This window comes from Pinus tabuliformis, chromosome X, assembly GCF_031772625.1.
Source record: "Pinus tabuliformis cultivar Carrire ecotype Pingquan chromosome X, CPIR1, whole genome shotgun sequence".
Classification (NCBI taxonomy): domain Eukaryota; kingdom Viridiplantae; phylum Streptophyta; class Pinopsida; order Pinales; family Pinaceae; genus Pinus; species Pinus tabuliformis.
The window spans coordinates 257,158,032-257,230,120 of record NC_142308.1 but is presented as its reverse complement, the minus strand read 5'-3'; the positions used below and the strand labels follow the sequence as shown (position 1 = coordinate 257,230,120).

At 35.2% G+C, this 72,089-nt stretch overlaps 2 protein-coding genes across 2 annotated transcripts; one reads left to right on the top strand and one right to left on the bottom strand.

The window, feature by feature from the left end:
* Window positions 1–16,378: 16,378 nt before the first annotated feature.
* Window positions 16,379–16,840, top strand: LOC149139355 (uncharacterized). Its single transcript, XM_089450689.1, has one exon. The coding sequence runs from the start codon at window positions 16,379–16,381 to the stop codon at window positions 16,838–16,840; it is 462 nt and encodes a 153-aa protein (XP_089306815.1).
* A 41,112-nt stretch (window positions 16,841–57,952) lies between these two features.
* Window positions 57,953–68,566, bottom strand: LOC149139354 (uncharacterized). The gene is made up of 3 exons (XM_089452937.1): window positions 68,077–68,566; window positions 67,905–67,985; window positions 57,953–58,197 (listed from the first exon to the last, which is right to left on the bottom strand). Exons 1-3 carry the CDS (start codon window positions 68,556–68,558, stop codon window positions 58,194–58,196), a joined length of 567 nt encoding a protein of 188 aa, XP_089309063.1. The 5' UTR covers window positions 68,559–68,566; the 3' UTR covers window positions 57,953–58,193.
* Between the last annotated feature and the right edge of the window lie 3,523 nt (window positions 68,567–72,089).

Sequence of the window (72,089 nt, the reverse complement as noted above, 5' to 3'; positions counted from 1 at the left end):
TGATATATTCAAATATTTAATATTACAATGTTGTTTTATTTATTGATTTTCTTAGATATAATAAATCAAGAAAAATCGAGTGTTGGGCTCATATTTGTTAAATGTGAAGCCAAAGAATGTAGTCAATGTTGGTGCAGTTATCTGTGTTCTCTCCACCACCTACATGAAAAGTTACTGCAAATGCCAACCACCGTCATGCACTATGCAGTCATGAATTTCACCTGAGAGAATTTTAGAACTTTCCTCCTCATATATAAATTTGTAATTTTTCTCATCCTCAAAAGGCAAGGCCTGAAATGTAATAAAAGTCTGTGATTTATGTTCTCCATCATTTAATTTCTTCTTGCTTCCAAGTTTTTTGTTCTGTGTTCAGTTGTCTCTGTGTTTTTCTTCTATCTGTGCTCCTATAAATCCCATCAGCTGGTATCAAAGTTTGGTTATGCACTTCCTCCATCTTCATTGGCTTTCGTGTTGAGGTCTGGGGGTTGTTGGGATGCCATAGCACCATCTTTATGCTACCCCTGTTCTTAACTTGATCACATTTTTCAACATTGTTTGCAGCTGCTACGAAGCAATTTTATGGGGCACAAGTGCTGAGCGGTTTGATTATGTTCGATTCCCCAAGAGAGGGCGCATAAGGCCTATCATAAAATGGAGAGTCCACCCCTTTGTAAATAAAATTGACCCACAAATATGTTTCTACAAAAAAGGTGAGACGATTTTGAAGGTCGATAGCATATGGAGGAAAGTTAGAAGAGCACGTCATCTCAGAGGAAACTGAGGTCATCATCAAGTTTACCTGTGCCTATGGTCGGTTCGGTGTTTTTCCTTGAACTTATTTCAATGGTCTTTTGACACCACATTTGGTATGGATCTTTAATATTTTATCGAGTTGGAGATTTGTTATTTTATGGATTATTTAAACCATAGTAAAGTTATATTATTCTCATTAAGAGTTTATGGGAGGAAGGGCTTTGAAGCACTATGTGCTCTCTTGGGTTAGAAGCACTATAGAAAATTTTAGTCCTTTGAAATATTAAAATAAAATGGAGAGGACTTTGAAATTTAAGAATCCTCGTTTATTAAAATCATTTTGATATCTAAAAAAAAAAGAAAAAAAAATAAGAGCCCATAGTTTGTTATGTAATTTTCTTTTAAAGGAGCTTCAATTTGGGTCTTGATTTTAAGAAGGTGTAATAATTAAAGCCTTATTTTGTATGAGGAGTTTTGATTTTTGGGGCATGAATTTTATCATGGAGACCGTGGCATTAACAAAGATGGAGAAGTTGGGAAGCGATATTTTTTCCTATGTAAATCATAAATGGAGGATATATCGGTTTTAAAATATCAGTATTTATCGATTGAGGGTATGGAAAAGAAACCCTCATCGATGACAGATGAAGAATGGAATAATCTAGTAGAAATATGATTTTGACAATTTTCCAATGTATGGCAAAGAATGTGTATTTCAATGTGTCCGGAGAAAATACGACAAAAGGATTATGGAAGAAGCTCCATGATCTATATGAGAAGAACACAACATCAAAAAAATTATTCTTGATGAAGAAGATTTATAATCTCCTGATGAAGGAGGGTCCTTCAGTTGTTGAGAAATTGAATGAATTCAATATTATCACTAGTATTGTCTTGCCTCTATTCAAATCATTCTAGATGATGAAATGAAAGCTATTTTTCTAATGTTTTCTATGTCAGGCAGTTAAGAAAATTTTATTGTAATTATGATCACTTCAGCTCCTACAGGAACCCTGAAGTTTGATGATGTCAACAACAGTTTAATGAATGAGGATCTACAATGCAATTCAATTGTAGAAAACCAGGGGGAGAATATATAGCTCTAGCTGATCGTGGTAGGAGAATTTATCAAGGATGACAAGGGCGTTCAATATTGAGAGGCCAATCAAAATCAAGGAGGGCTAGCCTCATTTTATTTCACTGTGGAAACACTGGGCACATGAAGAAAGAATTTTGAGTCTGGAAGAAAGGACAAAGGGATCAAAAACCGACCAGTAAAAATCACAAGTCATCCAACACAAATGAAGGTGAGACTATTGTTGTAGTCACAGATGGCGATGTGTTATTTATTGTTTCAGTAGATGACGAATGTTTGTTCACATATAGTAGTATCTTTGATTGGATCCTTGAATCTGGGGCATGCCACCATGTAACCCCAAGCAAAGATAGTTTTGTTGCATATAATCCTGGTGATTATGGTAGAGTGCATTTGGGGAACAATCATTTTTCCAATATTGTTGGAGTGGGAGATTTCCAGATCAAAATGAAGGAAGGACAAGATATATTGTTGAAGCAGGTTAGACGTGTATTAGAAATGTGCATGAGTTTGATCTCTCTATGATGGTTGGATGATGAAGGCTATTACACAAGTTTTGGAAAAGGAGGTTGGAAAATTAGCAAAGCAACATTGGTCTTGGGTAGAGGACCCAACTCAGGAAGATTATATACATAGAAGGCAATGATTGGAAAATCATATTTGGTTGTTATTACAAAAGAAGTAAATTCAGTAGATCTGTGTCATAAATGCTTGGGTCACATGAGTGATAAGGGCTTAAAAATATTTGTTGGTAAAAATTTACTACCAGATTTGAAATACTATAATATTTATCTTTGTGAGAATTGTATATAAGGTAGACAAAGAAGGGTTTCATTTATTAGAGGAGGCCATAACAAAAAGAAAAAAATGTTAGAATTAATAAACTTAGATGACGTTTTGGGCCTGCTAACATTAAGTCATTAGGAGGAGCATCATATTTTGTAACATTTATAGATGATGAATCCATGAAGGTTTGGGCCTATCCTATGAAAAGTAAAAGTGAAGTTTTTGAAATATTTCAAAAAAAATTTGTTCTTGTTGAAAGAGAAACTAACAAATTGCTTAAGTTCTTGAGAACAGATAATGGTTGAGAATATTTCTCAAGGCATTCAAGGAATAATGTAATAAGTTTGGCATAAAGCATGAGAAGATTATGCTTGGTAATCCTCAATGAAATAGTGTTGCAGAAAGGATGAATCACACCATTATGGAGAAAGTGAGGAGCACGTTGTCAAATTCTAAATTGGAGAAGCATTTTTGGGCAGAAGCAGTCAGGACAACTTGCTATCTTATAAATCGATCTCCTATTACAGCCTTGGATGGTGGCATTCCTGAAGAAGTTTGGACTAGTAAGAATTTGACTTATTCTCATTTGAAAATATTTGGATGTGAAGATTTGTACATATTCCCAAAGAAAATAGAACTAAGCTAGATGATAAATATATGAAGCACATTTTTCTGGGATATGCAGTTGAAGAATTTGGTTATCGTCTATAGGACCATGTCAAACTTAAAGTTATTAGAAGCAGGGATGTTATATTTAATGATTGAAAGACATTTAAGAGGTATGTATATGACCTGGAGGACAAGTAAGTTATTGACAGGTTTGAAGAGAAGCATGGAAACATCCCACCAATGCAAGAAAATGGACAGCCAAATCAAGAGCACGAAGGAAAACAAGTGGAAAGTGATGCACATCAAGAAGAAGGAACCTTGCAGGAACCTTTAAGTGAGATTCAACTTGATAACACACCACCACAGTTGGTTCACATATATTTTAGGCCTCATAAGCCTTCACAAAGGTATCCTCCTTCAAACTATATTTTATTAACTGATGAAGGTGAGCCTTGTTGTTTTCAAAAGTCTTGTAAAGTTGAGCATATTAAAGAATGGAAGAAAGAAATGGTGGAAGAAATGGACTCTTTGCTAGAAAATAAAACTTGGGAGTTGGTAAAGCTCAAAAAAGGTAAAAAGGCCCTAAAAAAAAAATAGGTATACAAGATTAAGCATGAATGTGATGAAAAGAAGCAGAGGTATAAAGCAAGGCTGGTGGTGAAAGGATTTTCCCAAAAAGAAGGTATTGACTTCACTGATATTTTCTCACACATTGTCAAAATGTCATCCATTAGAGTCATTATTGGTCTTGTTGTTGCTTTAGACTTAGAATGTGAATAGTTAGATGTAAAAACTGCTTTCCTTCATGGTGAATTTAAGGAAGAAATTTATATGGAGCAGACAAAAGGCTTCATAGAAAAAGGAAAGAAAATCTAGTTTGCAGGATGAAGAAAAGCCTTTATGGGTTGAAACAAGAACCTCGAAAATGGTATAAGAAATTTGATTCATTCATGTTGGAACATGGTTTTCATAGGTTGGAAGCTTACCATTGTGTCTATATCAAGAGGTATTATCAAGGAAAGTATATCATATTATTGTTATATGTGGATGAGATGTTGATAGTTGGGCATGATAAGGATATGATAAATAGGTTGAAGAAATATTTGGGCAGTAAATTTGCAATGATGGATTTGGGTCCAACACAACAAATATTGGGCATGAGGATTATGTTTGACAGGAAAAAAAAAACAGGTGTGGTTGTCACAAGAAAAATATATCAAGAAGGTTCTTGATAGGTTTAATATGAAGGATGCCAAGCCAGTTGGTACACCCCTTGCAACCCACTTCAAGTTGAGTACTGATTTATGTCCTAGTGATGACAAGTAGATGGAAGAAATGATCAAGATTCCTTATGCTTCAGTAGTTGGAAACTTGATGTATGCCATGGTATGTACAAAACTAGACATTGCATATTCAATGGGAGTAGTGAGCAGGTTTCTTGCCAATCCAGGCAAGCAACATTGGAAAGTAGTAAAATGGATTTTGAGGTATCTCAAGGGTACTAGTCATTACTGTTTATATTTTGGTCATAATGAGGTTACGCTTGAAGGATTTACATATGCAGATATGGATGTAGATATGGACACCGGAAAGTACACTACATGTTATTTGTATACATTTATAGGTGAAACAATATTTTGGGTGTCAAGGCTACAAAGGATAGTAGCTCTCTCTACAACAGAGGCAGAGTACATAGCTACAACAGAAGTTTGTAAAGGTATGTTGCGAATGTATCAATTCCTAAGAGAAATAGGAATAAAGAAGGACAAGTATGTACTATATTATCATAGTCAAAGTTTCATTCACTTGGCGAAAATCTCAACATTTCACTCGAAAACCAAGAACATTGACTTAAGGTACCATTTGATCCGGCATGTATTGGAGGAAGGACAATTATCCTTGGAAAAGATCCATACAGAGAGGAACCTTGTTGATATGCTCACTAACATTCTACCAAGAAATAAACATGAGTTATGTAGAGGCATGGTATGACTCAGTGTGACTTGATTCAGGACTCCTCATTCGGCTTCAAGTGGGAGAATGTTAAATGTGAAGCCAAATAATGTAGCCGAAATTGACAGAGTCAACCGTCTTCCCTCCACCGTCTATGCCAAAATTTACTGTCGACGCCAACCACCACCCTTCACTATGCAGCCATGAATTTCACATGAGAGAATTCTAGAAATTCCCTCCTCATCTATAAATTTGTAATTTTCCTCAACCTAAGTAGGAAAGCAAGGCAAGGCCTGCAATGTAATATATATCTATGATTTCTGTTCTCCATCATCTAATTTCTCCTTGCTTCCAATTTTTGTGTTTTTTTGTCTCTGTGTTTTGCTTATGTTTGTGCTCCTCTAAATAGCATCAATATTTTTGTATTTTTTAGATACTTGTGACTATGGAGAGAACCTAACCTTGTATATGTTGGCATATAATGAATGAATGTGACATAACCATATGAGTAAGATATTGTAAGGCCCCATAGATGATTATTTGAAGTTGTTGTTCAATTATTTTTACCACGTTTCGACTTTTATTTCTGTGTTTTTTTGGTGGATTCATCTAAAAATTAATATTCTCTATTATTTTATATAATTTTTAAAAATATGAAGTATAGTCGGAAAAATCGATCATTTGAAAAAATGAACCACCACAAAGCCTAAGGCATTGAATCTTTACTCTCTTTCTTGATTTTCATATCAAACATTTTTATTCTATGATAGAAAGGAGAAATCGACATGCCTAGTTTTCTTAATCTTCTTACATAGTTGACTATGTTTCCATGGAAATGTTCCCATGCTCATTTTAATGTTAGAAAGCTAGATGAGGTAAGGAAAAAATTTCACACGCAAAAATAACACAAGTTGTGACTCTTCTATTGATCAAACAAACTTCGTGATTATAATGAACCCGGTGACAGGTATTTAAATTTTTTCGACTAATGACTCACTCAAAATAACTTTGACATGCAACTACACACTAATTTCGACTTTTCCCAAAATATGAATCAAACTCACTCAACTAGACTCAGTTAACTGACTCTCTAAATTTAGATAACTCTTCATGCGGGAGTAATTAGCTATCTTTAACACTCCTGCTTAATTCTGACCACTAAACTAAGACATGACTCATGACAACTTAAACATGCATGTTGGTCTATGTCTTAACTAGGCTTACAACACCCAAGTTTCCTCTGTGAACATCTTTTGCTAATGGCTTAGTGAATATATCCGCCAATTCATCACTCAATTTACATCACTTGAATAGACTTCTCCATTGCTCACAAGTTCTCTAATGAAATGATATTTAGTAACTATATGCTTTCTCTTTTGATGAAATTCACTATGCTTAGATAGTGCAATGGTTGAAGTGTTGACATAATATATTGTTGTTGTTCCTTGTTGATTTTTCTTTAGTCCATCCAAAAATATTCTTAACCGTACTACTTGACATGTTGTTGATGTTGCTGCTACATATTATGCTTCTGTTAATGTAAGTGTCACAATAGGCTACTTCTTTGATGCCCATGATATAACACTTGAACCAAGATGAAACACATAACCAAAAGTGCTCTTCCTATCATCCAAACTTCCTACAAAATCACTGTCAGTGTACCCAATAAAATCCTTCTTCTATGTGCTTGCATACATTATGCCACAATCTATAGTTCGTGTTATGTATCTTAGAATTCTTTCGCCCGCTCTCCAATGTGACTCTTCTGGAGACTCCATAAATCTATAAATCAAATTAACTCCTTGCATAATATTTGGTCTTGTAGTTGTGAGATACATGATGTTACCAACCAATATTTTGAATAGTGTTGGATTGACATATGATCCTTCATCATCCTTACCTAACTTTGTACCCATTGCAACTGGTGTAGGGGCATGTTTACTATTTTTCATCTTGAATCTTTTCAATAATATTTAGCATACTTATTTTGACAAATAAAGATCCCTTTTTCTGATTGCTCAAATTTTATGCTAAGAAAATTTTTCATAAGACCAAGATATGTCATCTCAAATTATTTCTTCATTGATGCTTTAAATTCATCCAATTCAAGATCACCTATATAAATCATGTCATCCACATATAAGAAAACAATCAAATTATCTCCATGCTCATTTACCTTTGTGTACAAGGCAGGTTGAATGTTTCTTCTGCAAAATCCATTCTTGATCATGTAACTTTCAATTTTGTTATACCAGGCTCCCGGTGCTTGTTTGAGTCCATATTGTGCTTTCTTCAACCTGTAAAATTTATGTTCTTGACCTTCGACTTCATAACTTGGAGGTTTCTCCACATATATTTCTTCTCCTATAATTCCATTCAATAAAGTTGAGTTCACATCCATCTGATACACTTTCCACTTGTTCTGAGTTGTTGTTGCTAACACTACTCTTACAATATCAAATCTAGCTACCAGAGTAAATTTTTCTCCAAAATAAATTCTTGGTTATTGCAAGAATACTTTTGCTACATGTCTTACTTTAAATCTGTCAATTTCACCTTTCTAATTAAACTTTTTCTTGTACACCTATTTCACACCAATAAGGTTTTTATCCTTTGGAAAATCAACAAAATCCCATGTATCATTCTTTTCAATATGTTGAATTCATTATCCATGGATTGCACCCAATTTTCATCTTTGATAGCTTCTTTAAACGAAGAAGTTTGGAATGACGATAATGCAAAATTTGAACTAACATCCAAATCATCATAAATATCTTTTAGATTTCTCATTTTTCTCTTTCCATTGCTTGATTCATGACTTCACTGATTGCTAGGAGAATTTTGATTTGTTGACCTACTTGAAGAACCATTTTGTTTAGAATCACTTGGAGTCCTTGTTGGTGTGACTCTATTTGGTGTCTTCTCTTGTGATTCTTGATGCTCCTTTTCTACTACATCCTCTTCTTTCATTAGTGGTAATCTTACATCAATTGTTATGTCTATACTCCCATTCCATTACTCTTGTTCTTTGAACAAAACATATCTTCTTATTATGGTCTTCTTGGTGACAGGGTTATACAACTTGTAATATTTTGATTGCTCACTATAACTCGTAAATATGCATTTTCCATTTTTATCATCCAACTTGCCTCTCAGCTCTTTAGGCACATGTGCATAAGCTACACATCCAAACACTCTGATATGAGACATGCTGCAAGACATACCTGACCATGCTTCTTCCGGTGCTTTGTTCATCACACTCTTTGTAGAAGATCTATTTATCACATAAACAACGCATGCAACTGCTTCTTCCCAATACTCGTTTGACAAGTTTCTTCCTTTCAGCATGCTCCTTGCCATTTTCATAATTTTCCCATTCTTTCTCTTTGCTACACCATTCTATTGTGGTGTGTATCCAGCTGTAAACTACCTTCTGATTCCATATTGTTTATAGTATGCATGGAATGTCTTTAAGTCATATTCTCCACCATGATCTGACCTCAACACCTTAATATGACGATAACTTTGTTTCTCTACTAAGGCTTTGAATTCTTTGAACTTTGAAAAAGTTTTATAATTTTGCTTCAGTAAGTAAAACCATGTCTTTCTACAGAAATCATCAGTAAAAGTGAGGAAGTAACAACTTCCACCAATCGAATATGTCATCATAGGTCCACAAAAGTCTGTATGAAATAACTCTAATGGTTGCTTTGCTCTATATACAACTCCCTTTCAAAAAATTTTACAGTTTTTCTTTCCTAAGATGCAAAACTCACAAGTACTAGAAGGTTGTTTGATGAAAGCTAATCCTCTAACCATCTCTTTCTGCTACAACAATATTAAACTTGAGAAATGCAAGTGTCCAAACCGAAAGTGCCATAAATAGTAATCATTAGGCCATGCAATTGTAAAAGAATTGATCTAATCACTGTAATTCATGATTAGAAGAAAGAGTTTGTTCCTCTTCATCTACACCTTTGCTATCACTTACTCGCTTTGGGGCTTGTCGCATATAACACACTCTTGTCAGAATGTCTTCAACTCCCCCTACTTGGTCAAAATGTTGACCACTCCTTTTCCATCTAGATCCATAGGCTTGTTAATGCCCAACTTCACCTTTATATTCACAAATTGATCTAGGTTTGCAACCAGATTCTTGTTGCCTTTCATGCGGTTACTACAATCACTGTCTAATAGCCAAACATTATCATAAGTTTCATGCATGGTATGGAAAACTAGAAACATAGAGTCAGTGTTCTCTATAGTTACATTAGCTCTTGACTTTCCTTGATCAACTAGCCTCTTCTTGCAATCACGGGCATAATGACCAAATTCATTCCAATAATAACACCTCACCTTGGATATTTCGACTCTTTGATTTTCATTGAAGCTTTTGTTATTGCCTCCACTTTCTTGTTCTTGTTCTTCTCTGCCATCTCTCTGACCGCCTTGTCTTCTACACTATCTTCTGCCTCTCAATCTACTTATGCCTTGACCTTTGTCTCTTAAAATTGAAACCTAGCTTTTAAAATTAGTTTCTAAAGTGGAATTATTATTTTCGCCTATCCTCGCCTCATGGGATAGAAGTGATCCCATCAATTCATTAATTGTCAATGTTGTCAAATCCTTGGCTTCTTCTACGGCTACTACTACAACATCGAACATGGTAGAAAAATATATGAGGACCTTCTCATTCAATATTTGATCTTTTATGTCATCACCATAAATCCTTGACAGGTTTACAATAGTCAGAACTCGATTCATGAATGAATCAATATCCTTTGTTTCCTTCATCTACAAAATTTCAAAATATCTCCTAGTCTTTTGCAACTTAACAATATTGACTTTGACCATATCTTTATATCTTGTCGCCAAAATATCCCATGTTGTCTTTGCTGAAGATGTGATCATAATTTTTTGGAACACTGTTGTGTCCTCCTTGCTGGATAAGTTGTAATGCTTGCACATTCTTCTTTTATTCTTTCCTCAATTTCTCTTTTTTTGCATTAGTGAGAACTCGTTCAACTACTTCATCTTTAGATTCTGGAAACCCAAACTAGACATGCTCTCAAACATCATGAACCTTCAACATGGTCTCCATCTCAACGCCCCACACATCATAATCCTTCTTTGTAAATAGTGAAAATAATGACTAAAACTAAATAAAACCATCCTAAAAAAAATTCACTCCAAATACTAACACAACTCCCTTATTTTTATAAAAACCATTTTTAAAACTTTATACAACCTTTTTCAAAAACACACTTTATCAAAAGCACCTTTCTGAAAAAAAAATTTAATAAAACTTTATAAGCCACTTAAATAAAGAAGCCCATTTAATAAAATTGAAACACTTTAATTTCATACCATAAGTCACTTTTAAAGTAGACGGCACGTATGGTTTAACATGACCCACCTGAATTTTAAATATGCTCTTGAATTTGGGCCTTTTAACAAATCTTTTGACTTTTGGCTTTCATGATGAGTAACGCGCTCGCGTTAGTGCTCTAAATTTTCCATCGAGGCGATTTTGTAACACGGTGCTTGCTAACAACTTCTTGCGTTATAACACCTTGTACACAACATGCTAGGTGCGTTATAACATCAATCAAGAGAAAAATCTCTTATCACGGATAATTATTGATTTACTGTCTCTTGGTTTGTGTAATTTCGCTTTAATACCAATTTCCTTGAGAGGCAAAAGAGGTAAGCACAAATTTCACACACTAAAATAATATGAGTCGCAACTTTTTTATTCATCACACAAATTTGATAGTTACAATGAACTTGGTGAGAGATATTTAAACTTTTTCGACTAGTGACTCACTCAAAATAACTTTGACATACAATCACACACTAAATTTGACTTTACCCAAAATATAGCTTAACAAAAACTCACTCAACTATAATCAATTAAATGACTCTCTAAATTCAGACAGCTCTTCATGCGGGAGTAATTAACTATTTTTAACATTTAAACCTTTAAACATAATGAAACAATTTGGTACATTATAAATGTTTTCATTCACTTTAAATGCATGTTTGATCATGAATTTAATGTATACCAATGCAGTGTTGAATGTTAACATTGTAATGAAATAAAAATGATGAAGTTAAATCAATTGATTCACTAAACTTGAAACCCTCATGCAACCTACAAAGATTACATATGACATAAATTCAATCTTTATTAAATTTTACAAAAATTATGGATGACACACATTCCCAAATTTATAAAGTTTTAAGATTCCTTTTCATATTTATTTTATATTAATACAAATACTATGATTCGAAAAGGTTGATTTGTGAGAGAAAACTATGATCTATGAAGTTATTAATAGTATATTATGTTTGTTTTTTTCCAAAGTAATTATAGATTAGCAATTGCTCCTAAAGGTGAAAAAGGTACACCATTATAGGGTTTATGTACACTTCAATTTCATGTATATCTCATTTAATAAAAGATTTGGTTTGATTTGTGTTGCTCATCTTTTCTCTTTGGGTGAGATATACACTATGTCATAGATTTATTCAAAACTTGAGCAATATGTGACATATCACAAAGAAAATACCTTTCATATGACAAGAAATAAATAGTTTGTTGCAAAAGGAAGAGTTTAGGAGAATGTGATGTGTTGTGTGGAGAATATCTTTCATATAATACGATATATTGCGTCAAAACTTTTTTGTTGAACCATGATGTATCACACGGAAAACAACTTTGTGTGCAACACACTATACAGGAATGTGAAATGGTTCGAGGAAGAAATTTTTTGAAAGATGCAACAAAGCAAAATTTGGTAGAGGAGAAAAAGGAAATTTTTTATTTGTCATGACAAAGGAAGTTAATTATCACACAAAAGAAAATTGACGGTAGCACAATGTATCAAACATAGGCATTAGACAGAGAAAAAACAAAAAAAAAAAAAAATAAAAAACATCAATGAACATTTTTGGGCTTTTAAGAGTGCAAACTAGTAATAGGTTCTCCAAATTTAATTAAGGATAAAGAAAACAATCTCAACTAGCCAACCAATTCAAAATCGCACTGGTGTGAAATAAATAATAAATAATAAATGGAGAGATGGAGTTAGATATATTACAAAATATTAAATATATATATATGTGTGTGTGTGTGTTTTTTACATTATTAAATGGATAAAGCAATTTCATTTTTTTGTATTCTGGTAAATTTTCTTGAAATAATTGATTAAATACAATAATTTTTTTATAAAAGGAACTTTAAAATATATTAATAATTTGAATTTTATATTGGAAATTTTATAAAAATAAATTTAAAATAAACTATTTTAAGAAATTCAATATTATATTTTATTAAATTTTTATATAAATATATAACCACATATTCTAACTATATAATACAAATGTCAAATGACAATTTTTATACACTTAAATTATAATATGTTATTCAAAATTGTATATAAATTAATTCATTGTTTTTTTGGCTAACATAGTAATTTTTACCATAAAATATAAATTTAATTTATATCATTAGAATATATATATATATAAATTAATTGATTAATTACTATAAAGATGCCAATTATAGTAATCATGAAAGAGATTTGTAATGATAATAATTTGTTCTACTAGATCATTATTGCAAATCAAATCTTTATTTAGAAAATGTATTTAAAGATTCAATCAATACATCAAGAAAGTGCAATTGTTGCAACATGTTAAGATGGGTTTTAAAGAACCACATAATAGACATTTCATAAACTTATAAATATAAAATTATTAGATATAATTAATTATTTGAGTTTTTAGTTTTTTACATTTCTAGAATATGTTTTTTGATTAGAAGTCAACGAAGCAAATGTTTGCTTATTTATGATTAGGTTTAAGCAATGGCAACATTACCTACAAAGTAAATTATTAATTTGGGCATTGATTCAGAAAAAACAATAATTAGTTTGGGCATTTACCTACATCAACAAAACTATCATTTGGTTACATAAAAATAAGGTTTGATATAAAAATCTATATGATTTCCAAGTGAAAAATTGGACAAATAACCTCCATCATATTCTTATTTAGGGAGACAAATAGCTACAAAAACACACAATTAACTATCCACATGTTTCCATCAAAATCACCATCTAACCTATCATGATAGAGTATGAATCCAACTATTGCTATCAACACACCCCATGTAATAATATATGACAATAAAAGACAATATACACTCATGGAAAATTATTTTTTAAAAGACATTGCAAAGAACCACAAACCATATTGAAATTAATATCTTGAATTAATTTAAATCCTAACATTACTTTAATGGTGGTTTTGAGCCTATCAAAAAATATTTCTCCTAAAAAATAAGGTTTTCACTCGTGGTTTTCTATAATTTTCTTGTTGGTTTTCTGTGGTTTTCTTAGTGGTTTTTTGTGGTTTTCTTGGTAGTTTTCAGTGATTTCTAATGGTGGTTTTTGTATGGTTATTTTTTGTGGTGGTTTTCATTTTAAATTAATTAATTTCTTCATTTACAAGAAAAAGTTAAAATAAGCATACAATGGCAAAAAACCTACCTCGATTGCCAGTCATTTTATAACAATTGGTGTGTTCCATGCGCTCCTTAGTCGATATTGAGTAGTAAGGCTCATCATTCAAGTTATTGGGTGGTTGGGTCGAGCTCCGAACTCCTCATTAAAGCTCCTAAATTCCTCGACCGAGCTCCTAAACTCTACACTCTACACATAAATGGCCTGCGCAGACTATAGCCATGATTTTTATAAGAAAAAAGGGCTCAATTAAGCCTAAAGGTTGATTGAGCTATAGGTTCAACTGAGCTTTAGGCTCTATTGATCCCTCTTTAAAATCTTCCATGCCCTACTTGTTTTGGTAGGAAATTTGAAGTTATTACTCGATTGAGCCCATAGGTAACCACGCCTTACATAGGAGCTTAATAGAGGGTTTGTTTTATTGCTCAATAGAGCGATATTTAATCCCTCAAATAGCTCGATCAAGGGCTAAAATATTGTTTGATCAAGCACATAAAAGATTCTCAATCAAGCTGCTTTTCCTCACCCCCTAGCCAGTGTGCTTGACAAAAAATGTAAATGAGCTTCATACTTTCACCTTGGTTTACATTTTCATTAGTTTTCAATGCATATTACATCTATTTGTTCTCATGCTTCCTAGGCTTGCCATGATTTTTAATTGTATACATTATATATAGAAGGTTTTCAATTCAATTTATTGTCGAAGTTGCTTACACACATTTGTCAATATCTTTATAGTAGAAGATGAAGGGTCCTCGCAACATTTAGTATTCTAAATGCATATGTAAGTATATCTAGTTTAATCTATTACCTAACTTGCCCTAAGTTCAAATCTGATTCTAGTCCATAAATATGTTTCTAAGAACTTGTTTTTCAAGTCACAAGAGCTCTCGTTCCACTTCAGTCATTGGTTAGTATAACCTTGTATTGCAAGGGGTATCATGTGGCACCAACTGAGATGATTATGAATGGTTTCACAATTTGCGTAAATACACTTACAGATATGAAATGGGATGGGGGTGGCATTGTCTAATTATTAATAGAATAGGGAGGTTATTACTAGATAACTCTGCTTGTTTCTAGTGGATTTAGCTCTTGGGAGTTCCCTCAATCTTGAAAGTAAGTTGTCCCTTACAATATTATCGAATTATATAATTCAAACAATTTCCTTAAATAACATAACAAGTTCGAGATCCTCTTTTAGTTGTTGATGAATAAATGTAAGTGTAAAATTCTTAGTATGTGCAGAAAATATTGAAGCATATATGATATGAAAATGTGTGATCATCCTCTGACACTTTCCAAGCTTTTAAAATTATGTCTTTAGTTCATAATTTATTCACATATGAGTAGTCGAATTTTTAATGGACTTAAAGATGAAAAAATATTCAAAGTAAAAATTGACATAAGGAAAGAGACATAACCATTTGATGACAGAGTTCACCCTTCCTGGGCTACATCTCCGGGCCTTGCTCAAAGGCTAGGTTTCTTTACTGATCTCGCCCGGAAATTGAGTACAAAAATAATCCTTTTCTTTTAGAGTCAAGCTGATGATGGAATGCCAATGTTTCCCTTCAAGAAATGTTCTCCTATAGAGAACACTCACCCTTAAATTGAATCAATTATACAAAGAGGCGATTTATCTAATACAATGAGGACTAAGCAACAAAGGTCGTCGTACTCAAACTGAAGATCAGAAAGCTATGACGACTTCAAAAAGTCTCTTTACGTCAACTTCACCATTCTGGACTATGCTCTCAGGCAACAATGGCTATTGCTAGAAGACAGGCCTCGATCTCAGCTTCCCAATGCAACTTACAGATCTCAAAAAGGCCTAATATTGGCCAAGTTATGCCTCCAAAGGCATACTAAAAGCACCAATAAAATAAATTTGAGTTGCTCTCTTCTCAACTCCTCTGCTCTAGTGTAATGGAAAATTCTTTTATAACCCATGGGCAGGTCCCGGGTTCAAACCCACATACCTCCCAGGATTTGAATACTAATATATAAAATTATGTTACAACCATATATTAACTTGGAAATCGATTGTTTTAATTGATAAGCACACACCATATATATATTATGGTTTTAACAATGTATAGTATATGGGCACAACCATAGTACAAACATAGTACATGACAATTAAGTGGCTTTAACATACCGTGCCATATGATATTTGAATCCTATCCAAAGTTTTCAAACAGTTGAACCAATGGACTTGTTCGACCATATATAACTTATGGTTACAACCGTCATTATTTCGATAGATATATGTATCACTATGATGTTTCAACATTGGACTGGCGCAATGCATAGATCCCCGTGGTATACCATATATGGCATATAGTTATAAACAAAGTTTATATACCAGCAATGATGGAATATCTCGACCAAATTTTTAAACATAGGCTCTGGATATATTAATCTCCTCGTTGAATGCATTGCACTATTGAAATCATAATCCGATAGTGACATATATTGATCCCGTGGCACATTTCATAGGGCACGTAACACCAGCGGTGGCATATGGTTAATAACAAATCAATCAGTGGACATATAATAACATCTCCTTCTTAACATTTATCCTGTCCCTCTCTCCGCCCCCAAGCATAAGAAACAGGTTGGCATCGATCCTGCTATGGAAATCTCATCTATGCCGAGGGCGTGTTTTGATGGCGCCGAGCAAAACGGATCATGTGGCTGTGGTTTTCATATTATAGTAGATAAGGACACAAAATATTTAATGTCATGGAACGGGGGAAGAGGCACCAACAATATGGCCGAGGCAATGGCCCTCGCTGGCCTGTTATACTTCTGTCTCTTCCTTAATCTTCAGGGTGTTTCTATCTATGGAGATTCAAAAATCATGGTGGAATATGTCAAAGGAAATAATTCCATCTCCAATCCTCACCTCATTGGTTGGCTAGACAGGATAAAGTTCTACTGGAATCTTCTAAAGGATGGCTCAATCCAACACATCTACAGGGATAAAAACGGGCAGGCAGATGCTCTGTTGAGAAAAGGTCTTCTTGAGGCTCCTGGTTTTTGGCATCTTCAGATCTCTGTTGAAAGGGATATCTTCTTCATACAGGATTTTTATCCTTCTGACTATTAATTTCTTGCTTGCAGATCTTTTGGTCCTTTTAGTTTTTGTTTTTTCCAGCTTTATATATCACAGCTCCGTAATCTTATGATGTGGTTTAACTCCATAGGAACATATCTCAATGTAGTATTTTTTTGTGTGTGTGGCGTTATTGCTGTGGCTGATCTCAAAGTCTTATGATGCGGCTTATCCCCACAGGAACTTATCTCAGCGTTTTTTTATCTCTATGTGGCTGTTTTGTGGCCGATTGTAATTGGCTGATACTTTATTTTGCTTCCTGGCTACAGTCTTCTTCAGATGGTGGGAGCTCGGTCTTTTTGGCCCTGTATCCCCAATATTTTGACTATGGTTTTATATGCTGATCCTGAAAATCCTTCCGGGGTCATATGCTATGTTTTTTCAATATGTATATGTGGCTTTTTTATATATCTTATATAAATACAATAGAGCTTTTTCGTCCTGAAAAAAAATACATAGTATTAACCATTGGTCTAGCGGTGGCATAAAACATCGACCTCTGTCACATTTGTTGTAACAACTGTAACCCGACGGTGATGGTTGGACTTCGTGCCAACCATGTTGCCACATGTTTATATGTATAGGATTGTTGCTAAGTTGCACCATGTGCTATGTTTGGAAACGTTGTTGGTTGCACCAATAAAACATTCTACGGGTTTGGCGGACAGTCGGATATGGCAGCGCCACCAACCCTTCCCCCACATACCACTACAATAAAACTTTAATACAATAATGTGCCCAATGCTTAACAAAGCATAGTCTGGGCTATTGGTTAAGTTTTGTGTTGTGCATTCAAAGTTCGCGAGTTCGAACCACACTTTGGAGGTTTGCACTGTGTGCCACCTGTCCTACTCTGTGCATGTAACTTGTCTTGCTTGACACTGTCCTCGTGGCCATTGTGTAGCCACACTTTTTCTGACACGTTAGCATCTGTGGGTCCCACACTGCTGACTATGCAGTCCCTTTTTTGCATGTTGGAGAAAACTTCAAAACATGTTTTCTCCCTCATACGGAGGCCATTTTGCAAACTAAATATACCACCATAATCAGTGTGACGAGATCTTCGACTTGACGTTGGTTGCATGACCATATGAGACTATTGACTTTGACGAGTTGACTTTGAATTTTTGCTTAGCTTGGACTTGAACTTTGAATTTTTAAGCATGTCGGGAGCTGTTGTTATCTTTGACCATCCTAGTCTCAAAACATTACATAACCAATATGAATACACTCAATCAATATCCATCTGGATCATACCTCCCTACTAAAAAACTTTTGGTCCACCAAAAGTTTATTACAATAAGGAATTTATTACATCAACATCAATACATAAATAGTCTTAACCCTATTTACAAACTCAACTAGACCTACTGATGTGATGACAAATCACAAACACAATTAAACATAAGGCATGAAATCTGCCCAGTTCCCAGTAGGAAATTTTTCTGGAGGCTTACATTCTTCCTTTCCATTTTTCTTTGCTTCCCCTTGTCCTGATTGTGTTGTTGTCGATTCATGTGGTAACATCGGACATGTGATATTTGAATGTCCTTTCATCTTACATTTTGTACAAACCCTCTCTTCTGAGTCTACAATGGTCCTCTTCTTGCTCGATCTCTTCGAGCTTTGTTTTGACTGTGCCAAGTCTTTTCCTGACTGTACCAAAGTATTTCCCTAACTTTTCTTTACCTGCAGTGTTGCATCATCCTTCTGTGGACTACTCCTTGCAACATGTACCTTCTTATTGTAAACCTTATGCTTCTAGCATTCATCTACACAATTCTTTTTACTTCCACAAAAAGTACATGGATATGTCTTTTTAACAATCTTCATAATACAATTTTGATTAAGAGACGAGCACCTTTCGAATCACTGCTAGAATGACTTGTCTTCTTACTTTTATGATCCTGTAGCTTTTTCAGCATTTTCTGAGGATCTAATGACCAACACCGATCTGCTATGTGACCTTTCTTTCCACAATAGTCACATGTTGATTGGTCAAATCCCAATCCTTCGTATTGGGGTCTTTCCTGAACTGATATTGGATGGAGTCTTCCTTGACCATGCTTTCTGAGGCCTTTACCTTGCTCGTATCCCATTCTCTTCACCAACTTCATACCAATTCCTTTGGTATGTTTCTCAAAAGCTCCAATCTCATGATTGCTTGAGGCCTCTTCCTTCTCTGTTTGTGAATCAATTTCCCAAGATGTTGGTACATAAGAAAGTTCCTCAGAAGGTGAGGAAAAAGTAGTAATCGCTTCTTCCACTGACTGTGATTTTGGAGTAGCAGATGGATATGAGCTTTCTTCATTTGACTGATGAAGTGGATATACTTCATTATCTCCAATAATGGATGGAGTTTGATCTAAGAGAGTTCTCCTATTCTGACTTCCCTACATGGATTCAATCCTCACTTGGAGTTTTTGTTTTTCTTGCAATTCTTGCACCGTGTGTCACAATGCAACATTCCCCTGTCGATATTCCTGATTGAATTCTTACGGAACCGGATTTTCTTTGTGCTTTTACCCATACTTGCAATCTGGTCACAACCTGCTCTGATACCAAAAATGATCTGAAAATGTGTGATCGTCCCCTGACACTTTGCAAGCTTTTAAAGTTATGTCTTTAGTTCATAATTTATTCACATATGAATAATCGAATTTTTAAGGAAATTAAAGATGAAAAATATTCAAAGCACAAATTGACATTAAGGAAGAGACAAAACCAGTTCATGACGGAGTTCAACCCTCCTAGGCTACGTCTCCAGGCCTTTCTCAAAGGCTAGGCCGCTTTATTTATCTTGCATGGAAAGTGAGTACATAAATAATCTTTGTCCTTTAGAGTTAAGCTGGCGACGGAGTGGCAATGTTTCCCTTCAAGAAATGTTCTTCTGCATAGAAGTCTCACCCTTAAACTGACTCAACTTTACAAAGAGGTGATTGCACCAATACAAGGAGGAATAAGCAACAAAAATCCTCGTACTCAAACTTGAGATAAAAATTCTATAACGGCTTCAAAAAGTATCTTTACATCAGCTTCACTGTTCTAGACTGTGCTCACAGGCAACAATGGCTATTGTCAGAAGATAGGCCTTGATCTCAACTTCCCAATGCAACTTATAGATCTAAAAAGGCCCAATATTGGCCAAGTTGTGCCTTCAAAGGCATATTATAGGGAACAATAATACAAATTTGAGTTGCTCTTTTGTAACTCCTCTTCTCTATGTCAATGGCAATTTATTTTTATAACCCACGGGCAGGTTCCGAGGTCAAACTGCGGACCTCCCGGGATTTGAACGATAATATATAGCATTATGTTACAACCATATATTAACTTGGCAATTGATTGTTTTAATTAACAAGGGAAGCTGCGAGGCAGCAAGTCCCTGCATTAAGTTCAGCCTGAGAATGCACCTGCACCTGCATTGAGTAGGTAAGTCACGAAAATAATATAATATATTCTGTCAAACTGAATTGGGAACACTTTTGCAGAGAACGCCTTTACCCGAACTAGATGCTGAGAAAGTGCCACAGTTGCTTCCTGAGCAGATTTAAGTCCCTTCCCTTCTCATGCTTGTCCGATGACTGACCTTGATTGCAGAAGTCACCAAGGAATCAAGAAAACGTTGAATACAAGAGGAAATTCGCACTGATTATGTAACACAAGTTGAAACTTGGAGCAAAGAGTTGAAACTGAAGTGGAACCCAATAAACTGGAATACATGGATCAACCATGGATTAATTAGATGAGAGAACTTTGCAACGAGACAACGAGGATTTTGCAACGCAACCCTTGGATTTGAAAGTGTCACAAGCGTAGGAGCAAGCTCTCTGTCGCAATAGAAAAGTCTTGGAGCAAAGAGTTGAAACTGAAGTGGAACCCAATAAACTGGAATACATGGATCAACCATGGATTAATTAGATGAGAGAACTTTGCAACGAGACAACGAGGATTTTGCAATGCAGCCCTTGGATTTGAAAGTGTCACAAGCATAGGAGCAAGCTCTCTGTCGCAATACAGACTCAGTAAAAAGGAAAGCATAAACATACAGACCATATAAAAGACTTGGCATGTAAATCATGAAAGAATTCTAAAAACCAGATCTGAAAAAGAGTTGACCCCATGCTCTTAGGGGTTTCATCATGCAGTTGGCAGTGAATTCTACAGTACAGAAAATGATAATAAATCACATGCTCTGAACATGTTTCTTATTCGGTCATTATGCAACTTGCAATTCAAAGACACATATGCATAAAGCAAAATTTGTTGTATGTAATTCAATGTGGGAACCAAATGCTTCTCGTGGTATCCTGAGCTCAATGTATGTGCAGCCATCTATTGAATCCTTGGGACCTCCAGCAAAGTCTGGTTGACTCAGTCCAGGACTTTATTGTAATATACCTTGATTTTGTAGAAAAGAAAAGAAATATATTCCTAAGTAACCATGCAAAGATAGAAGAAAAAATCATATACATTGAAAACCATGACTATGTAACTTGTATGAGAAAAAGACTGAGAAGCTATATTAGAAAGAGAGATTTAAGTTTGAGAAGTAGCTAAAAGAAGTATATTTGCATTATTGGCAGGAATTTAAAACATTTTTACTTACAGAACTCAAGAGATAGAAAACTCAGAAAATACCAATTTGGTGTTTTGGTTTATATGGCTATAAAGAAGATACCTATACAATGTTTATATGTGAATTTAAACACCGGTAGTATATATATATATATATATATATATATATATATATATATATATATATATATATATATTGAATATAAAAAATACACCGTAAACACTACTGTATAAATCAATGGAGTTGAGTGTTGACCGAATCAACTAAGAACTAACATATAAACAAAGATAAAGCTATTCCATACTTTGGCTATGAACGTAATAGGCCAGTGAATATCATCTCCAGGTCGGACATACCCTACAATAGAATGAAAGGAGTTCAATAGAAAACCAGGTACCTAAAATACAGTTGGAGTAATATGTTACGTTTAACGATAACCTCAGACAGAACTAAGTTTAACCTGGAGCAAGCAAAAGGAGAAAATCCTCTATTATTAGTCCATACTCACGTTTTACAAACCTTGAGATTAAATAAGTAATTTGTTCCCAATTATTTGTATCAAGAACACAAGAATTAATTGGCCAACGCTTCCATCGCCCATCTGTGGTTGCACAGGGACCTTCATTCGACTTTGGTGTCACCCAACAAAGTTCAGGAAATCCATGACTAAGGTGTTACACAATTCTGGAGATTTTCCCACTGCCTTTTTTTTAATATAATCCAAAGAAAGCCTTAATGACTAAGAAACCCATCTCTTCTGATGAAAAGGAAAAAGGAAGATAGTAGAGTATAAATCTTTGTATTTGAATTTTGGATACATTAGAGACAATTTCCTTCAGTTTTCCCAAAGAACAGAAGGTCGGAAGAAGGTATGATTATCGCAATTGTATGTGAACTTCTTGTTGCTGGCGGGAAGCTTTTGCAGGCACTGAGCAACAATACTTGTAAAATTGCCTTTGAAATCCGTGTACTCCGCAAGCACCACGGTGACCCTCGCGACAAAACTGTATATCAGAGATTGCTGCCCCATAATACCTTCGGATCTAAAGGCCCTTCGTTGATATTAACCGTAGATAACACTATAAAAAGCCAACCCTCGAAAAAATTAAGAGAACCTCAGGGATTTTGTGGAGAAAATTGATGAAACCACACCTGATTTAGTAAAGGAGGAAGAGGCCTTTTAGAAGGGAAGAAATCACGCGTAAACCTGTTATGAGAAAGGAGGCAAGGAGTAGCATTAGAACGCTCAAACAATGAAAATATATGAAAAAGGGGAAAACAAAATTTTATAAACAATTTAATATATAATATAAATGTAAGTTTCAATTATTTATAATAACAACTTCGCTTACATGCATTTTGACAGATGTTGTCTTGCTTGCTCCTGACGCTCAGCTTGTACTGAAGGAAGACGTGTGGAAGGTGACCCTAAACACGTTGATAGACGCTTGTCTAAAGCCACACCCTTGAAGCCTCAGTACCCGCAACGAAGGTGTCGTCTGCTGCACCAGCCACGCCCATGGAGGCTCAGTACGCGCCCCGAAGGTGTCATCAGCTGCAGCAATGTCAAAATAAAACCAGATGGGAGCGGCATATGCTTCTGAAACCTCCTTTACCATTGGAAGAAACGTTCTTGGTCTTTGTTTTTGTATGCTTTCATAATGCAGGTCAGTAGACGCGCTGGTGGCCTCAATTGCTCCAACAGCCCACAGGATTACAGCCAAACGATGGAGCGCTTCATCAGAGTATTAGCAACCGGTGACTTGGTATGATCTTTGAGCTATAAGCTTCCTCGCCAGATCGTTTATCTCTCTCTGGCATTGAACCGTACGAATAGAGTCTTTGAAATGAGTCTTATATATGTAAAAACAACTCCAATTCGATTTCTCTCGACTTGCATTTCTCCTTACTAATTAATAGCGAGTCAGGTCGATTCTTACAGTATTCACTTGTTTAAAATTGTATAATCTGCAATGCAAATTCGATTTTAGATTGCAAAGAGTTTTATTCCAGAAACATGTATATCAGGCTTTGTGTTAATTGTATTGAGTTTAAATTATCTGTAAATTGAAATGATATTATATATTTGAGGTTTATGGTGTTAAAAATATTTAAGTAAATGTTTTTTTTAAGTCAATCGACAAGAAATAGCAACCTAACCTTTGGTCGAGTGCATTTCCGCTCCCAACTGCCCCCTTTTCTCCTGCTGAATGGATCGTTGTCTCTAATAGATACAATCACTCATTGCTTTATGGATTGAATACAGGAGGGAAACTTGTTGCGGCTAGTGAATCCAGAAAGACTGTTAATCCTGTGCCAAGCTTCTTCCTTCGTCGGTTTCTTTCGTCAAGTCCGGATTGGTTGGGACCGCTTCCTTTTGTGATAAGCACCCGCCAAGAACAAAGCCAACTACCAACAACGTGGAATACAAAACAGAAAGATAAGTGTTAGCCAAAAACAAACCGCCATTGCAAGTTGCTCTACAGGAGGCCTCAACTTTTTCCTGTAGAGCATCACTGGAAGTTGAATGTTACATCGCTCTCTCATTGCTTATCTTTGCACGACATTATTGCTTGTCTTTGCACGGCATGGTTATTCTTCAAGCCATCAATCTAGCCAGCCTGCACAACCTGCACAAAGGTGAGTTTTTTTGTTTCATAATGGAAATTGATTTTGCATGAAACGACAGCAAAGAATGAAAAATTGTTTCTTACTTGTTGCTCTATTGTTCCAAGTTTCAAGCCGCAGACTGGCTCATCATAGCTTATCTTCATTATCATGAAGAAGAACTGACGCAGAAGAATTGGCTCATCATAGCTCATCTTCATTATCATTCAAAAGACTCAGGGACTGGACTCCATTATGATGCAGAAGACTCAGGAACTCCGAAGACTCAAGGACTTTGGCTTATGGAAAACTCTCTTATGCAATCTGGCGAAAGGGACAACTGTTCCAGTTTATGGAATGGCACCTAGATTGAAGCGGTGGTACGTGGCAGGCGACAGGCGCACTAGACAGAAGCCTTCGCAGATGGACATGCCAAGTCTCTGACCTTGCCGACCTTGCCGTGAAGCTTATGAGCTTAGGGTCAATTCAATTCAGTTGCTATAGGTTTAATTTAATTCAGTATAACACTTAATGTTTTAAACTAATGCGTGGCATTAGTTTATTCTGCTACGTAAAAATTCCAAATGCTGACGGAAAAAAGAATATAACCTATGTTTTAGCCCCTCCCGCCTCGGAAAGAGGCTAAATAAGATTATCAAACTAATTTTTCTTTAAAAGTTTGGTTATTCATAATAATCGCTTGTCATTTGTAATAGTAAGCAGGTGAAATTGATACTAAATTCCATCTTTTCGCCATTGCCAGATGGCAAGGACTAATAAGCCCGCACCATATTTATATATTATGGTTTTAACAACGTACAGTGTACAGACACAACCATATTACAAACATAGTATATGAGTGTTGAGTGGCTTTAACATACCGCACCATATGATATTTGGATGTTATCCAAAGGTTTCAAATCGTTGAACTGACGGACTTGTTCGACCATATATAACCTATGGTTACAACCTTCATTAATCCAGTGGATACGTGTATCACTGTGGCTGTGGCGTTTCAACATTGGACTGGCGCAATGCATAGATCCCCGTGGTATACCATATATGGCATATAGTTATAACCAAAGTTTATATACCGATGGTGATGGAATATCTCGACCCAAAGTATTAAATATAGGCTCTCGATATATTAATCTCCTCGTTGAATGTGCTACACTATTGAAACCATAATCCGACAGTGACATATATGGATCCCGTGGCACGTTTCATATGGCTTGTAGCACCGGTGGTGGCATATGGTTAATAACCAATCAACCGACGAACATATAATAACATCCCGCATGGCATACACAATATTAACTTTTGGTCCAGTGGTGGCATAAAAATTCGACCCCTTTCACATTTGTTGTAACAAAGGTAACCCGACGGTGATGTTTGGACTCCGCGCCAACCATTTTGCCACATGGTTATATGGATAGGACTGTTTCTGAGTTTCCCCGCGTGCTAAGTTCAGTAATGTTGTTTCTTGCGATGATAAAATGTTCCACGGGTTTGGCGGACCACCGGATATGGCGGTTCCGCCAACCCTTCCCCCACATACCATTACAATAAAACTTTAATAGAATAATGCGCCCAATGATTAAGAAAGCATAGCCGTGGGCAAAGGTCGCGAGTTCGACCCACACTTTGGAGGTTTAAACTATGCGCCACATATCCTACTTTATGTGTGCCACTTGTCCTGCTCTAACACTATCTTCGTGGCCATTTCATAGCCACACATTTTTCTGCCATGTCAGCGTCTGTGGGTCCCACACTGCGCACTGCGCAGTCCCTTTCTTGCCTATTGGAGAAAAACTTCAAAATGTGTTTTCTCCCTCATACGAAGGCCATTTTGCAAATTGAATGTACCACTAGAATCAGTGCGGTGAGCTATTCGACTTGGTGCTAGTTTTATGAGCATCTGAGATAGTTGACTTTGACTTTTTGCTCAGCTTGGACCTGAACTTTGACTTTTTAAGCATGATGGGATCTGCTATTATCCATGACCATCCTGGTCTCAAAACATTACATAGCCAATATGAGTAGACTTGGTCAAGATCCATTTGGATCAATATATGGAAGCAAAAAAATCATATCTGATATGTCTTCCAGTACAAGATATTTTAGTGAATGTAAGCTTATGAATGGAGGAGGATGTTATCATTACTTATGTTTCTATTCCACTTATGTATTATTTATGTTAAGCTACTACTGAATAAGCTACAAACACTAATTTTATTAGTGCATTCCCATCTCAGTGGCTAAAACACATCAATTTTTGAAGAAACCAATCTAATTCCATGGGCGTGGACTAGCTCTATTTTATCTTCATTTCTGCCCTAATATGTGATACGCTTCCCTATAACATTACAATTTTATGATACATCACTATTAAGATGTAAATAGATTTATTGTGTGTTGCATCCAGGTTTATTTTGGGTTTCATTTGGCCCTAAACATAACAATCTATGCAATTATGTGTGAAATGAAATCTCAGCTATGATCTTTGATACTTCTTTTGGAATTTGGGTTATTAATTTTAACTTCACTAAGCAAATGAAACCATAAATCGAGAAAGAATAGATTAGCTAAATATATCACTTTACCCTTCCTTTAAGGGAATCATGTCTTTCTTATTCCTAGTAGTCTTGTGTTCGTGTTACAAGAAATAAGAATCTTTAAGGTCTTGAGTTGTGCTCACACAAGGTCTTAGACTTTGAGTTGATCTCTTATTGTACTCTAGTTTTGGATTATATAGTTATCCTAAGATAGCTCATGAAAGAAAGGTCAAATGTTTGGAGCATAGACTACAAAATACAATCCTAATAGCTAACAATTGAATTTATAGAATCTAATATATATTAATTGTGACTATTCATTGTCACTTATAACCTTTACTATTCGTTGGAATTTTTTACGAGTTACATCTCGAATTGCGTAGATTCTTACCATACGGTTTACAACTCTAACAAGAAAACGCATATACATATAGCTATCACTCCAAGGCATATCTACTTGCAAGGAAAACACGAGAACAACAAAGATTTGCAACAAGAACAATGTAGATTTGCAACGAGAAAACGAGAACACCACAAAGGTATACAAGAGGGTTTATAATTCTAAGGTTTACAGTTTTAACTTATGAACATATAGGTAGTGGAGAAGGGAATCTAAATAACGAAGAAAGGTAAACATGTTGAATTACATGTTATGCTTATGTCCATTAGGTAGATAGTCGCATTGCAATTAAAGTGATAGCCATCATGTGTTTCCCATGAAATTGATAAGAGTTATGCTATGCATTATGGAATATGAATTCTTTTTAGAGTTAATGTTAACTTAAACCTTAACATTAATCTTCTTCACATTTAATGTTTTTAATTAATTTAATTAATGGTAACTTGAATCTTAGTATTAATTCAGGTAAGATTTCAATTTGGAATTAATACTAACTTAAACCTTAATCCTCCATGTTTAGAATTAATGCTAACTTAAACCTTAGCATTGATCCATTTTTATACATATTTTTTATAAATGCATATCTTTTTACTTAAGTTTGAAAGTCCCTTATCTCATTGTTGCCTCATTATGAAGCCAAATAAGACCTATGAATTTTTTATTGGACGAAAACTTAGCTATAAGCATTTCAAATGGTGAGAATAAGTACTTCACATAGATAAGGGGACAAAACTTTAGGTCAAGGAGTTTTGATTTATGTGTATATTAATGTAAAAAGAACACATTGTTTACAATAGTTCCTTACTATTAGGGGCTAATAAGTACCTCACTTTTGTTTTCTTTGTTTTACTTGATTTCTCAACAGTTTTTATTGATATTTTGTTCTTTTCTATTCTTTTGCAAGCTGAGGTGAGGTATTCTTTCTTAACCTGTTTATGTAGGCGAGATGAAAAGCTAAGGAGAGTTGGTTGATTTGTAAGTATTTTTTGCATAGCATTCTAGAACAAAATCTTCTACCTTTTGAGAATTGGGGTGTTTTGTTTCATCTTTAGATCATTTTATCATTTCTTTTTCTAAACTTCTTTGTTTGTTACTCATTTTTTTTTTGTCTCTTTTGCTTATCCAATAATATATTGCATTTTGAATAATTTTAATTTTCCTAATATTCTAGTTTTAGCAGATAAGTACCTTCCCTTTTATTCCAAAGAAATTTCATCCTAAATATTCTCTATTAGAATAACCACATGTTCCTATTAGGTCGTGATTGGTTTTAATCCACTTTAAAGATCATCATCATAAGACTCTTCCATCCCCTCCTTTTTCTTCTCAAAATCATCTAGGTGCTTCATATCAATGTTGTTTCATTTAAACACATCTTTCTAAATATTTTTTAAACATTATCCACTTAAACATTTGGATATTATTTAACAAATTTTTACATTCATAATAAAAAGTATACATAAAAACAAATTGTTATTCATCCAATAATATAGTATACATAAAAACAAATATTATTTGGATATTATTTAACAAATTTTTACATTCATAATAAAAAGTATACATAAAAACAAATTGTTATTCATCCAATAATATAGTATACATAAAAACAAATATTATTCATCCAATAAATATTAGTGGCTCCAACCATTCAAATTAATAGTTATTTAATTATCTAATAATTTTTTAAACATAATGTAATATAATAAATTATCTTTAATTATTAAAATAACTTTATTGAATAATTTAACTTTTGAATATTAATTTTTTTTAATATAAATTTGAAAATAAATAATAAATTTTAAAATATTTATTTACTTTTACCAAGTAATAACTAAATATTAAAAAAAAAATCCGATGTCTTTTTTGCGTATTTATTGGTTAAGTAACAACAAAACAATAATATTAAAATATATCCATTGTGTTTTATTTATGTGTTGAGTAACAACCAATAATAATATAATAAAATTAAATCTTTTTACAGATAAATGTTTTTGCTGGCATTTATTTTTTAATTTATAATATAGTTTAACATATTTTACAAATTTATTACATATCATTTTCATATATATTTTTTAACTATGTATAAGAATATAATTCCCATTTGCAGGTCATTAGTACTCACTTTCCAGAAAAGGAGCATTCCTCGTGTTATTCAAGACCGTGTGAAGAAAAATCATCAATTTAAAATTTATTTTTTTATGTTTGTGGTTGTAAATGAAAATTTTTGATATATTATAAGTATTTTTTCAATATTAAATAGATTTTTTTAAAAAGAAGAAGGATATCCAGGTTGAGGAATTGTTATCCAGGCTGAGGAATCGTTGGCATGGTCAATAGTGGTTGTAGGGCAAATAAAATTAAAAAAATCTTGTATTAGTAATGTTTGAATCAATCATGTTTTTATGGTGGAAATGGATTCAACACCATCAAAAACTTTTGAGGCATCCAAAATATTGAAGTTTGACAATTGTAACCTAGATTTACAAAAATCCCGATCAAATTTGATCAAAATCTTACTGGAATTTCCATGATTTTGGAAAAAAAATAATATGTTTAGACTATGGCTTTTAGAAAAAGAACATTTTTCTTTTATATTATTTAAAATAGAATAAAAAAATTATATATATATATATATATATATATATATATAAACTAAATTTTTACTTTGTGATTGTAAATGAAAAATATTGATATATTACAAGTGTTTCCTCAACATTAATAAATGGAATTTTAAATATTAACTAATTTATCTTTCTATCTTCATATTTATCTTTTTATATTTACTTAATATAATTATAAAATTACTTTACAAATTATTAAATAAGAATAATATTATAATTAGAATTTTCATATTTAATTATGAAATTACTATACAAACAATTAAATAAAAAATAACATAATAATAAAATTTCATATTTATCAAATCAATTATATATAAAAAAATGAGGGGGTTGAGTTCCTCTAGAAGAAATTGTATTAATTTGAAATTCACAATTTACATATATTTACAAAGCGAGATTGAATTCACAATGTACATATATATATATATATAAAAGCTTGATTGTTACAAATATGCTGCATAGCAGCAAAGCAAAATTGTCAACATATAGCTGCGGCGCAGCTGGAAACATGCAGCGTGGATTTGAACCTGGATGAGGAAGCAGAAAACCATCCCTCCTGACTGCGGGGGTAAACGCCCAATGCAAATTATAAATTAACATAAAAAGTATAAAAAAACAAATTAGGTAAAACAATACGTTCTAAAAAATCATCAACCGATAGTATTAAAAAAACATTAATTAAAGCCAAAAAAACGCAAGAAGAAAATTATAATTGTACTAATAGATTTTGCAATTAAAACGGATAAACTGTACCTAGTGTGCCAACAACTAAAAAGTTTAAAGAAATGATCTGCTCAAAGTCGCCGCCATCAACAAAATGTCCGCGGCCTCGACATCCTGTGTTAACCACTTAACAGTTTAAACAGCTGATCTGCTCAAACTCACAATATGCACGGCCCCAAGCATCCTATGTAACCCACTAAACAGTTGATCTGCTCAAAGTCATAATCGTCAACCGGATATGCAGGGTCCACGTATCGTGCGTACACAAAGATCAATCCACTAGACTCCTCACACTTAACATCTTCTATCAACCAAAAATTGGTTCACGACATCCTTCACAAACTCATACGATTTGGCTTTTGGGATAACATAGTTGATGCTGGTGACTTCATTAATCCCAATGGTGACTTCATTAATCCCATCAATGCCTCACTGCAAATATTCACTCTAGTAACTCAGATCACCTCAATCACTTTATTTTAATCTTGATGTAGAAAATAAAAAGTAATCCATTTGATTTTATAGAAAGAAATCTAAATGATCATTTTAACGGAGAAAAATAAATAAAGAACATTACATGGACTTAAAACCCTCTCATAGAAAATTTATATGAAAAAGGCATGCAAATTCATACCCTACTAAAATGGAAAGTGGAAATGTGTCAAGATTCTTAATCTTTGATATCCTTTATTCATGTTATAATATTAATCAATTGAACTTAATTTTCATATTCTTATTATAATATTAATTTAATGAACCAAATAAAGTAAAATATGAATGAAATTAAACCATTTACTTTTTTCTAAAATATATCATTAAAATAAAAATTATTATATTGATATTAATGGAGCTTAAAAGCTTATTCTACAATCCAATGTGATGTGTAAGAGTGTGTGTCCATTATCAAAGTTGAAATTTTGTTCATGTCAATCAAATTTTATTTTATTTTATTTATTTATTTTTAAATCTAAAAAAAATAACTATACAAAATATTTAAATAATATATGCTCATAAAAACATTTGCATGTGAAAAAATTGGATCTCTCAACACATATTAGATCTCTATTTAAAATAAATCAATACTAGTATATAACTAGATCTTTGTCATTGAAATATAAATCAACATGGAATGTATATATCCTCTCTCACACATCACATTGAAACATAAATACATCATAAATACATATGCAGAATTGGCATTATTACAATAAGCATGGAATGTATCTCTCCTCTCTCACCCATCACATTGAAACATAAATACATCATAAATACATCTACAGAATTGGGATTTGAATTGATGTATTATATTTTGTAGGAGTAAGGTATGAAGAATATGGCCGACTTTTCCTTTTCCCACCATAGTCATGGTGGCATGCTCTGCATCTTCAGGAAGCCTTATGAGGGTTTGTGTCGGGACAACGATGGGAACCTTCACTCTCTGCCTATGCATTAAGTTGTTTATGGCAGTGCCCAGGGACAGTTTCATGAGGTCTAAGTGTTTGGAGTGCCTTCAATTTTGTATTTTTTGTTTTGTGTGTTTTTTATATTTTTCCTTAGTTACACGGGAACCGCCCCCTGCATGTATGGAACCCGTTCTGGTCATTCGTGCGTTCCCGGGAGCTTTGGAATAGGAGAGAAATGTTCCAATTTGTTGTGGAACCGCAACAGGAGCGAAGGGACATTCCAGGCACGTGGAATGCTCTGATCAGGGAACATCAGAGCCTTGTTTTCAGCGTTCCTAGCTATGGGAACAACTTATTAATCTAGTACAACCAACCTTAATGTTTATAGGAGTCAGATTCTTGTATTTTCCTTTTTGCCTTGAATATATTTGTTACCTTACCATACATGTAGCATCTCCCTTACATGATTGCCTGTGATGTCCCCCATATATGTATATATTTATTTACTGCACTTTTAAACAAACTGATTAAGTCAATTAGTTAATTTTGATTAAATTGCATGAAATGTGGAATGTCAGAATGATGGCAGTAATTGTTTGATTAAACTTGAATGAGAATGAATTGTCTAAAGAGTGACAATTTTATTTCTCAAACAATTAGACTAGGCAGTTACCCAACCCTAATTACTTCTATGAGAGATTTATTCCAAGGGATCAGGAGGATGGAGGCATCTGAGGTTTGGGAGGAAAAGATTGAGAGATATTTAAAAAAAAAGAGTTTAATTGTGCTGGAAGGACACATAGTGATAAAGTAGTTTAGTCTCGTTAAGGCCATAAAGCTACTACTGTTCAAGACAAAAGTTCTTTAGGAGAAACCCATTGAGGGGTAGCTCAAGGGAAGACCAAAGGCACAACAACGCGAGTCTCACGGTTGGGAGGCAAGACAATACTAAAAGATTAAGTTTCGGTTCAGCTAGCCAGATAAGTATTTATTATGGAATTGTGAACACTTGATTATGAATACTATTACCAAAGATAGGGTGATTATGTTTTCAATCAAAACCTTATTAGATATTACCCACAAAATTAGTATGTATGAAAGGAATTTTGGGTGTAATTTATGTAGCTAAGGTAGGTAAGCATTATCTACTGTTAAGCATAAATTTTAAAAATGAAAAGAACAACTGAAAGTATTTCCTTTAAAACTCATAAAAAAAACTATATAGATAATGCTCAGAACTCGGTAGATAGAAACACATGGTATATATAAAATGATTGTAGTATTGGGAAAATGAGATAAAACAAACAATAGCAGTCTATACCCAAACAATTAAGCTAGAATCTTCAAGAATGGAAAAACGAAAACGAATACTTATGTCTAGCCTTAGAATAGGACAGAAACTCAACCAATTCGGCAGAAGCAGTAGAATGGCCGTAGTCTCGGCATTCCCAAGTAGGGAAAATAGGCAAGGAATTTCTATGACCGAATAGACTAGACGCAGGCAGAGGCGGAAAACGCATTTAAAATAAACCTGATAAATCACTAAATTCGAGTCCAAACAAACTAAGTGCATGCCTCTGTCATTGAAAAACAAACTAGGTATTCAAACCCTAAGTATTATAAAGAGCTGGATTAGTAAAATAACAAAACAATGAGATGATATTCACACAAGAACTCAGAAAGCGGAGTCAACCATGATAGTATTTACCAGAACTCATAAATAATAAAAGATTGAATAATTGGGAGAAAAAATGGCCGTGCTCAAGTATCTGGAAACGCAGAGGGCAACCCAGCTCGAACTAGCCGAATGGTACAATGCATTGGCTAATCTTTACGAGCGCAAGCTATGGCACCAACTCACTCTCAAGCTTGAACAGTTCGTAGCCCTCACAGTTTTTCAAAGGATCGTGGACAACGCACTTAGCGTTGTGAAAGAAGATAGGGTTTCTCCTCCCAACAATGGGGTTTGGTGCGCCGAAGCCATTTTCCAACCAGTAGACAACTTGTTGGGCTGCAGGGTAGCTGAAGCATAGGGTCGATGGCGGTTCCAGGTTCCGGGATGGGATCCAGCTGAGAAACGGTTTCGAGGGGAACAAATAGGGTTGTTTTGTTACACAAGGGTTGTATATCTCCCTAGGCACAAAGCAATCGATCATCGTTGGACCACTGGAATGCTCCTCAGAAGTGGCATATCATTGAGTGAGGGCATTGCTTGGGGGCATGGAACAACCAGAGGTACGAAATGGTGGATGGACCTCTGGGAGCGAGGCGCAAAGGTGGAGGTAGGACCATTTGGATGGCTTCTCTCTGCAATCGTCAGCTACAATTATTTCCCACCCTATTTGCGATTCCAAATCATGGGTACTCTCGTGCCCTGGCTTGATCTGGAAAAAACAATCCTCCCCATCAACTCACGAACAACTAGGACTTCAGCGCTGTACAGGATGCCTGTTTCTGGGTGGTCTACTAATCATGGAAGGGAGACCGACCAGCGGGAACAGGGTAACAGAACCCTGAAGGAGAACACAGAAACCTTAATCCAATGTGGCGCTTCTAATGTTGCTCGGCCTAGACACCTTCAGACGGAAATAGAACCCGAACCTCTGGTAAATCCTTTTCGATTTCAAATCTTTATTAAAACCCCTTCTGGGATGTCATTATTGTTTTGGGTACATGCAACAGACTGTGTGTTGCATTTGAAGAATCTCATCTCCCATCATGTTGGATATCCTGTTGGATTACAACATCTGATTTTTGAGGGCAGAGCACTCCAGGACCCCAGGCCCCTCATGGACTACAATATTTTACCTGTGTCTACCATAATACTCAATCTGAGGCTGAGAGGTGGCGTGGCAGACTACAGTAAAACAAATTATACAGGAGGAGGTATTGGGAGCAGTTCAACAAAAAATACAGAAACACATCAGAAGCACAAAAATGGGGGACTTTCTTTCAAGAACATCCTCCAAGGGAAAAATACCCCTACAGCGACACCAAAGCAAGCTGGAACCGAACCCAGCCCATATATTGTGGAGCAACTAAATTATACACCAGAATTAAACATAGATATACCAGAAACAGATGAGCATTGTAATACTTTTGAAAAACAAGCTATAATCTGTCGATTCAACTGTTTCTGGCCAAAACCTGTTGAGCTCTTTCATTGGATTTTCACAAACTGGACTACTCACTGTGAAATTCACCTCTGTTCCAAGGGTTTCTTCATTGTAAATTTCCCTACAACAGAGGCTAGAGATGTTATATTACGGGAGGGACCATGGTTTTGGGGATCCACGGGTCTCTTCACCGCACCATGGTTTCCAGAATTTGAAGCCAATACAATGGTTATTTCCAGGATGCTAGTTTGGGGTCGTTTTCACAATATCTCATTACATCTTTGGAACTAACAAGTCCTTGTAGATATCGGTAACACAATTGGGCGGTATATTAAAATGGACACACAGAGACTAGAGGAAATAGTTTTCATATTCGCATGAATTTGCGTGGAAGTCGATCTCAGCAAAGGCTTGCCAGAACGAATCCAACTAAAGCACAAACAGTGGAGCTGGACACAGATACTAGACTATGAAAATACAACATTTAGATGCAGAATCTGTCGGAAAACATGACATCTACAAAATACATGCCCTGAAGACAAAAAAGATACCTGAAGAAAGAAGAAAACAGGAAAACCATCCAAGGGATGGAAATTCCCCCCACCAGTCTCTGATGAGGAGGAGAATGCTGATGTGGAACAACCCATACCCAATGAGAATAATCAGATGAACAAAGAAGCAAAAGCTTAGGAATTAAATCCACAAGATCCGATGGACTCGCAACTGACAAAGATACCAAAAACAATGGATATCAGTGGATCCAAACAAATACATACATCAAACAACTCAGATTCAGATAAAGACAACCCTCGTCTAGAGGCTGACACTTCACTTGCACTTACATCTACCATGCTAAATCAAGGGGAGTGGCGTAAGGTTGAGAAGAAAAGAGAGAGAAAAGCATGACTTTGCTCCCCATCTATACATTATTTTTTTCTTTCATTGAACTTTGATTAGCAGTCATTGATTGGACGATGAAATGTGTCATAACATATGCAACATGTAATTTTGTTTTCATTAATAAAATTATGATTTTTCTTTGGGAAAAAAAACAGAAGATATTAACATTACACAATACATAACCCTGGTATCTTTGTCACCATTAATATGAGAGAAATAACAAATACAGGCAAATCATCATATTATAATTCCAAAAAATATGGACAAGCGCAACAAAGCTCCTTTCGGGGTTTCTTCATACCCTTAGCTTCAAAACCTAACAAAAAAACCTTGTAACCTCTAAAATACTCACGAGTTAAATTAAAAATGGAGAGGTATTATCAGAACAGAGGTTTATAGGCCGAATCCCTTTAAATAATATACAAGTCAAAGTTTTAATCAAATTACATGTGTAATTGTTGTTCCAGAGCCCAAATCTACAACCAAAAGGAAAACAAGAAACCCCATTCTGATTAAGCTAGAACCCTCTTGCATACCCGGTAAATATTAACTTGATGGTTAGACATCTCGCGAAAAGGAGCCGAGCCTCCCAATTCTCTAACACTCGAGCCTGTAATACCTAGCCAAAACAAACAAGTAGGTTCAGAATATGCAATATTAGAAAGGAGGAAACCCAAATAACATTACAGAGATGATAAGAAAAATAACCATACTCGGCTTGGCAGCAGTCAACTACAAAACACAAACGGAGGAATGATTAGCCACGACAGGTAGCTGTGGAACAAAGTAAGTTCCTCGGTTAGTAGGATACCATACCAAGCTAACCCATGCGAGCTACTAGAGTAAGAAAATGTATAACAGGACCACTTACCAGATGAAGAACTCCACAGAGAACTAGAGCCTGAGCCAGCAACCGGAAAATGCAACAAGTACTCGGTCTCCTCACCCAGCTAGAGCTTAGGACTACGGGAAGTTGCCTCCACCATTTGATCTAGAGGGTAAAGGAGAACCATTGATGCAACAAATTCACCCACGCAATACAGAGCTAGCTGGATACAGCGAAGAAGGTCGCAGAAACGATGGATATGAAATCCTAGGAAGTCGACCGCCCAAAAAATCAAGCAAAGGATTAAATGAATGTACTAGTCGTTATGTTGATATTAATTCAGCTTAGAACCAATTCATGTAGTAGGATTCCACTTAGGATTACCGTTAAATGACATAGTATGACTGATATAAATATCTTGCAGCGCCATAATAGAGTTAAATCATTACCATAGAACAATGAAATTACCATTGTACTACAAGATACGAAATATAGAATACGATTTGAACAATATGAATCCTCATATGTTTATATTAAATGATTAAATCAATATTTGTCTGGTAGATTAAATGAATGTAAAAAAAAATGTTGTGAGTATGTGGCATGTGGTATCAGAGCACTTAGGTTACAAAATTGAGGCCTTTGGAAAAATAAGGATTAACAACATTTTTGATGTACACAGAGAAGTAGAAAAGCAGCTAGTATGAGAAGAACGGGAACCATACCACACTGAACGATGACGGGGACATGAGAAACAACCTTTCACGAGACCAATCCTGATGTATGGGTACAACTAGGAGAAGAGACGTGGAATACTAATACTGCACTCTTGGAAACTATGAAAGAATTGAAAGCAGAAATGGCTCGACTACGAGCAGACAATGAACAGTGGATGTAGGAACAAGAAAAGATCATGAAGAGTCTAGCGGATAGATAGAATCAGGGACAAACAATTCCCAGTCCTGTGTAGGGAAACATGACTAGAGAACAAGAATTTCATACTAAGAGAGCAAAAACTGAAGGCGCTAAAGAGAACCAGGAAGAATAATCTGGTAATGTATCAAAACATAACAAGAAAAAGAGACAAAAAGTAGAACTTCAGGGAGAATTCCAGAGGATAAAGCCTCCCCTCTTTGATGGTGAACTAGAAGAGGTTGCAGAAGCCTGGCTCATCAACATGAACAAGTATTTCCAGCTGTACGAATATGATCATAACTTAAAGGATCTGTTGGCCATCTTTCAGCTGTAGGGAAAAGCCACCTTGTGGTGGGAGGAAGTAAAAACAGTTCAGGGTGTAAATGAGCAGAGCATAACTTGGGACAAATTTCAAAGATATTTTAAGGAAAAATATCTGACTGAAAGATTTTATGATGAGAAGGCCAAAGAGTTTCATGACCTTCGATTGGGTCAATTATCTATGGATTAGTTCATAACCAAATTCACATCTTTACTATGATATGTCCCATACATACGGGAAGAAAAGGCTAAGGTGCAACGGTTTTTCAGTAAGTTGTTGTTGTTTATGAAAGAGCGCCTTGAGTTAGATAACCAGAAAACCATGGATGAGGTCATACGGAAGGCTCAAATATGTTACCAGCGAAATAATCTAAAAGAGGAAGGAGGTAAGAGATGGAATGACAAAAAGGGGAGTAAATTTTCCTCCAGCAGTAAAGTAAATAAGTTTCTGGTCAATAAACCCCCTAAAGGACAAGTACATAAAAACATGAACAAAAATCAACCCAGGTTCAAATTTTCCAGTGAGACCAAAACGAATGAACAGTTAGTAAGGACTGAAGTGAAGATAGTAGCTAGACCCCCGGTACAATGTTGGGGGCGCGAAGGATCCCATTATGTTAAAAATTGTCCACATCACAAGGGAAATGATCAGGTGGCACAAATTCAAGAAGCATAAAAAATAAGATAAGTGGTCAGAAGCATGCCTAAAATCAATGCTACTTTTGAAGATCATCAAGCAAAGTACCAGCCGACCATGATAGAGTTTGAAGGTAAAATCTTCAGTGAAACTATGTCTATTTTAATTGATCCTAGAGCTACCTTGAGTTACATTAGTCCCAAAATAGTAGAACAATGTTGTTTACAAGCTGTTAAGTTTAAAAATCCCTGGTTAGTGCAATTAGCTACGGGAGCCAAGAGAAGAGTGCTGGCCAAGGTCAGCAATTGTCCCCTACAGATAGTAGGTCAGTCTATTATGGCAAACTTGAATGTGTTTCCCTTAGGATTGTATGATATTTTAATCGGCATGGACTGGTTGGAAAAACATTGGTCTCTCATTAACTATAAAACTAAAACTATTAACTATATGGATGAAGAAGGAAAGAGACCAGAAATTCAAGGGATAATAAGATCCTTAAAGATAAGGCCGGTGACAGCCTCCCAATTGGCCAAGTGTATCCGGAAAGGATGCCAGATTTATGCAATACAAGTAGGGTACTCTAATTTAAAAGAACAGTCAATTCCGGGACTTTCGCCAAAAAGAGATATAGATTTCGCTATTGAATTAGTACCAGGGGCTGCTCTAGTGTCTCGAGCCCCTTATCTTATGAGTATACCAGAGTTAACAGAATTAAAGATGTAGTTACAAGAGCTACTTGACAAAAAATATATTCGACCAAGTGTATTGCCTTGGAGAGCCCCGATACTTTTTGTTAAAAAGAAGGATGGGACGCTGCGAATGTGCATGGACTACCGCCAACTAAATAAGTTAGCCAACAAAAAAAAGTATCCCCTACCTCGTATAGATGAGTTGTTTGATTAGGTGAAAGGAACAACCGTGTTTTCAAAAATCGATCTTCGCTCGAGTTATCATCAAATTAAGATTAAGGAGGAGGATATAGAAAAAACATCCTTTAGAACTCGATATGGGTATTTCGAGTTCGTTGTGCTACCCTTCGGATTAACAAAGGCACCCGTAACCTTCATGTACCTTATGAATAGTATATTCCATCAATATTTGGATAAGTTTGTGTTAATTTTTATCGATGATATACTAATTTATTCTCACGCGGTAGAAGAGCACAAAGAACACTTTCGTACTATCCTACATGTTTTAAGGGAACACTAGCTGTATGCCAAGTATAAAAAATGTGATTTCTTTAAAGAACAAATCCAATATCTTGGTCATGTCATTACTAAAGATGGAATAACCATAGACCTGGAAAAGATAAAGACCATATTGAAGTGGCCAGTACCAAAAGATGTGGCAATATAAAGTCGTTTATGGGTTTAGCTGGATACTACAGGCGATTCATCGAAGGATTTTCCATGGTAGGCTATCCTATTACTTCGCTGCAAAAGAAAGGAAAGGATTTTAAGTGGAGCATAGATTGCCAAAAGAGTTTTGATCAACTTAAACATTTCCTCACTACCACGCCCATATTAAGCATTGCTGATCCAAATAAAGATTATGTGGTTTGTACAGATGTTAGCAAAGAAGGCGTAGGTTGTGTGTTAATGCAAGAGGGCAAGGTCGTTGCTTACGAGTCTAGGAAGCTTAAGGAGCATGAGCAAAGGTACTCGGCCTACGATTTGGAATTGACAACAGTCATTCATGCATTAAAGATGTGGTGAAATTACCTGAGGGTAAGAAATTTTTGTTGATGACTGATCATCATAGTTTGACTAATTTTTTTAAACAACCCACTTTGAATGCTAAGCAAGCTGACTGGGTCGATTTTTTAAGCGAGTTCGACTTTGAAATTAATCACTTGAAAGGAAAAGAGAATTATGTCGCTGATGCACTAAGTAGGAAAGCCAATTGTTTATATGAAGTATCATTCAATGAAGGGCAAAACACATTCAAAGAACAAATCAAGGAGGCAGCAGTACAAGATCCGAAATATCAATTTCTGTGGCAGGAAACTAAAATTCCGAAGAGCAAAGAACAAAAACTTAGATATGAAGTAAATCAAGAGGGTATGTTGATCTATAGAGCAAGAATGTATGTACCCAATATTAAGGTTATTAAAAAATTAATTTTAGAAGAATATCAGAAGGTTCCATATGCCGGCCATCCCGGATATCAAAAATTGATAACCGCACTTAGAAAGGAATATCTCTGGCCCGACATGAAGAAGAAGGTGGCTGAATATTTGTTCCATTATTTGGAGTGCTAGCATGTCAAAACAGAACACTGTCACCCAGCCAGTTTACTATACTCATTACCTATTCCGAAATGGAAGTGGGAAGTTATTTCTATCGATTTTATAACCAGGCTGCCCAAGTCAACGAAACATAATGATTCAATAATGGTGGTAGATAAGCTGAGAAAATCTTCTCACTTCATACCTGTACAATCTACTTATAAGGCAGTACAGATCGCTAACATATTTATGCAAACTATTTTTAAATTTCACGGTATACCATGAGTTATAATTTCAAACCATGATATAAAATTTACATTAGCCTTCTGGAAGGTTTTGTTTGAAGGAATGGGCACTCAGCTACATTTTAGTACTACCTGCCACCATGAGACGGATGGGTAAACTAAGCGAGTAAACCAAGTGGTGGAGGATATGTTTTGAGCTTATGTAATGCAACAACCGTCTAAGTGGGAAGAGTATTTACATCTAGTGGAATTTGCATATAACAACAGCTATCACACTTCTTTATAGATGAGCCCTTTTGAAGTATTGTATGGGTGTAAATTTAGGACTCCTTCACATTGGAGTGGCCCAGAAGATAAGTTAATACTAGGGCCTGATATGCTAGCAGAAATAGAAGAAATGGTCAAAGAAATATGAACTAACTTAAAGGCCGTTCAAGACCAAAAAAATAATTTTTTTGATCAGAAAATAAGTTTTCGGTAATTCCAGGTGGGGGATCATGTCTATGTTTGTGTTCAGGCCAAGGAAAGTACACTACAATGGAATGGATGCGCCAAATTGGTGCCTCGATTTTGTGTTCCTTTTCAAATTTTAGCACGAATTGGACTAGTGGCTTATCAACTCGCCTTACCCAACCATATTTGTGTGCATAATCTCTTTCATGTTTCTGTATTAAATAAATATATTTACGACCCCAAACACATAATAAATTGGTAGGATATACAAGGGAGTCGGAAGGGTTGGATTCTCATTGTCCTAACTTATATCTATATATATATATATATAGAAAGATCATATAGTTGATTTACATTTTGATTTCATAAATTAACTAAAGTTTTGATTCTGGCATATATGATGAACCAGAAGGCAAGATCTTAGTCGAACCAATGGGTATATTCGATTGGAGAGAAGTAATACTATGGAGACTTGTTATCATCCAAGTTAAAATACAGTGACAACACTTTGGGCTTGAGGAGACCACTTGGCAAGATGAATAGACTATGAGGGAGATTTTTCCGCAGTTATTTCCAATAGAGGAACATTGAGATGATGTTCAGTGTTAGGGGGGGAAGATGTGATGTCCCCCATATATGTAAATATTTATTTATTGCACTTTTAAACAAACTGAACACTGATTAAATTTATCTTATTAATTAATTTTGATTAAATTGCATGAAATGTGGAATGTTCGAATGATGGCAGTAATTGTTTGATTAAAATTGAATGATAATGAATTGTCTAAAGAGTGACAGTTTTATTTCTAAAACAGTTAGACTAGGTGGTTACCCAACCCTAACTACTTCTATTAGAGATTTATTTCAAGGGATCAAGAGGACGGAGACATCTGAGATCTAGGAGGAAAATATTAAGAGATATTAAAAAAAAGAGTTTAACTATGTTGGAAGGATAGACAATGCTAATGTAGTTTAGTCTGGTTAAGACTAGAAAGCTACTACTATTCAAGACATAAGTTTTTGAGGAGAAATCTAGTGAGGTGTAGCTCGAGGGGAGACCAAAGACGCAACAGTGCGACTTTCACGGTTGGGAGACAAGACAAGACTAGAAGATTAAGTTTCGGTTTAGCTAGCCAGATAAATATTTATTCTGAAATCTGAAACACTTGATTATAGAATACTATTACCAAAGATAGGGTGATTATGTTTTCAATTAAAACCTTATTAGCTATTACCTACAAAATTAATATGTAGAAAAGGAATTTTGGGTGTAATTTATGTAGCTAAGGTAGGTAAGCATTATCTATTGTTAAGCATAAATTTTAAAAATGGAAAGAACAAATGAAAGTATTTCTTTTAAAACTCATAAAAGAAAACTCTATAGATAACGCTCAGAATTCAGTAGATAGAAAATGACTATAATACCGGGCAAATGAGATTAAACAAACAGTAGTAGTCTATACCCGAACAACTAAGCCAGAATCTTCAAGAATGGAAAAATGAAAATGAATACTTATGTCTAGCCTTAGAATAGGATAGAAACTCAACCAATTCAGCAGAAGCAGTAGAATGGTCGTAGTCTAGGCATTCTTGATATAACCTAATAGAAAAAAAGCATGCAGAGGTGGAAAGCAGATTTAGAAGAAACATGATAAATGACTAAATTCGAGTCTAGACAAACTAAGTGCATGCCTCTCTCATTGAAAAACAAACTGGGTATTCAAACCCTAACTATTATAAAGAACTGGATTAGTAAAACGACAAAACAATGAGATCATAGTCACGCGAGAACTCAGCAAACAACGTCAACCATGACAGTATTTAACATAACTCATAACTAACAAAAGATCTTAAAATCACGACTTTCCTGACAAGGAAATACAATACGAAACCCTGCTATCTTTATCACCATTAATATGAGAGAAATAACAAATATAGGCAAATCATCAGATTATAATTCCAGAAAATGCAGACGAGCGCAACAAAGCTCCTTTCGGGGTTTCTTTATACCTTTAGCTTCAAAACCCAACAAAAAAACCTTGTAACCTCTACAATACTCATGAGTTAAATTACAAATGGAGAGGTATTATCATAACAGAGGTTTATAGGTCGAAAACCCTTTAAACAATATACATGTTGGAGTTTTAATAAAATTACATATGTAATCACTGTTCTAGAGCCCAAATCTACAACTAAAAGGAAAACAATAAACCCCATTCTAATTAAGCCAGAACCCTCTTGCATACCTGGTAAAGATTAACTTGAGGGTTAGATATTCCGAGAGAAGGAGCCGAGCCTCCCTTTTTTTTGGTGCTCGAGCCTGTAATACCTAGCCAAAACAAACAAGTAGTTTCAGAATACGCAAGATTAGAAAGGAGGAAACCCAAATAAAATTATAGAGATGATAAGAAAAATAAACCATACCTGGCTTGGCAGCAGTCACTTCCAAACTGCAAACGGAGGAATCACTAGCCATGAGAGGAAGATGTGGAAAAGAGTAAGTTCCTCGATCAATAGGATAACAAATCAAGCTAACCCATGTGAGCTACCGGAGGAAGAAAATGTATAACAGAACCACATATCGGATGAAGAACTCCACATAGAACCAGAGCCTGAGCCAGCGGCTGGCAAATGCAACAAGTACTCGGCCTCATCACCCAGCGAGAGCTTAGGACTGCGGGAAGTCGCCTCCACCATTCGATCTGGAGGGTAAAGGAGAACCATTGATGCAGCACATTCACCCACAGAATACAGAGCCAGCGAGATATCGTGGAGAAGGCCCAAGAAACGATGGATCCGAAATCCTAACCAGTGGACCACCCAAAAAATCAAACAAAAGATTAAATAAATGTACCAGCTATTGTGTTGATATGCAACCGGAGTCCACTTAGGATTATAGTGAAATGACATAGTATGATTGATATAAATATCTTGCAACGTCATAATAGAGTTAAATCGTTACCGTAGGACAATGAAATTACCATTGTACTACAAGATACGAAATATACAATACGATTAGAACAATATGAATCAATATGAATCCTCATATGTTTATGTTAAATGATTAATTCAATATTTGTCTTGTAGATTCAATGAAAGTAATTTTCTTTTGTTATGGGTATGTGACATCGCCCAAAACCTACTCGTCTGCTTACCAAACCGTTGCATTTCTAGTCTTCCAAAACCTGCTTGCGTGCTTATCAGAGAAATAGATTGTTGTGCGAACGGATCAATTGAACAAGGTCTGAACGGACAAATGTGTGAAGATGAGAAATAGATTGTTGTGCGAACCGATCAATTGAACAAGGTCTGAACGGACAAATGTGTGAAGATGTTATGCGCAAAAATGCCTTCGATATCAACAAAAAAATGGTGGTGGTATGATATTGAGGTGTTCACAGGAACTCTCTTCCACCTGGCATGGTGTAACTCACCACCCCATTCCAAGGATAATGTAATCATCATATTTGGGTTTTAAATTCAATTGATTGTAAATAATTAATTTTCGCTTTACGTTAGATTTGTTTACTATATTTTTTTTTGCCGTTCATAATTAGTATGGTCAATTTGTTTTTTTGATTATCCAATTTTTTTTATGTATATTTATATTAAAAGGTTATGTGGTATCTTTAACTCCAATAATTTGGTCGTTTAAATTTTTATAAATTGATGTTAAAATCTTTAAATAATAAAAGATTAATATTTTTATTATTAAAACTATTTTATATTTAATATAAATTAAAAATTTTTGTTTGGTTTATTTTTCGAAATATTGTGTTATATAAAATATATAGAATGTTTAAAAGTATTTTTTATAATTTAATATTAAGAAGATTTGTAATTATTTTTATTTTTCATTTAAAGTTGACATGTGTTTTTTTATAATTATTTTAATATTTTGACATGTGTTTTTTTATAATTTTTTATCATATAATATTGTGATTATTTATAAATTTTAGAAAAACTTCTAGCTGTTCCAACACTCTCATCCAAGTTCCCAAAATTCCTAAGTTCCAAAAACTCATGCAACATAATATTTTTCTCTTTTTCCTTTTAGAGCTGTGTTTAGAAATTGTATTCCATGGTTTTGATCTCTATATTATGAAAGCCAGAGGGGTGGTTTCATCCTTGTCTCTATACTGCTACTTGTTCCGTTGATTCGCTTCAGGCAACCAGCTATTTCTCGCTGTTTTGTTTGGTTGAATTCTCTGCTTCCCTCTTCCTTTCGTTGTTCGTTAGAGCGTAGGCTCTGCTTCCCTCTTCCTTTCGTTGTTCGTTAGAGCGTAGGTTTTTTTCTCCTTGATGCTGACTTTTCTCCTGCAACTTCTCTTCTTACATTGATGGGACAATCTCTATGATGCGTGCTGTTTTCGCCATGGTGGTTGTGTGATTAAGTTGGATTTATATGGGATGGGAGGAATTGTTGTTTTTGTGTTTGGGATGGTTTAGTTTTCTAAAAGTGTTTTTTTTCCAATTTTTTATAAATTTTTTATTTTTATATATCTTTTTTATAATTAGGTTGAGTTTAGACTTGGAGCTTTAATTTTGGATGGAAGAATATATATTTTGGGATAGTTTAATTTTCCAAAAATAACTTTCATTAAAAAAAGTAACGTAAATCAAGTCATCTATATCTCATGAACACTTTTATAGTTTACCTACCTCATTTCTTAACTCACTATTTATTCTTTACACTTTTATAGTTTACCTACCTCATTTCTTAACTCACTATTTATTCTTTATTCTTAATTCAACCCATGTCAATAAATAAATAAATATATAAAAACAAAATAAATTAATGTAATTATATAAATTAAATTATTAATAAATATGTATAAACATCAAAAGATTTACATAATGATACATCACATATTACTAAGATTTTAAAAATCATAAAATCTAAGGCAACCATATAATTAAATGGCTAGTAGACATTAATAAGCATCATAATACTTACTTCAGAGTGCATAGCACATTGTTAAAATTTTATAAAATTTCCAAAATTAACTAAATTATAACTTCATTTAAAATTATTATCATTATAAAACGAATTAATATATGAGTTAAACATATATACGTTTAAATAAACATGTAACAAGATTATTAACCATAGAGTTCATCTTTACTTTAATCAAGATTATTAATTTGTAAATATGTTTTGTTACAATAAAATGACTTGCTAATAGCACATGCCCAAAAAACCATAACTCATGTTCATATGACAACATATTCATGTCACATTTTATTTTAATCAATCAATTTAATTAAAATGCAAGAAAGGATATAACTACTTTTGACATATATTTCAACTATTTCACGGAGGTTAAATCCATACTATCAACTTAATAATTATTGATAAACCAACCTACATCCATCTTAACCATGGATCTATCAAGTTGAGATGCAAACTTCTTTTAAAGTGAAAAGATATGTGATCCCTCTCGGTGCTTGATCGATGCATGGTTAAGATGGATCTATGCTAGTTTTTATATGCACATACCATATCTTGGCTAGGTCGATATCTCTCTCTCTCTTCTTTCCCTCTCTACTCTCTCCATCCCTCTCCTTTTCTCTCTCTCTTAAGTCCTCTCTCTCTTCCTTTCTCTCTCTCTCTCTCTCTCCCTCCCCCGTCTCTCTACCCTCCAACTCTGTCACTATCTCCCCCCTCACTCCTTCTCTCTCTCCCTTTCCCTCTCTCACCCCCTTCCATCTCTGTCTCCCTCTCTCTCTTCCCTTTCTCTCCCTCTCTCTCACCTCTCCTCTCTATCTTCCCTCCTATCCTCTCTCCCTCTCTACCTTACTTTGTCTCCATCTACCTCTATCTCTATATGACTTTGTTCTTCCCTCCCTCTCTCTCCCCCTCTGACTCCATCTTTCTCTCTCTCCCTCTCTCTTCTGCCTCCCCTCCTCTCTCTCTTCATTCCTCTCTCTCTCTCTTTTACACCTCCCTCTCTCTCTCCCTACCCATCACTCTCTCTGACTCCATCTTTCTCTCCCCCCCATCTCTCTCTTCATTCCTCTCTATCTCTCTCTCTTTTACACCTCCCTCTCTCTCTCCACCCTCTAGCTTTGTCACTATCTCCCTCCCTCTCTCCTTCTTTCCCCACACCGAGCCCTCTCTCCATATTATGGAGAATTTTCACTTTATGTAATCAATGTTATATGTAATGTCTAAAATATTTTACATTTTATTTTTTTATTGTGAAATGAGTTATGGTTTTTTGACATGCGTTATTGATAAGCCATGGTGTTGGCCCATGGTATTGTAACAAAACTTATTTACAAGTTAAAAATATCGATGGTAAAGTGGGGGTGGATATCCATGGTTAAAAAACTTTTTATATTATAGGTTTATTGTAAGTATTAAGTTTTTATGTGCTTATTAATTAAATTTAAATATAGTTATGGAATCATTAACAATCTATTTTCTTGTTGATCATCATTAGTTTAGCATTGACCAATGCAGATTATAATTTATGGATATGGTTGCAATATTCATGCATGATTTTTAGATATTTGGGTGGTTATTTTATTCTTAAGATTTGCAGGAAGTTGGTTGAAAATGAGTTACTTCCCACCATTATTTATGTTTTCTTTATCACTTATGTAGAAGTAAAATTGTAAATGTGTAGAATTTTACTACCAAAAAAATCTATGGAAGTTTTCATGCTTGAGCAAGAAATTTACTTAGTTACTGCCAAAGCAAGACTATAAGATGATTTGTTTATCAATCATTATTAATTTAGCATTGACCAATGTAACTTATAATTATTGCAATTTTTTTGCTAACTTGAGTTGGAAGGGCTAAGTTGACCTACAAAACAAAATTATAATATGACAAATTGAATTTTATTATTTTTATTACTTTTAACTTTTTATTGAGATAAGATTTAAATGTTTACATTACAATATCTCCCCATACTCGACTTTATATTACTTTTTACCTTTTATTACCTTTTAATTAAACCTACATATAAATACTAGATATTTTTGTTAAACATTTAAGCTACACATCTACAGCTATATCCTTCCCAATAACCTAATAGTTATTCTGGCACATGAAGAGATGGAATAACTGATTCACTGACAAAGGAACAAACGCTCAAAGGATAGGATGAAGGAATAGCTACTCAATTGCATTGGTAAGTGGCAAAGGTTGTACAGTGCGATGGATAATGATGATACCAAGGGGTTCTAGGATTTGCAACAGAGATAGATGCAACTGAGGTAAATGAGGGTGGTACGGATGGCCAAGTGGGAGCAAGTTCCAGGAGCTATTAATCCACTTTTTCTCTCCACGTTTGCCGAAGAAGGGGGGTTTCCGTAGAGTAAGTGTTACCAACTAAGATTATTTAATAAAGTGTTATAGGTGATATAAGTAGATGGGTTTACCATTACCCACGAATTTTATGTCATTCCATTGGGTGAAGCCAATATGGTATTAGGCATTCTTCCCATCTGTTGGGTTCGCTTGTCATTCACCAATTGGCTTGGCTATGTTACGTAACCATGGAGAGGAATTGTTAACCTGGCCGAATCAAGTAGGAGCGAGAGAAATATGCGTAGAGATAAGGATAAATCACTTCCAGAGAACCTTCCATTCTATGGCCGTGGTTCAGGTTATGGAACTGACCTTGACAATCTCAAACGTATATTATAAGTAAGGTTAGGAAATATGGATACAGATCGAGCAGTATGCACACACTCACTCTTCACTGCCCCTCACTCCTCCGTATTTGTTAAATGGAGGATCCTCATCATAAGGAGGATCCTCATCATAAGGAGGACCTTCATCATAACTAGCAACAGTAGAGAAAAGATAATATATCCTTTTGCCTTTCCTAGGGAAGGCGAGAACGAGGATGCTTAATCATGTCTCAACCATCGGGAGAGAAAGGTGTTGGCCATCTAGTCTAAGGGGAGATATACTATTCTATTTAATACATGCTCATAATATTGTTCAATCCATCGCAATAAGGTGAAGGTTTTCATAGTTTCATAGGTATAGAAGAGTGTAAGCTTTAGCCTTAATTACTTATATATGTTGCTATGACTAGGTCTCCAGGTTAGGTATCCCCGCTAGTCCTCAATTGAGTGTTAAAACCTACAATGAAATGGAAAAATGAAACATAGAAATGCGAGATCATATTTGGATTATTCCCCTCTTGATTTCCCTATTGGATTACTATAGGGAGAAAATAGGGTCAGATACCCTGGTAGTCCATGCCGTAAGTGATGAGTGTTCGTCCTCTATCTGAATGCCTACTAGATAAGATAAGGATCAAGGGCTCAACTAACACATGAAACACTTGGCCTGGGGAGTGTGGTCGCAGGGGTTCGACCTCATTATTCTCGGCAGTGTTTTGACCTTAGATGATGCATTTTGAGGAGGCCGCTTGGCGTGCTCCTTTATGATGTGTCCTTTAGAGGATGCTTTGTTACCCACGTCATGCTTTTTTGGAGTGTTTCCTTTACGAAGTGATATAGTTTTGGGTAAAATAATTACCCCCTATTATGGGAAAATTATATAAAATGTAATACCCCTATTTTGACTCATGATATGTAAATGTTGTAAGAATGTAATGTATGATTCCTAGTATGGAGCTCAAAGCCAAGGCCCCGCTAGAGAATGTATTACCTTGTAAAGGAAATTCTTTTATATGCTTTATGTTATGTACTATGTTTTATTAAAACATGAAAATAATGTAAAGGATGTAAATATATATAATGAAATATAAAGTTGTAAAGATAGCTATGGAAGAAATTAAAAAGAAGTTTCTAGCAATCCTCACTAAGCAATTAATTAAGTGCAAATGCAAGGTTGTAGATGACTATCTTCACAGGTGAATGAGCGAGTTGGAGGTGCATATGCAATGGTGTGATTTGTCGTTAAATGACTTGATTTTTCACCATGACAGCGTCACCACCCACCCAATTGAATTAGGAGTGTGAAACAAGTTAAAATGGCATTCTTCCAAAGGTTTCGTAGGGTTGATCTCCTTTCAAGGTCAGCTAAGATATTTCTCATTGATCCCACTAATGATCATGCGATAAGGAATTTTAACAATTCATTTCTTAAATTCTACTTTCGATGAGGCTAAGATAGACCAAAAATCAACCGAACGAGATCTTTCTTTTCTAAATACATATTTATTTACCATTATATCTATTTTTAATTAGGTTCGACATTGACTTTGGGTTAAATTTGTTAAATGTTAAACATTTAAGCTTCACATCTACCTCATACTAGACTGTAGAGTGTCTCTTGACGCAATAAATTAAAATTTTAAAAATCCTCCAAAATAAAACAAAAATAAAAGTGAGACTCAACAATATCCTACCTAAACTTAGGACATTCAACACCTATATATCCCATTTAAAAAATAAAAAATAATATACAAGTTATCTTCATTATTAAAAAATCATATGTATTTATAATAATCTATAGTAATTAGTTTCATAGTAAATTGTGTTAGAAAAATTGAGAGAGAGCAGATAATGATTAAACACACAATAGAAAACACCCTTTGATATATTTTAGTGATCACAATAGTTACACATATATAGGACATAAATCTCTAACTTCCACACATCTAGATCATGACTACAACTAATACATAGGAAATAACAACTTCTATATTAACACCTCATAACTCACAATGACAACCTATAAATCACATGACACTTGACATGGAAGCATTACTTCCAACACTCTCCCTTAATTGTTACATGGAAAACATTGAAAACACATATTGCAACAACAAGGATAATCTCTTTCTGATTGGTCTTTATCAACACTCACATCCACTCTGGAATCTCGCAAACATTGCTCTTTTTCCACCACATCTTTGAGCTACCACTTGACCTCCATTTAAAACGTAACCGCCTCTAACCATCATTGATGAACTTTGCAAGATCAACAATATTGACACCTTGTCTCGTCGTGGCTTCTGCGATAAGAGTCGTCAAGTAATGAACCATCCTATGGACCAACCACCATCTGTTGGATATTTCACTTTCGGCTATCCGTTAGTTGCTAGGATGGAGGTTTGGATACTTATTGTATTCAAAAGTTGATTAAACAACTTGATGTTACTAACATGAAAGAATTCATGTTTCAGACGCCGAGGCTTCCAATTTAAGAACCACCAACCATTTTTATAACCAATAAAAACACACAAGAATTGATGTTTTGGACACTAGGGATTCCGGTTTAAGAACCACCAACCCTTTTTATAACTAATAAAAACATAAACACCAACCACCAGAACATACAAAGACAAAAACAATGATTTCTCTTTATTGATTTGTGCAGATTAGATCAAATATAATAACAATAACTTTGCATATTGGTTTTTTCCATCATATCTACAATGTTTGGATCTCGATTTCTGGATAAAAAATACCACAATATTTTATTAGTTTAGATCTAGAATGAGAAATGCCAACATTCCACCTACATGCTGCAGATGTACATCTTGCACCATCTGATAATCTCAAGAACCACCATTTAAACATGTAGAAATTTCTCTCAATTGTAGATCCACACTAGATCAAACCAAATATATATCAATCCAGTTTCTTCACAAGTAGATCTCCTCTTCTTTTACAAAGATTTGTCCACAGTGGAACTTCACACAATAACAACAACGTTGGATCTTCGCAATTCTCCTTTGCATGCAACTATCCACAATCCACACACAAATCAAATATTCACACAAACAATAGATCAAACACTCTTTTAAACTAATCTATGTACAAAGGAGTATCATCGCTAAAATTTCATGATCTCAGCCCCTCTTGTGAAAGAATCAACGTTGAACCAGCTTTGATACCATGTTAGAAAAATTGAGAGAGAGTAGAGAGAGTGATTAAACATACAACAAAAAACACACTTTGATATATTTTATTGATCACAACAGTTACACATATATATGACATAAATCTCTCACTTCTAAACATCTACATCATGGCTACAACTCATACATAGGAAACAACAACTTCTAGATTAACACGTCGAAACTCACAATGACAACCTATAAATGACATGACACATGACATGGAAGCATTACTTCCAACAAATTGTATAGCTAGTGTCATAATAATTTAAAATAGAATGTAGTAGTTAGTACTATTAGTGTTATGATAAACTATAGTAATTAGTGTTATAATAATTCATGATAAATTGTATAGTTAGTGTTATGATAATTCAAAATAAAATATGGTAGGTAGTGTTATTAGCCATGTCAAAGCCGGATATAACAATCAATTAGCTTATTCATCATTATTAATTTAGTATTAAGAAATGCAACTTATAATATTTAACTTTCAAAAATATTTTTTAACATGATTAAAAAACTATTTTTCAATCATTTAATTGGACCAAAACTTGAAGGTCTTTCCTTATAAATAAATGTTATTGACATAAATAACATATTTAACATAAGACAATAATTTAAGGGAGTCTTTGGGCGTGTGTATATATATATATATATATAAGGGAGTCTTTGGGAGTGTATATATATATATATAAGATATAAACAAATACTTACCAAGAGTTACTTCCCACCATTATGTATGTTTTTATTAGCACAGGAGTTAAATTGTAAATGTGTAGAGATACTAGTGGTTGCTACCCACCAAAATGTATGCAAGTTGCGGTGGATAAGCAAGCAATTAATTTATCCACTTCACATGTCATTTTATTAGTTTTTGCCAAAGAAAAACTATAGGATTTGATATAAGATTATGTTGTTCCATAAATATTTTATTTGAGATTGAAAGTGAGAGAGAAATAATTTTACTTCTCCTTAGTATAGACACTTAGAGTGTAAGAGTGATATTGTTGGTGTTTTATAATATTTTTAATTAAACAAGCCAAATACATCTACATTATTTTTTTTTAATAAATTTTTTAAAGAAACATATTTACATATATCTCATATTGAATTATAAAATAAGCCTCTCAACTCAATTATAATTATGAAATTATTAAATAATAAATAACATCATATAAATATTTTCACATTTACTAATACAATTATAAAATTATTCATAAAACAAAATAATAAAACATAATTAATATACTATTACATTATTACACTAAATTAATATATTTATTAATAAAATAAATAATTGTACTAAAAACCATTAATTAATTATTAATAAAATAAATAATTGTACTAAAAACCATTAATTAATTAATTAACCAAAACTACTTATATCGACTCTATTAAATTTTGGAGTAGTACTTTTTAAAAATACATGTGACGTAGTTATGGATGATGGTCATGCATGGAGAAGACTACGGGGTTATTCGATTTCCCACGACTCCTCTTCTCAACTCTCATTTGCAGCTGTCGTTCCTGAGGTCTGACAACGAACAAGGGTCGTCGCACAAATTGAGCATTACTTCGGTTTTCTTCCAAGTCAACTTCACTCCATTCTTTGTCCAGAGACCTTTGGCTATCTGTTGTTTAATGGCTCAGCTGAAACAATGATTCCTGTCTGGAAACGGGAAGTAAGCGCGCTTGGGGAATTTTTATTTATAATCTAAATATCCAATGATAGTTAATATTTCACCGAAATCCATCAAAAGTGTATCTGAGAAAAATTAAGTGTTAGAGCATATAATATATCAATTAGGCTTCTGGTTTTATTAAAGCCAATATATGATCTTGGCATCAGTTCAAAAGAACCCTAATCTAAAGCCAAAGTTGATAGACTCGCCAAATCACATTATCTATGTTTACCTTTTCCTTTTCCATTGTAACAAGTTCCATTTCAATAGGTAGGTGATCTTGGAATCTTCGTGATAATCAATGAAATATTTTATGCTAGTGAATTATTAGTGGAGTAAAGTATTTTATGCTAGTGACTTATAAATAGAATGAAGTATTTTATGCTTGAGGCTTATAAGTGGTGAGAATTTAAATGAAATATATATATATATATATATATATATATATATATATATTTTACTTATTCTATATAAGTATAAATTCAAATTTATATTTCTTTTACGGAAATAAATGGCACTCTTTTACATTCATTCTTTTTCATATTATAAATTTTAAATATATTATAATATAATTTTTAAAATATCAAAAATATATACATATTATTATAATGAGCACTAACATATTTGAATATTTGAAAATATAAAATAATGCAAGTAAATTTTATAGTTATAGTTATTTACTTTTACGTTGTTATTATGAGGAAAACAATTTTGTAAAAAAAATAATGATTTGATAACAAGTATTGTTATTTGTTAAATTAAAATAACTAAATAAAAAAACTTAATATATTTTTAAATCTCATATTTATAATAAATAGATTTACGTATAAACATAGTTATAAGATTTTTTTGTTATAAGCATGTGTATTCAATTATATATATATATATATATATATATATATATATATATATATAATATAAATAATTTCTAACTAATATATATTTTTATAAATATTTATAATGTTTAACTAATATATTTTTAATTAGTTTTTATTAAAGATAAGATTTATAATAAATAAGGCTATATATAAATTTAGGTAAATTAAAAATAAAATAATAAATAGATAAATAAACTATTTTATAATTAATTTAAAATGTCTCTAATTCTTGGTATAGTCTTGGGTAGCTGAAGCTTAGTGAAATGCAGTCGTTTCTTTTAGTCAAATATAGTCGGTTTTTTTCTAGACATTTGAATGGTCAGTCTCTCTATTCAAATGGTTACCATGATCTAATTCTTCATCTTGTCCTGGCGATGAACCACACTTGCTGGTTCGAAACGTGTTGACAAATGAATTTTGATGTGATTATCGTAGAAAACATCTTTAAAAATAATTTGTTGTAAGATGGTAGGGAGATGAGGACTCAGTAACTGATTTTGATAATTTCCATACATATGGGGAGGGGGGCAGTTATCTCCTTTCTTTTCCTTTCTTTTCTTGACCCCAGAGATAAAAAGATCTTAAGAGGGACAAGGAGGGGTTAGCCACTAGGAAGAAGTGAACCACGTTAAGAAAGAGACACTGAGTGATAATATTGCCAAGGGTCTTACCTCGAGCTGGCTTTAACCTAGTGGAAACTCTCCGATGAGATATAAATCTGATGTTCCGGACTGGGCCAGGAGTCTCTCGAGGTCTGAGAAATAAATTAACCTGTGAAGGTTGCAAGACACCAACTGTTATGGAAGTGGAAGCGAGGGGGAATTTGGACATAATCGCAAGTTCTATTGGAAGGGAGGAATAGTCCCATCCTTATTCCGTCTTCTTGATTGGTTGTGCACATTACATATAAATACTAATACCCTACTGGTAATTTTCTGATGAATTTTCTAATTATTGAAATGTTCTATTAATTACTAAGACATGTGGTAACATAGGAAATTCCCTTTCTCTACAGAAAATAGATATGATTGTTCTATAAACATTTCTTAACATGTGTAAAATTAATTCTAGAGAAAGGTATATTGGTGGGGTACATATTGTATAGGGACATGACTGTAAGATATTGACTAGATTAATCATAGAAAAAAAGTGGAGAAGTTCAGTCATTTAGTTATGTTTGCTTGTTCATTTACAATGTTTAATTGGAGTTAAGTTTAATATTTCTATTTAAATATCATGGTTCTGTTAGAACCCAGAAAACATAGAAGACAGGGTATATTAATGAAATTATATTTAAGAACTAATCTTACTATAGAACCATGTCAACCTTAAATAGAAAATCACATAATTATAAGTGTTGGGGAAAAGAGATAATCAACGGCTAGAAGTATCACCATATACAAACATGTAAACTTGAATTACAAATCAAAGAAAATGAGGTTCTAGAATTGAACACTTTAGCATATTACACAGAAAGCTAATTGAGAAATTCAATTTAGCGCAACAACGAGAATTACATAAGCACTCTTTATCATTCGAATCCAAAGCAAGGTGTAATTTCATCAAGGACAAAGGGTTGAATGGTTACATCAAACTCTTGAATCTGGGTTCAATGTGAACTTGCCGCCAGAACAAAAATTTTGTAGCTAAAACAAATGGGAAACTCATTCCAGGGCGATATAACTCAATACAGAAGGTAATAATTTCTTATTGTCGAAAATAAAATAGAAAAATGAAATTAAAAAACCCATAGATATGACTTGGGAAGAAAACATTAATTAACAGTGATGCATAGGATTTATCAAGAATGTAAAAGCCGAGCCTTGAAGATTCAATCATGTAACCCAAGAAGAAATTTCTGTAGTGGCCACAACAATAGACAACTTAAAAAAAATAACTTATAACAAATCTTAGTAGAAACTTGGCAAAAGGGGTATCAATTAAATTAAAATGAAACCCTGTAATGCGAACCTAAGTGTTGAAGCATTATTTTAAATTAATCAAGAAAACAAGTTACAAAATTCACTGCAATCAAAATCTACGAAATGCATCCTTTCCACTTGCTTAAGCAAAAATATGGAGATATGTAGAGTAGGAAACATGTTTAAATAGAGATTGAAAAAAAACCCAAAGTTTGCATATGGTAACCAACATAAAGTTGGAGGACGTAATTAATTCCTTATTACTATCACAGTTGGGGAAGGGGCGTGGGCCTCAGTCTTCAGAAGTTTAGTAATTAATGGTACAAAGCTTAGGGAAATCAACACAATTGAAATGTTACACAAATGAAGGGTAATTAAAGAACCCACTTGAGGGTTTCTCATACACAGTCTTGAGAGAAGCCACAATTATGGGAGAGCGTGCAACGCATGCCAGAACACAAAAAGAGATCAAAATTTCATTAGTCACCAACCTATAACTGAAGGATAGTTACTTTTGGGTAAACCCTTTGAGTCAACCACTTTGGAAGTGGCCCTGTAGTCCTGCCACTATACCTGGAATAAGAAGCAAGCCACTCAGTTATGGTTTAATCAAATAAAAGAAAGTAAATGAAATAGTTCAATAAGTAACTCAAACAAGCAAGGGAAGGCTTTACTCGAGTCTGTCGTGGAGGGTAGGACTTCATTCACTCGGATCGAACATAGAAGAAGAGAGAACTTTCTACAGTGATGAAACTGAGCGTTACTAGATAACCCAGATCAAGGGAAGGGTTGATCGTTACACAACAGAAGGGTTGTAGCGGTATGGTGCTATTCTTACCGCAAAGAACTAGTAACCCAAAGAAAATTTGCAGAGCTGTGTTCCTAGTCAAGAATGGAAGTGAATGACCTCTGCTTGCAGCTACCCAGAAAGTTGTTACCCTAACTCTACTCTGGTTGACCGTGACCATTGAGCAAACTCTATTTGATTCAACCCCAAGATCACCGCCGTCTGGCCTTTGGGAGTCTTGCACACCTGGAGCTAGTGTCTCGGAGTTTCGAGAACCATCCAACGCCAATATTAATACAATTGGTAACCAGGAACAAACTTAGGTTAACCTTCTATAATGAAACTTTGCTTATGGTTTCATAATATAGGGGAGAGATTCCTAATGTTGTGCAGGGACCAGTAGTTGTTATAACACTGGTCCCACCAAACCACCAGTGATTAAGACTTTTGAAACCAAAATTTAGACAGAAATAAATAACATTATGTATAAATAAGTATTAAATTATGTCCAAAAATCACCCATACATTGACTGGGCCCACAACTGTCCATAAATAGTATTTTACTACTTAATATTGCAAAACATATTGACCCAAGTAGAAAACAGCTAGAGCCATAAAGACTTCCAAACTGGTCTATTCCAGAAGTACAAAACAGCAGTCACTTCAACCCCCACTCATCAGAACTGCAACTTTGCATCCCAAATAAATATGCCTACCTGCACATAACAAAAGGAATGTATGTCAGCATAACTGCTGTGTTGTTCAACAGCTAAACACCCTATGTTCAATAAATGACACCCAACCCAATAACAATTAAATCCACTTTGTTCAATAAATGACACCCAACCCAATAACAATTAAATCCACTTTGTTCAATAAATGATACCCAGACCCAATAACTGCAATAAATGACACCCATCTCACTCTATTTCTCATTAAAACAGATCAAAGCACATGGATCAACAAATAAACAATTCCCAACCATTAGATCACATCAAATTAAATCCATACCACACATTCAAAATGAAGCCATTGCAATCCATGTGCATCCATGTCCACCAATTAAAATCAAGTCCCCAAAACTATAAAATAAGTCCACCCACTGTTGAAGTTCATCTTATGCTTTCAAACTATTCAGCAAACTTGAAGACAACATCACAAAACAGTGGCCAATATATTCAAGTTAGTTATATGAATTACAACTCATTCTTCTTACAGTTCTGTTTTCATTGTTTTCATTTATCAGATTTCTTACATTACAGTTCTGTCCATAGGGTGACAGTTAACCTATACAGTTACAGTTAACCTTTTTTATACAGAGTTTATGTATGTGTTCTAGCTTATTATATCATCAGCTTCATAGTGATTACAGCTTACATATCACAGAGGTTACGTATGTCGTGTTAGTACTGTAGTCATAGCTTGTTTACTTTACAGGAATTGAACCTTAGCTTACACCTTAGCTTACAGGAATTGAGCGAGCGATTATTATGGCTTGGGTTCTATGCAGAATGAGTTAAAACATAGAGCAAATAAGTGAATTTCTACTACTGGTGAATGGACCATAGAACTGTAAGATTTTAGATAATGAGAAAACACAATTATAAGTAACATAGCAGATGACCGTCTTATTGGCCTTCATATCTTTTCACCTCGTTGAGCTCGAGACCTTAGGGTATGGAGAGCCCGAGCCATACGAAGTTGTAAAAGTTGGACCAAAGGAATGGGGATTTACATAACTCAGCTCTGTAAATTAAGTCACAGATAATGGAGAGAAATCTTGGAGCAGAGATTGTTCTTCACAATATTCAAAATAACTAAATAAATTATATGAAAAATATAAAAAATAAATGACTGCAATGAAACTCGATTAAACTGAAGTAAAACCGATTGTCTATGACACCTAGGAGACCATAGAATCAAATGTAATAGTGATTACAGCTTACATATCACAGAGGTTACGTATGTCGTGTTAGTACTGTAGTCATAGCCAATAGCTAATCACTGGAAGAAGAAACATGACTCGCTATCCTTCCAAGCAAGCAATCCCCACATCCCTTCCTGTTCCTTATATAGTTTCATCTCCCTAGCCATATCCAATCGGAGACCGAGTCTAACCTTGAATAGCATCAGAATCAAAGCCAGCATTCGAACCATTTCCAGCCCAAGATTGATGCAATGCAAAAAAAGGTAGGTAGTAAAAAGGCAGTTAGTACTGTAGTCATAGCTTGTTTAGCTTACAGGAATTGAAGCTTAGCTTACAGGAATTGAGCGATTATTATGGCTTGGGTTCTATGCAGAATGAGTTAAAACATAGAACAAAAACGAATTGTAACTTTAATGACTCTGATAAACTTAGTAATTTTTCACATATTTTCAGACCTTGACAATCATCATTGAAACATCACATTGAAACATAATCGAAAGACATTGAAACATAATCGAAAGACATGTATTTTCAGAAGCATGAAGCTATTGAGAAAGCAAAAATTTTGATATTGAGTCGAAAGAATGCAAATAAGTGAATTTCTACTACTGATGAATGGACCATAGAACTAAGGAATGGTTTCTTAGAATGGAAGCCCGAGCGGATGACCATTTCTCTTTATTGGATTAGATGACTGTAAGATTTGAGATAATGAGAAAACACAATTAGGTAAACAAGCATGGTTAGAAAGAGTCATATGTAACTACTGTGTTCTAATTGCATAACTACTGTGTTCTAATACATAATCAATACATATGGATACACTGTAATCACTGTATATGTATATCCTAATGTAATACATATGGATAGACTGTAATCACTGTATACGCATATCCTAATGTAACAAGCTCTGTTTCCTCATTACTTTGATTTCCATGGTTCTACTTATGGCACTGATTCAACCATTAGTAATGATTACACTCTACTCTATAAGGTAAGTACATATTGAATAGACCTACTTATTACCTGTATTCCCTAATCTTTAACAGATATAAGGAGAATGACGTAATTCATACATGTTTACATACCTCATTGGTTTAGCTGTATAAAGCTGTTGAAAGTAAATGGAAAATGATATATGAAAACAGTGACATACATGTTGATAATTTCCTGTAATAGAGGAAAATTATTTTTGCAGAAGTAATAAAGCATAATTTGACATATATTCTAATGTCTAAATGAAAAGTAATTTTTGCAGAAGTAATAAAGCATAATTTGACATATATTCTAATGTCTAAATGCATGCAATAATTTTACAGGTTGTTGCATCTATGGCAAAAGGAAGTTACTCTGCTCGTACAAGGAGAAGTGGTAGGAGAGTGACAAGGGGTGCGCAGCTGCGATGCACATCGTCCGATGATGACAGGCCAGCTGATGTCAATGCCGGCAATGCACCAGGGAACATTGTTGAAAATGACCATGTGATAGCCGCTGATGTTAACACAGCATCAGCCACAGAACCACCATCAACAACAGTCCAAGGGGCAAGCTCAACTAAAAAGATCAGTGCTATAAGAGGATGGACAAAAGAACAAATGTTAGTTGCAATTGACGACATAGAGTTTAATGGATACTCAGTTCGGGCATCTGCAAAAAAACATGGTATTCCTCCCTCATCAATACATTATTGGATAAATGGACTGACTCATACAAAACGTAGAGGGCCTCTTACAGTTATGACTGAGGAGGAGGAGGCCGAGGTGGTTGAGTGGTGTAAAGAGATGGCCCAACTGGGACATGGGCTAGAGTTGATACAACTCAAATCAACAGTTGCTCAAATCTGTCAAGGGAGGCCAAACCCATTCAAAGATGGGTTTCCTGGTAAATCATGGTGGTTTGGGTTTTAAAAAAGGCATCCAGAACTTGTATTGCGTACTGCTGAGGGCCTTGACAGAGACAGAGCATTAAATTTGCGCCCTGCAGTTGTGCAAAAATTCTATGACACACTTTCTAGTGCTTACGATAAACATTCTTATCGAGCAGACCATATATGGAACTGTGATGAAACAGGTTTACAGGCAGGGAGGAATTGTGGCATGCGGGTAATTGCCAAGAGAGGGAGCCGAAATGTGCCAAAGATTTTGCCCAAGAGCAGGGAGTGGATAACTATTTTATGTTGTGTTAATGCAATTGGTACTTCAATCCCAGGATTTTATCTATTCAAAGGTAAAAATCAACTGAAAAACTATATACAGAACTGTGAACCAGGTGCATGCATGGCTGCACATCCCCATGCATGGATGACTAAAGAACTGTTTCTAAGTTGGCTTTTTCACTTTGCTGCATCGGTACCAGGTGGCGTCTCGCCTAATAACAGACACCTTTTGATATTAGATGGCCATGGGAGCCACATGGCTGTACAAACAATTGAGGAAGCAAACAATTTAGGCATCGACCTGTTGACATTGCCCGCTCATACCACTCATAGGCTGCAACCCCTTGATGTTAGTGTGTTTGGCCCTTTCAAGAACTATTTCAGGTCGGAGCGTGCTGCATGGATGGCAAAGAATCCAGGGGTTGAGGTGAAAAGGTTTGAGCTAGCAGAGCTTGCAAGTAAAGCTTTTAAAAGGGCTTTGACACCATCAAATATCAAGGCTGGCTTTAGGAGGACAGGAATCTGGCCACTGAACTATGATGCTCTTATGCATGATACTGGTTGTAGCCGAGCGTTTCATGTGGATGGTCAGGAAGAAGGGAATGTCCAAACAAGTGTTGAAGTGCAAGAAGTAGATGACCAAGATGATGTTGTTGCAGCTGGCAATATGATTTCCCTGTCTCAAGGACACTTATATGCTGAAGATGATGAAACTGTATGTGAAACACAATATAACAATGAACAAATTCCTAGTAACATGGAGATTGTTCCACCAACTCAAGAAAATGAAATTCCTGTTGCTGATATTGCTAATGATATTGTTGAACATGCAGTTGACAATGACCAATTGACATTGCCAAGCCAAGTAACCCCACCTTCATGGCTAGCAGAAGCAATGATCAATATGAATGCACATAGTGTCTCAGCAACCAATGAAGAAAGCATGAACATGCCCTCACAACCAGTAGAATTGAACAGTGAAATTGTTCATTTTTTTGTGGACAATAGATCAATGGAAGAAGATGAAGGACATAATGAGGCATCAAATGAAGATAATGATATGGTTCAATCAGTTCCAACAGATACTGAAAGGGAAGTACCAAGCAATGACATGCAGGTGGGAGGGGTGGAGAAGACACTTGGACGGTTCCTAAAGCTACCAGTAGAGAGAGTATCAATGAAAAAAAATCAAGGTGCACCAGGTAGTCTTCGTCTGGGCCGAAGCTCACAGTTACTCACCTCAGAGGACTATATAAACCTGTTAGTTGAGTCAGAAAAAAAGAAATTTGAAATGCAAGAATTAAAACAGAAAAAGAAGGATATAGTCAAGGAGAAGAAGGCAGCAAGGATTGTTGCAGCACAACGTCGAGCAGAAGAACAGATTGAAAGAGATAAAGCAAGGCAAGTTAAGGACCAACAAAAGCAAATGGCAAGACAGGAAAAGGAAAAACGAAAGGCACAACAAATGCTTGAAAAGGAACAAGGGATGATCAACGATACAAGAATAGCTGATGAAACCAGGATTATTTCAAACTCATTGGACTCCATTGCAGAAAATACACCATTATTCCAAGATCTCATAAACATTCAAGTGCCCCACTATCAAACTGAGGGTTTACCCACTTGCCTTGTTCCTACCAGAGCTGGTGTCAATTCTCTGTATGCTCATTACACACCTCCACTTAATGCAGGGGTCAGTAGGGAAAATGTGAGGTATGGGTACTCAGTACCTCCATGGTTGGAAGCTGCAAATTGGAATCAATCATATGGCATCAATCAACCATTTCCTAATCAGCCCTTGACTGGTAGGCCAACCTACCTGGCTCAAGAAGGTAACTCGGGGAGTTTTGGCACTCAAGATTCTCAGGGCCATAAAGAATAGGGGTGCCATATGTTTTTGGTTCTAACCACATTATGATGTGGATTTTGGATAGATTGTATCTTTTTCTTGGCACAGAAACATTTTGGCTTACAACACTAGATTGTATCTTTTTCTTGTCACAAAAATATTTTGGCTTAGAACACTAGATTGTATCTTTTTCTTGTCCTAAGAAACATTTTGGCTAACAACCTAGTAGTGATTTCTTGTGGCAACCTAACTGTGTGTTGATAAGAAATTTTCAATGGAATATGTCTTTCTGTAAAATATTAATTATGATAAAACTATTTCTATAAGTTATTCTGTGCACCCTCCCCGCCACGTCAGAAAACCACGCGTAAAAGCACATGGAGCCGGTACAACACCTGTCCACCATGGAGCTCATGTGTTGGCCATCATATCATTGCATAAAACTTTGTGTTCGCGCCATTTCACAGGTTTGTTTGGGGTCATTGCTGCGATGTTTGGGGATTCAATAATAACATTTCAAGTTGCATATGAAAAAGGCTAAATATAGAAATCAAATGACCAGACAATCTTATTATGATTGAGAGCACTCATTATCAAGTTGAGAATGAAAAAGGATAAATACAGAAATCAATGAGGAGGCAATCTACCTCATAATAAGTTTTATTAAATGTGAAAAAGCCACTAATAATTTTATTGATTGAGGGGACACTTGAGAAATTGAGAGCACTCATTATCAAGTTGCATATGAAAAAGGCTAAATATAGAAATCAAATGACCAGACAATCTTATTATGATTGAGAGCACTCATTATCAAGTTGAGTATGAAAAAGGCTAAATACAGAAATCAATGAGGAGGCAATGTACCTCATAATAAGTTTTATTAAATGTGAAAAAGCCACTAATAATTTTATTCATTGAGGGGACACTTGAGAAATTGAGAGCACTCATTATCAAGTTGCTCTCATTATCAAGTTGAGCATGAAAAAGGCTAAATAAGTGGACCGTTATCTAAAGGAACATCATTCAACTTGATAGCTCATGCTTCAACCATAATGCTTACAAAGAAATTTCTACCCATTGTATTCTGTAATAGCTAGTCAGTGAACCCCAAGACGGGTTGGAAACAGAGACTACTTCAGATATTCACACAATGAGTAAACTATTATATCATATACTAATTTACATTAGAACTTTGAAGTGAACATCTGAATCAGAGGGACCTAGGAATAAGTCATATTTGCTCATTTATATGATCCACATCCTTAATTAAATTAAAATGAACAGTAAGGCCACTGAATGTGCAAGCCCCATTCTTGGGAGCAATTGGAGGGATGACCTTGTTCGCTGGAAGTGAAGGAGGGAGAAGTATAGCTTTGTCCACTCAACTCCCTCACAATTAGATGGAAACCCTGAGACAGATACTCTTGATCATCCCGTATTGAACATTCTTTCGATTTCTATATGTGGTTCCATATTAATATGTCTCGGTTCTTCTACTTAGTGGACAGTTCACACCTCAATGGCTCAATGGCTAGACAGTTCGCACCTCAATGGCTCAATGGCTTTTCATGTGGTCAATAAATTTTGACATCAGATGTTAGGAGAGATGGGTTTGACACTCAACCCATTAATCTTTGGATGATCTTTTCTCTAAGAGCATTTTATACATTGTATTTTTTATGCCTTCGATCTCAACATTGAAGGCATCAAATTTGCAGCACTGTACAAAGCTCTAAACTCACTTATGGCTCCAATAAGTGGACCGTTATCAAAAGGAACATCATTCAACTTGATAGCTCATGCTTCAACCATAATGCTTACAAAGCAATTTCTACCCATTGTATTCTGTAATAGCTAGTCAGTGAACCCTAAGACGGGCTGGAAACAGAGACTACTTCAGATATTCACACAATGAGTAAACTATTATATCATATACTAATTTACATTAGAACTTTGAAGTGAACATCTGAATCAGAGGGACCTAGGAATAAGTCATATTTGCTCATTTACATGATCCACATCCTTAATTAAATTAAAATGAACAGTAAGGCCACTGAATGTGCAAGCCCCATTCTTGGGAGCAATTGGAGGGATGACCTTGTTCGCTGGAAGTGAAGGAGGGAGAAGTATAGCTTTGTCCACTCAACTCCCTCACAATCAGATGGAAACCCTGAGACAGATACTCTTGATCATCCCGTATTGAACATTCTTTCGATTTCTATATGTGGTTCCATATTAATATGTCTCGGTTCTTCTACTTAGTGGACAGTTCACACCTCAATGGCTCAATGGCTAGACAGTTCGCACCTCAATGGCTCAATGGCTTTTCATGTGGTCAATAAATTTTGACATCAGATGTTAGGAGAGATGGGTTTGACACTCAACCCATTAATCTTTGGATGATCTTTTCTCTAAGAGCATTTTATACATTGTATTTTTTATGCCTTCGATCTCAACATTGAAGGCATCAAATTTGCAGCACTGTACAAAGCTCTAAACTCACTTATGGCTCCAATAAGTGGACCGTTATCAAAAGGAACATCATTCAACTTGATAGCTCATGCTTCAACCATAATGCTTACAAAGCAATTTCTACCCATTGTATTCTGTAATAGCTAGTCAGTGAACCCTAAGACGGGCTGGAAACAGAGACTACTTCAGATATTCACACAATGAGTAAACTATTATATCATATACTAATTTACATTAGAACTTTGAAGTGAACAACTGAATCAGTGGGACCTAGGAATAAGTCATATTTGCTCATTTACATGATCCACGTCCTTAATTAAATTAAAATGAAAAGTCACTGATACAGTAAGGTTTTATCGTTGGAGCCCGAGAAGGGTTAGTTATTGAAATGCATTTTATGTATGAGAACATAATTCATTACTAAAAATATTTATTCTCTTATCTCTGTAACCATCAGTAACCGGTTTTGGAATCGACTGTAAAATGTGTGAACTTTTTTTTTCAGAGAAAAAAGCATCACAGATTATATTGACAATATAAAAAACATCATAAGATACAAAAGGGTGGCATATGACAGCCACTATCCGAGACATCTCGAGGAAAGGAAAATGTCAGAGGTCCGAAAACATATACATCAGGTTCAGGAAAATAGCAAAAAGCATCAAAATTAATAACCAGGAGTAACAAATTCCAAAAACGAACAAGACTTCTCTTCCTCCATAGTTAAATAACTGCAATGGTAGACTTATACTGCCCCATACATATGGCCATTAAAGAATTTGTTATTTTCAGCGCAACCAAAAAAAACCCCAAATTTGCTTAAACTGTAAATATACTCAAATTAGTCAATTGTGAGCAGCGTCAACATGGAAACAAAAAGGACTGTGTATACAGGATATCCATATTGCAAAACATATACATCAGGTTCAGGAAAATAGCAAAAACACCAAAATTAATAAGCAGGAGTAACAAATTCCAGAGACGAACAGGACTTCTCTTCCTCCATAGTTAAATAACTGCAATGGTAGCCCATACATATGGCCATTAAAGAATTTGTTATTTTCAGCGCAACAAAAAAAACCCCATATTTTCTTAAACTATAAATATACTCAAATCAGTCAATTGAGAGCAACGTCAGCATGGAAACAAAAAGGACTGTGTATACAGGATATCCATATTGCAAAACATAGCAAAAAGCACCAAAATTAATAACCAGGAGTAACAAATTCCAACAAATTCCAACAAATTCCAAAAACGAACAGGACTTCTCTTCCTCCATAGTTAAATAACTGCAATGGTAGACTTACACTGCCCCATACATATGGCCATTAAAGAATTTGTTATTTTCAGCGCAACCAAACAAACCCCAAATTTGCTTAAACTGTAAATATACTCAAATTAGTCAATTGAGAGCAGCGACAGAGGGTTTCGAGGCTTCATTTCAAATACAAAAAGTGAAGTTCCTGACAGAAGCTTTCACGGACGAGGAGAAGATAAGTTATGCAAGTCAATTGAGAGCAGCGACAGAGGGTTTAGAGGGTTCGTTTGGGGTCATTGCTGCGATGTAGGAGTTTCCCTTTGTATTTCTGCTCGGGGGCCGAGGGCACGGGACGGCCGAGGAGCACGGGACGGCCTTGGATAGCACCGAAAACAGCAAAAATAACAGCGAGGGCACGGGACGGCCGAGGATAGCACGGGACGGCCTAGGATAGCACCGAAAACAACAAAAATAACAGCGAGGGCACCGGACGGCCGAGGATAGCATGGGACGGCCTAGGATAACAACGAAAACAACGAAATTTCAGATAAACCCTAAACCTTCAACAACAAACAGCTCAAAATATCCCATAAACCCTAAACCTTCAACAACAAACAGCTCAAAATATCCCATAAACCCTAAACCCTCGGAAAAAAATCCTCCAAAAAATGCCATAAAATGCCATAAAAGTTTACAAAATATCCAAAAATAGAGATGTTGTGTTGAAAAACACAGAGAATGCTGGTAGGATTAAAATCCTACCGGGTACATGGTCGCCGACCTCCCCCACCTTCCCTGGAGCTCGCCAGACCTTCTCCACACCTGCAACGACGTTCTGCACACCTGCAACGAGAAGAAAAATATATATCAGGGAACTGAAAACCACAAAAACACCACCACAAAACAGCAAATTGACAGCAAAACACCATTTGACCTCGAGCTCAGTAAAACAGCGACCGACTCCTCCCCAAACAACAAAATCGTCGAATAAGACCAGCAACAGAGAAATGCTAAACAACTGACATTCCAGAACGACCAAGAACTCCAGGCGGAAAAGCACAAGAAAAGGAGAAGCGCTGTGCCAACCACAAACCCTGAAACTCCAGCAAACATTCGCACCAGCACCTGCATACCAGGCGAAGCGCGCAGGTCCACAAACCCTGTCAACCGAACAAACGCCTCAAACAGCACACGAATAAACGACGAAGTGCGCAGGTTCCGGGGCCGTCCCGTGCCATAATCGGCGGGGGGCTTCGCCCAACAACCGGCCCCGAGCAGAAACACAAAGGGAAACTCATACATCGCAGCAATGACCCCAAACGAACCTGTGAAATGGCGCGAACACAAAGATTTATGGGTTGATAAGGTAGCCAACACATGGAGCTCCACGGTGGACAGGTGTCGTACCGGCTCCATGTGCTTTTACGCGTGGTTATCTGACGTGGCGGGGAGGGCGCACATGTAATGGCGACCCTCCCCTATGGCAGGTACAAAATCTGAATTTTCAAACATGCGAATTAATTAGGATTATTTTGTCTTATGTGTGTCATGTGTTACCATGGATTAATAGGTTTCATATAAGGTGATGTGAAGTAATTTTTTTTTTTTTTTATATGATGTTGTTAATTTGTATTGGCTTATGCATGACCAGTGATATCAGAGCATTAGGTTGCAACATTGTGACCTGATTTAGGCACTTGTGAATAACAAACTCTAAATGTTCCACAGAGAGCCATAACTAAGGAACCATGAGGAGAGGAGCTGGAATTACTCTACCTGGAAGACCCTTGGTTCATGGTTTGTACCCTTTTCAGAAGCTAACCCAGAGATGTGGGTTCAACTGGGTGGGGAGATTAACAATTCCAACGTCGTGTTGATAGAGACCGTGCAAAAGGTATGGAAAGAAATGGAAAATTTGCGTGTTGATAATGAACGATTGATGTTGGAATGGGAAAGAATATTGAAAAGTATTTCTAATAGCCAAAACCAGAGAAACCTCATACCTAGCCCTGCTGGAGGAAACATAAATGAAGTGCATGCTCAGGAAGAAAATCACCAAGAGATTGAGTTGAGAATGAGGAGTGGTCTGAGAATGGTTTTAGCATAAAGGGGGCCAAGAGACAAAAAATAGAATTGTAGGGAGAATTAAAAAAAATAAATCATTGTTGTTTGATGGAGAAATGGAAGAGGCCACGGAAGCCTGGTTAATTAATATGAATAAGTACTTTCAAATTTACGAGTATGACGATAATTTAAAAGCTAGGTTGGCCATATATCAACTGCAAGGAAAGACCACCTTATGGTGGGAAGAGGTGAAAACTGTGAGAAATATTGATGAGCAAGATGTAACATGGGACAAATTTTAGAAAAAATTCAAGGTACTTGATAGAGAGGTTTTACAATGAAAATGTCAAATAATTTGATAATTTGAAACTGGAGAAGAAATCTATAGATGAATACATAACCAAATTCACATATATGCTAAGGTATGTCCCATACATTCGCATATAACATTATTGAGGTACTTGTCCTTTCTAGTTTGCAGGACTTGTTGAGGTACTTGTCCTTTCTAGTTTGCAGGACTTGTTGAGGTACTTGTCCTTTCTAGTTTGCAGGACTTGTTGAGGTACTTGTCCTTTCTAGTTTGCAGGACTTGTTAAGTGGGTTAGTGCCTGAAACACAGTGAATGACAAACTGTGTTACAATGGGAGTTGCCATGTACATTTTCATAATTTATAACATGGCAAACCCCATGATATATAGCCATTCAACTCTCTAATATTCTACTGTTCATCTTTTGTGAAACATATTCTTAAGTTCTGCGATTTTCGCGAGTTGGGTTATTGGAAATTATAGTGGTATGCAGAAAATTCAGGGTGGGTTTATTTCATATTATAGAAAGAATGCTCCATCAATTTATAGACTCTTACATGCTTCTTTCATTACATATTCAATGAGAAGAGCGCTCAACAAGTGTTGAGAAAATGGTAGAGTCCAACTCCACTAATACTGAATCAGTCAACTTTGGTAGCGCAGTTTAATTCTTTAGCCCTCCTAGTCCTCAACCCGATAGAGTGGGGGAGCTACAGCACAGTGTCAGGCCACGGAGAAGGCTTTTCAGTTCCTATGGAGAAGGGTGTACTAACCACGAGCTGAACGATGCAGAACTAGATCATATGAAAAATGACCTTTTCAATGAAGAAATTTGGGCACTCGTGGAGGGTTAGTTTTCTGCAAGAGGGCAGTGGGTCATATTGGGCATCTGTGGAGGATCAGGTTCCTTAAGAGAGCAATGACTCATATTGGGCACCGGTGGGAGTCGATGCACAATAAGTCCTCTTCAAGGCATATAATATTGCTCTGCTTTCTGGTGAAGTCTTGACTCTTGAATGGTCTTACCTAACTGAGCTTTGTATAAGGTAAGGAAAGACCCAAACACAAATTCAAGAATACGTGACCTTCTTTGTACAAGAATACCGGTCAATGCACAAATTCTGCATTTGTTGGTCAAAGTGCAGGAAAAGTGATATATTCTTCATTGGTATTTAGCTGTTTCAGGGTTCTTTGGCTGTTGAAGAGAGATATATTCTTGATTGGTATTAAGTTGTTTCATTATTTCAGACTTGGAAATTATTAACTTTCAGACTTCAGTGGGCTGTGTACTGGGTTGAATAGTTCTCAATATAAACTCACATGTATAGTGTATGAAGCGTATTGAAAAGTGTTAAACGAGTTTTGTTATAATGACCAAATTATCGGTTTTAATTTACACTACTGGTAATGCATAAATTTTGGCCAGAGGAGGTCAGTACAGATAATGAGGCTCTTTGAGAATGCGTATAAATTTTGGCTGGTAATGCATACTCTGCAAGAAACTGTAAATCAGACAAAGAGGATGAAGCGTATTGAAAAGTGTTAAACGAGTTTTGTTATAATGACCAAATTATCGGTTTTAATTTACACTACTGGTAGTAATGCATACTCTGCAAGAAACTGTAAATCCGTATCTGTATATTGCATGCCTTTAAAATTTATGTGAATGAACCAGCCTGTGAGGGGAAGATGTATGTCCTCGGTTGAACAGAGCTTCAGATAGGCGGGTTGCAGCGCTTCGATGGAGGCGGGTTGCAGAGCATAGTGAAGGCGGGTTGCAGAGTTTCGGCTGGGTCACGAATGCGTTTTGGCGCGCGAAATAAAGTTTTGGAATAAGCTGCGTTTTGGGCCCGGGCTCTATAATTGGTGGGTCCCGCACCGGCTGCCGGAAAGGTGATAAAGGTGCCCGCCGGAGTTTATGATGTGCCCCCATGACATACATAACTGGCCAGCCTACATAGGGGCATTTAATACCCAATGTATGGTTGGTTAGCTCTTGCCCATTTCATATGGCATATGGTTAATAACAAATCAATCGGCAGACATATAATAACATCTCGCATGGCATACATAGTATTAACCGTTGGTCTAGCGGTGGCATAAAACATCGACGTCTGTCACATTTGTTGTAACAACTGTAACCCGATGGTAATGGTTGGACTCTGTGCCAACCATGTTGCCACATGTTTATATGTATAGGACTGTTGCTAAGTTGCGCCATGTGCTATGTTTGGAAACGTTGTTGGTTGCACCGATAAAACGTTCCACGGGTTTGGCGGACAGTCGGATATGGCAGCTCCACCAACCCTTCCCCCACATACCATTACAAAAAAACTTTAATCAATCGGATTGGGCCCAACGCTTAACAAAGCATGGTCTGGGCTATTGGTTAAGTTTTGCGTTGTGATTTCAAAGGTAGAGTTCGAACCACATTTGGAGGTTTGCACTGTGTGCTACCTATATTGCTCTGTGCATGTAACTTGTCTTGCTCTGATACGGTTCTTGTGGCCATTGTGTAGCCATACTTTTTCTGACACGTTAACATCTGTGGGTCCCACACTGTTCACTGTCCAG

Bases quoted from the DNA above. Each gene is read 5' to 3' on its own strand.
- LOC149139354 (XM_089452937.1), bottom strand. From the start codon at position 68,558: ATGGAGCCGGTACGACACCTGTCCACCGTGGAGCTCCATGTGTTGGCT. The intron at 67,986-68,076 runs GTCAAATGGTGT...TTCTCGTTGCAG, and splicing joins GCTGTTTTACTGAGCTCGAG to GTGTGCAGAACGTCGTTGCA.
- LOC149139355 (XM_089450689.1), top strand. From the start codon at position 16,379: ATGCCGAGGGCGTGTTTTGATGGCGCCGAGCAAAACGGATCATGTGGC.